At 37.6% G+C, this 72,089-nt stretch overlaps 6 protein-coding genes and 1 long non-coding RNA gene across 8 annotated transcripts in view; 1 reads left to right on the forward strand and 6 right to left on the reverse strand.

Moving 5' to 3' along the window:
• LOC139131059 (solute carrier family 35 member G1-like) overlaps positions 1–3,347 on the forward strand; it is a 3,755-nt gene extending 408 nt beyond the window's left edge. The window contains exon 2 of the mRNA XM_070696995.1: positions 1,095–3,347. Within this exon, the coding sequence (XP_070553096.1) occupies positions 1,095–2,062 (968 nt within the window). The 3' untranslated portion in view covers positions 2,063–3,347. The remainder of the gene's footprint in view (positions 1–1,094) is intronic.
• A 505-nt stretch (positions 3,348–3,852) lies between these two features.
• On the reverse strand, positions 3,853–10,093 carry LOC139131060 (sulfotransferase 1A1-like). Of its 2 annotated transcripts, XM_070696997.1 has the most exons (8): positions 9,616–10,036; positions 9,228–9,396; positions 8,169–8,314; positions 7,805–8,022; positions 6,839–6,965; positions 6,463–6,555; positions 5,501–5,675; positions 3,853–4,929 (listed from the first exon to the last, which is right to left on the reverse strand). In XM_070696997.1, the coding sequence occupies exons 3-7, from the start codon at positions 8,272–8,274 to the stop codon at positions 5,644–5,646; spliced, it is 576 nt and encodes a 191-aa protein (XP_070553098.1). In that variant the 5' UTR covers positions 8,275–8,314; positions 9,228–9,396; positions 9,616–10,036; the 3' UTR covers positions 3,853–4,929; positions 5,501–5,643. The 2 variants fall into 2 exon arrangements, with proteins under 2 accessions (XP_070553098.1, XP_070553099.1); XM_070696998.1 differs by lacking the exon at positions 9,228–9,396 and having other exon boundaries at positions 8,169–8,310; positions 9,616–10,093.
• Positions 10,094–27,823: 17,730 nt separating this feature from the next.
• LOC139132124 (uncharacterized) lies at positions 27,824–28,180 on the reverse strand. Its single transcript, XM_070698516.1, has one exon. The coding sequence runs from the start codon at positions 28,178–28,180 to the stop codon at positions 27,824–27,826; it is 357 nt and encodes a 118-aa protein (XP_070554617.1).
• Positions 28,181–39,247: 11,067 nt separating this feature from the next.
• On the reverse strand, positions 39,248–40,186 carry LOC139132125 (1-phosphatidylinositol phosphodiesterase-like). The gene has a single exon (XM_070698517.1). It carries the CDS (start codon positions 40,184–40,186, stop codon positions 39,248–39,250), a length of 939 nt encoding a protein of 312 aa, XP_070554618.1.
• Positions 40,187–44,508: 4,322 nt separating this feature from the next.
• On the reverse strand, positions 44,509–45,471 carry LOC139132126 (1-phosphatidylinositol phosphodiesterase-like). Its single transcript, XM_070698518.1, has one exon. It carries the CDS (start codon positions 45,469–45,471, stop codon positions 44,509–44,511), a length of 963 nt encoding a protein of 320 aa, XP_070554619.1.
• Positions 45,472–63,922: 18,451 nt separating this feature from the next.
• LOC139131061 (sulfotransferase 1C2A-like) lies at positions 63,923–67,413 on the reverse strand. Its single transcript, XM_070696999.1, has 4 exons — positions 67,292–67,413; positions 66,905–66,999; positions 65,833–66,007; positions 63,923–64,989 (listed from the first exon to the last, which is right to left on the reverse strand). The coding sequence occupies exons 2-4, from the start codon at positions 66,911–66,913 to the stop codon at positions 64,877–64,879; spliced, it is 297 nt and encodes a 98-aa protein (XP_070553100.1). The 5' UTR covers positions 66,914–66,999; positions 67,292–67,413; the 3' UTR covers positions 63,923–64,876.
• Positions 67,414–68,330: 917 nt separating this feature from the next.
• LOC139131062 (uncharacterized) lies at positions 68,331–69,928 on the reverse strand. The gene is made up of 3 exons (XR_011552039.1): positions 69,679–69,928; positions 68,672–68,829; positions 68,331–68,477 (listed from the first exon to the last, which is right to left on the reverse strand). It is a non-coding gene; the product is annotated as an uncharacterized lncRNA (long non-coding RNA).
• Between the last annotated feature and the right edge of the window lie 2,161 nt (positions 69,929–72,089).

Below are 72,089 nucleotides of genomic sequence, written 5' to 3' on the forward strand. Positions count from 1 at the left end.
TAATGGTGTTAATAGCCATAAATTGCCTTATATGCCACAATATAATTTATACAGATAACACAAGTTTAGCTACTCTCCCAAATGGCGTAATTGATCGCTGATTTGAATCCATATGCCGTTGGACATAATTCCGAAATTTGCAAATATTATGGCGAAAAAAAGAGTGGATGGTAATTAGTGACGCTCTGATCACGTAAAAAAAAATCTGCAGGCAATCACACTTTTAGTGTTAAACTTGAATAGTTTCTGTAGAAATTATCACGAAGTTCAAGTTCAAATCAAGTTGACTATTACAATACTGGTTCTCAACTATGTATGTATGTATGTATGTATGTATGTATGTATGTATGTATGTATGTATGTATGTATGTATGTATGTATGTATGTGTGTGTGTGTGTGTGTGTGTGTGTGTGTGTGTGTGTATGTATGTATGTATGTATGTATGTATGTACGAATGCACGCGTGCATGCATATTTGTATGAACATCTCTTCCACGTGATTTTCTGAACAAAACACTTTTAATTACAGCATACTAGCTAAGGAAAATTGTAATCGTATTTACACCACAGCCTGCTGTTTCTTTATACTGCAATAATAACGTGTATGAGGCTCACAAACAGAAAGAAAGATCAAATGTTGAAGTACTGCTTATAAAACATTTAACATTTTCAAGTTCTAGTATTGAAATGCCGTCTGCCGTGAATTTCAATTCCAGGGAGGGGGTAGTGAAAATCAAATGTATATATTTCAGTATTTTACGGAAGACTACTGGGAATCCTTTTAACTCCCGGGCCCCCTCCCTAGCTTGTGTCATACAGAAACTCTCATCACTTTGCAACGTGCAAATAGTAGTAGACAGCGGGAAAATAAAAATTAAATGAAAAACAATTTGCTGAAAAGTTTTGAAAAACACTTTTTGTCCAAAAAAGGCCCATGGCTATCGGGCGATATTGCTGTCGCAGTTTCTGAGAATTGGGCCGATACATTCCGTTCGTTTGTCTCTCCATATGTCCATATTGTCTTCATACGTAAAAACGTATCAAATCAAAGACTACGTATTTACATTATAATTTAATTTTTTTACATTCTACAGAATTAACAGTAAAGTCAAACTGTGAAATGGGTGGCGCAACTAAATTCGCAGAACTTCAGCAATTGTGGTCGCAGCACTCAGACGAGTCCATCAGCCGTCGATCGCCTTTCCAGTCTGCCATCGGGGTATCGTTGGCCGCCGTTGCTGGCTTCCTGTTTGGACTAACGACGATTTTCATCAATCTTGCCGAAAGCGGGGGCGGCTCCTCTATTCAAGTTCTGTTTCTCCAAAACATCTTCTGCGTCTTGATGGTGACACCTGTCATCTACTGCTGCAAATTGCCTGTCTTGGATTACCGTAAGCCGGAAAAGGGACTCATGGTATTAAACGCGATGACGGAAACCACGGGGCGGATCACCTTGTACTTTGCGTTTCGCTACGGTCTAGCCGGCAATGTGTCCTCGATTACCTTTGGGGCGCTGCCAGTGATAACACCCTTGTTCGCTGGTCTCTGTCTGGGCGAGAAGTGGAAATTGGTCGATGCAATAAACAGCATCTTCAATATCGTTGGCATTATCCTTATAGCTGGCCCCTCTTTTATCTTCTCCGAGGCTGCGAAAGATGACGACACATCTGCTAAGGATGTTGCACTATCGACGTTGCTCAGTTTATTGACTGCGGTGTCTTTTTCAGTGTCTGCAGTCTCAATACATGCCTTACCACGGGTGCCGATTTTCGTTATTCTTCTGTATTCCGGCACCATAGGGCCGTGGTTTCATTTCCGGCCATTTTCATCGCCAGTGTTGTCTCCTGGAATCTTAGCCTACAAGTCTTTTCCTTCATCTTCGCGGAGTCGGTCTGTTACGCGCTGGGCGCGTTGTGCTTCATCTCGGCCCTGCACATGGAGAGCGCCGCCACGGTGGTACTGCTCGCCAACTTGCAGATCTGCATTGCCTACGTGGGTGACGTCATGGTTTTTGGAGACACTGTCCAGATTTGGGACATCGTCGGAAGTGTACTTATATTGACGAGTTCAGCAATTGTCGCCTTTTACACCTGGTGGAAACACAACCATCCTGAAATCAAAACTGTCAAATGAACCAGAGATTTGTTTGCATAAGATACAAACAAATGCCACCCAGGTAGATTTCAATAATTATGTCTATTGAAGATACGGTACGGTATCTTTCATATTAACTTCAAGTGATGTCTTGTTTTGATATTTTGTGACATGAAAGCAATAAGTCAGTTGTCTTTGCCGCGATATGGCGTGGCATTCAATGTTAGGATGCCGTACACATTTTATCGTGAACAGTCCCTGACTGCTAGCTAGATCAAGTCTAGGCATTAACTGTTTTGACATGTCTGTGAAATGTTAAAGTAATTACAAGGTTTTTTTGCTGGCTGCGTAACGTTAGCGAAATAGTATGCTGATTTTTATGCGTTGCAACGAGAAATTTTGGCCGATGTAAGATAACACGAATTATATTTTTAGTTGCTAATCGTCGTCAATTTTACCCAATTAATCTCCAGCTTCGACGTCTGCTAAAATCGCCTTCCCGTAAATTCACATTGTTTTACAGTCGATTTTTTCGTGCATTTTACGTTAATGTGTTTGTACAAATGGATTGTGCTCATGATCACCATCCCTTATGACGAGTTCCCTTTGATGCGAGATATTTTGTCAGTCCGGTGATGCCATTGGAAGTATATGTACATGTAAATGACGTCACGCACAGCCTGCAGAGAACAGGTCCAGCAGTAGGTTCCGTAAAGTATGAATATATTCATTATTGAACTTCTAAGAAAGTTAAACAAAATCCTGTCCCAGTGACTACAGGGACAATACATAAGGAAGACTTTGGAATAGTTGGTCATGTGAGCTGTTTTACATCAAACATTATCAGGGTGCACGTGGGTAGCTTCGTTTCATGACAGGCTCCGTACATTGCCAGAAGAATACTAAAGAAAATGCTGATATGTGCAACGTCGACCCCATTGTCCAAAAATTTTGGAAAAATGCATACTTTTTTGCAAGAGAATGTTGGTCATATCGAAACAATGGCCATAGGATGATGCATCACATTACAAGATGGATGTTGTAATCTAAAACTTCATCAGCCAACAGCACCATGTCTTGCCAAGTTTAATTCCTTAGAACTCTTTACATACAGTGTTTGCAATGTTCTGTTGTCTTTGAAGATTTTCGCATTTTCCATCATCGCACCAGATGAATGGATGTTTAAATTCATGCTTGTAGACGGGTCTTTGCGCCAGTGAAATAGCTGGCAAATAAATGATGGTTTGGACGGGAAAATAAGCGCTTTTTATGCGTATGACAAAGTTTTAGTGTATACGAAGGTAGGGTTTTGTTTTTGAAAGCTACAAATCGGGAAAAAGCACTTTGTATTGTTGAAGACCACTTTTTGACGCCTAAGTGCATCGTGTCTATGCCGATAGTCTGAAGAAGTTGCATGCAAAATAATAGAGGCACCTCTGTATAGCATTACCGTAAGTGTAGATGCCGAATATCACAGTGCCTCGGCTCATCCCTCTGCTGACGACGGTGTAAATGAATGACACATCCACCCATCTCAGACAAATATTGATGTAGAGAAAATATTGATTGTTAAAAAGAAGTTGGTTCCTAATGTACTACATTAAATTGAACATTTCAATCAATATACATACATACATACATACATACATACATACATACATACATACATACATACGCTTACATACATAAGCTTACATACATAAGCTTACATACATACATACAAGCAGTACAATAAGACAAAATGAAGACATTCTCGTAAATTACATTACATTAGATTACATTACATCACATCACATTACATTACACATTTGCGAAATATCACAGATACATTCATAATGACATAGAAAAAAATTACTGTAATATTTATGCAGTGCGTAAAAACATTGAAAAACAAAGTTTATCTGAGCTCTATTTCTGAGCGCGTGTATTACATCGAGGTACAATATTGTTGGCACTTTTAATACACGTACACGTCTTTACGCTTAGCGTAACAAAGCTTTATTGGCCCATAGTTACGTAGGTACAATGCTCTCACATTTAGTGGAATACTTGGTGATATGTTGTTTTTACGATTTAGAATGTCTAGCAATCTATACATTTGGGCATTATGATCTTATGTCGATGATTATATGCTTGTAAATAAGTCCGCAGCAATTTTATACATCTGTCAAAATCATTACAGAGATCTAAAGTACAGAGAACATGACCATACAGGGCTGTTGTCTGCCAGCATTGCCTAGCGGGAGAAGGTGAGACAGAAAATTGAAAAGCAATCATTATTGTATCTTGTTTATCAGGTCACTACCAGATATCTTGGTAAAGACTGAACGAGACATTAAAATTCAGCGATGGCAAATTCTCCACTCGCAAGCCAAAGCCATGTAACACCATATTTAAATCCTGATGTTCATATCTGTCAAGTCAGGTCATATTTAAGACATTACAATCGTGTTTAGTTCTGACAAAAGCATTCAAAAGATCACACCACACCAATCATCTACTAATTAAAGAGTAAACTGAACCTTAAACTAATCTATTCATTTCTACGAACATAACATTTCTTCTCTGAACAAAATGGTTACCATTTTTGCAATGGATGCATGCGAATATTCAGGTTGAATATTTGGAATGGGGGAGGGGGACTCCGAAATGAAAATGAATCCGTGCTATCATAAACTATCAACCATTCTTCATGATTCTTCTCTTTGAATTTTGAGACATTTTAATTGAATTCAACTTTGAGTCCGCTGTCTCCGATCCATCCAGGGTACACTGTCTTGTCAAAGTTTTCGTTCTGCGCAACGGTGAAGTACTCTTTCCAGCCAGAGGTTTTCCCTTTAAAGTAAAATGTACAGATCTGATAACAAACGAATGAAATCAAAATGATATCTTCTGTTGTGTCCTAGAAGTAAGCATAATTTAAGGTTGGGTACCGATGACGATGCACTATCCCGTGAGTAGTGCGGCATAAGCAAATTCCATAAGTTTGTATGTGAAATGCGAGTAAAATCCTTGTTATATTGTCACATTCTTGAAACTCTCACAAAGGACTTAGAATGAGACGTCTTCTTGCAAATATATCAAACAGGTGGTTTCACAGAGCTTAATTTCGAAATGTAATGGCAACTTAATATTGCCGTTGAACACCTCAAATAGCCTATAAGAGTTGTATTACTTACAGGAAATAGCAACACGTCAGTTTTAATCAGCTCTCTACATTGTTGAGGTCTAAAACTTGAAATGTGAACTGCACAGAATCAAAGGGTGTGGCATATATATGCTCGTCAAAATCACGGGAATGCTACTTTTCTCATCAAATATCTCGCCTATATGCTGTTACCTACAGCATATACATTAAATAAACTTTCAAGATTTAATTTTGGCGTAGTCACCAACTTTCGCTTACCTTGTCTGACAAATGGATTTTGCCCAGAATCTGCTTTGAAAACAGGTAGTACCTCTTTCTGAAGGCTTTTCTTCATACTCTGAAAAGTGCATTTTTCTGCAATATCACTGGTGCTTTCGTCACTCAGTTTCTTGCCCAGAAAATCAGCAATCATTCTTACTTTTCCTCTCAGGTCCTGAAGACAAGCGAAGAAGATAATATCAGTGTTTCGTGAGTAACACCGAATGTTGATGATGGTAATTTTTCCATTTTAAAACATGCCAGGTTTATCACTCCTCATACGTTTTGCCAAATGAGAGAAAGAATCTCAGGAAAATGCTAAAACTTTGAAATTATTGTAATACTGTAGCAAGATTCCCCTTTCAACTAAAATGAAAATCCACAGTGATTCACATAGACGTGTTTAGCAAAGACGAATTGCACCAACACAATTCCTTCATTGACATCCCTGACCCTGGAACTATTTTTTTCAAAGCGGACGTACATTTCACCATCACTGAAAGTATTTAAACAGTGTGTATATTTTGTGTGACGCTGCAATGTCTTCTGGTCGTCATCAGTTGTCTTATTCGTTGCAATGATTATTTAGTTGAATATAAGCGCCGATCTCATCCCTTGATTCGACAGCGAATTCAACACCCATGAGTGTGACCTTGATCGTTTAACCTTAATATTATTGGCGGAAACATGAGAAATGTGAATCGACACGACGTAATTTGATACACTACTCTTCCCGGGGCCTTCCACAGTGTATCAAAAATCTAGTGTGTCGCCTAACGCATTGAAAGGAATTGTCCTTGGCTTATATATTAAACGATAAACAAGAATCATGTATTATTAAGAAGTGAACCAATATATTGATTTTCAACATTGGTGGAAATGTTCCTTTTCAATTTTTAGAAATGCTCCGAGAAGGTAAGGTGGTATCACGAATTACAGCTGAGCTAGCGCATCCTACTTACCTTCTTCATGTCCTCGTAAGTGAAAAAGTACGTTTTTCTGCTCTCGCCTTTTCCACCAGTAGGTCACGTGATTTCCCCAACTCCCAAAGGCAACTAGAAGGTAAAAAGTGCAAACAAACTGAGAAATGTATCATTTCATTTCATTGCATCATTATGTATACTTGCCTATAATCTTTCTAAGAGTACGTTAAGGTTGGTAGTTACAGACTGTGCATGTCATCTTTCTCTTTGTACACTTTTAATTTATTTGAACTACGATAAACTGGTAACTGGGAGACAAATTTTGTTAACTTAAAGCTTGTTCTTGTATGTAGAAGACGAGAACCTGCATAGGTCGTCAATCGAAGACAGACATTTTGAAGATTATCAAACATACCTGCCCCATTGATGAAGTCTTCATAAAATTGTGACCATTCTGTATAGTCTTTTACATAAGGATCCACTTTATGATGACTATAGAATGAAACTGCAACGTCCTTTGGATTTCTACACACGTAAATAATCTGAGAATAAATACATAGTAAACATAGTAAGCCTTTGGATAATTTGAAATCATTAAGAGCACAGAAACACATAAGACAAATGTCATAGGAAGAAGAATGTTGTTGATTATTATGTTTTTATCCTTTTGTCAGGTCACCTTGATGACAATACTCATCACACAGTCTTCCAGGGCCCAAACCATCCAAGGCAGAAGGACATCAGAGTACAGTGACGTTATGAAGTAACGTGTATTTATTGCTGAAAATCACGCAGGGTTTGAAGCTTTTCATGAAAGGAAATTCAGGCTTGATTATTTGCCGGGGGATAAAAATTGACTCTCACAGCAAGTATTACCATGAGAAAGTCCTCATTTCATTCGTCAGAAGGCTCTTTTCTGGGTTAGCTTGAACGCTATAATAACAAGATAGGAAGCAAGTGTTCTCACAGTGACAGAACATAAATATTGGTCAACTGTCAGATATTGACGGATATTAGACGCATTGCAAAACATGTCTTTCCTCTTATTATTACCTAGTTCACTATGCATCACTATGGGGGAGGGGTCTTTGATACTAATTGTGCTAGTCCCTTGAGTGTCTCTTAACGTCATAAATCTGCGCATGTCAAAAATACATATATTATGAGTTCTACTACATGTATGGTCGCTTATGTAGCATTTATATTCATTTGTTGATGCGACGTTTATCACCATTGAAGTTGCCCTTGATGAAACAAGTCTTTGATCTTTATGGAATGATTTTATGTTTTTGTATCATTACTGTATTTATTGAATACTACATCTTTCGAATAACAGGTTTCATGTCGACTAGCGCCTGGCTGCTGCCACAAATTAGCTTACCTTGGCATTTTTCTGCAATAGCTGGGGTGGTAGACGCTCCCCAGGTAGATGGGTCACGAAAGTACGTGGAGAAGGTTTGTCTGCGAACTCCTCGTGAAGGGGTTTGCGACCAGGAATCGAAAATTCTGGATAGAAGAGGAGATTTTTTTCTGCAGCCACATACTCCGTATTGCCGGTCTGGTGAATACGATTGATTATTTCCGCTGCCCATGTTGTTCCTAGAGAGAGAATGTTGTAAACCTGAGGCAACATATTTATATGATGTATGAAATACTCATCATCTTTTTGACAACAACAAAAACAAAAACAACAACAACAACAACAACAACATCAAATGCATTTATCAAAAGGTATTGACAACTACCTGCTTTAGGATAGGTTATCAACCAAATGTCGTCATCTCTGACGTCAAAAGTCTTCATAGCTTCCAGTGTCTCCGACTTTATCATCTTGTGTAGGCTGGCATCCATGTTGAGCGATGTAAAGCTGTATTCTCTCTATGCCAACTTTCTAACGCATAAATAAAGGAATAATAACACAAAGAATATGGATATCCATCGACAACATGCATTTGCTAAGACCACAAACACGTCCCTGACGTCAAAAATGGCCCGATGTTTTCAGTTGAACTTGATTTCCATATGTTCCCGATGTGTGCACGTAAACTGGCCATAGTATTATTTTCTCCCAAAAAAGAATCATATGAACTATCCCCTCACTCCATATAGTCTATGTAAGGTTTCCGTCAATGAATTCGTAGTCGAATGTTGACAACTGACCGTACGACATTCGTGTTGGGTCCCTGTTTGCAATCATTTGAACGGTGTCATTTTTTGTGCATACTTGCACGGGCTACAACAGGCTACTGACAACCGATAGCATGGTCAATAAGGTTATCAGATGCCCTGAAGATCAGAGACAGCAAACAAAGCTATTTGCGAAAACGTGTGTTCGCAAGCGTTTTCTGGGGCGGAAGGGGTAGCATTTTCCCAATTTTATAGGCCGGCGAGAAACCGACAGGCGGGTAAATGTTATAATCAGGGGGCCTTTTTCACAATTTTAATGTATATTATTAATCATAATTTAATGATTGAGATGCCCAGTAAAATGATTTCAATTTGAGTACACCTACCTACACAGCATAGTACCTTAATATTTTGAAGTTCGGTTGTCATATAGTTTATGAAAAACGTTTCAAAACGAACACCTCCAGAGGTAACAGACTGAGCACTGTAACTGGAACATTTCAACGATGAAACTCGTCCTTGAATCATGCACTCTGGTGAATTTGCGTTGTATGTGCATGATGTTTTTTTTTCATGCCACTGCCCACTGCATATCATATGATTTGCACAAGGGCAAAACGACAGAAAAATGACATCATACATCATCGTATACAACTCTGACTTGAACTCTACATTACCTGTGTGGACGTTTGAGGGCCGTCAATCGCCTGTAGCAAGTTTTTTCTCCCAGTTGCAACCGTTTAACGCCAGGTGAGCTGTAGGCAGTATGCTATTACACTAATTCTTAAATGAACACTCACTCACTTATTGTTAGTCTTTCTTTCTGAATCAGGGTACATAGTTCACCTAAAGCAGGGAACACACAATTACTCAGCAAAATTCAAATGAGCGAAACAAAATATTTTTTTGCTCTTTGCACCCCGTGGAATTATTTTGTCAAGCAAATGGATGTGTTTGATGGTCGAATGATTCACATCATTTAAAATTTGCCTGTTAGCACAACCAGACGACTAAAACGGATCAAAACCGACCCTTGAAGTGACAAACAAAACAAAACGTACTTACCTGTAGACCATTTAGGTCAAACTCACCCACAGCCGATGCTGAAGACATATTATCGCCTGGGCTCAACTTTGACCAGATATTATCTGGTCAAAGTTTAGCCTCATCGAGATAGAATCTAGAATCGTTGAAATTTTTATATCTGGTACGGTGTGAGACTGGCCGGATATTTCATGTGTACCGCTGTATAACACGTTAGCAGCATTTCGGAGGAAAAATTGGCGTACGCTTTACTTCTCATTTTCAAGTATGCTGAATACAAACTGCTACATACCAAACCCAAGTTTGACCTCTTGAAATTTTCAATGCCAAAACAAAATGGCTACTATTTACTCAATGAAAACGCTACAATGATTCATCAAAATACCCTACCATGAAATGGGCCGTGGCCTTGACCTTGGACACTAAACCCAATGACCTTGACCATAATGGGTTTGACTTTGCGGCATGTTGTTGAAGTTTTATATCATTATTCTTAAATATGGAAGGAATACTGGATATAGTAAGACTGAGTTATTAAGTTATTAAACACACATTAAGGAATACACTATTTCATTATTCTAGCGAAGTTATCGATATCGATAGCAGTTGAATGTGTTGAAAAAATATAAGAATCAGAAAGTAGAAAGACAGCCTTCATTTCTTCGTCGGGAAGGGGTCGATAAACTGCGTAAGATCTGTAAAAAATGATGATATCTTAAATTCATCAATTGTAAAATGTGATATCCTTCATAGATACCTGTTTACGACGCAAAAATACTTATACACTCGTCATTTTTCTATCAGTGATATGCACAAATAAATATTTTTCAAAAGATTGAGACCGGATTTCTTGAAATTATGCATGCAATGCAAAAACAATGAAATGTCAGTAATAACAATGTTAAGTAAAGACTGCCAATGTAGGCAGGAAACACATAAAATGCAAGCTTCAATAACAGCCATTGTCCAACACTGACATTATTTGTTTTGAATTCCTGGTAGTGTTGCGCTCGTAGTTAGGGGAATTTACGAGTTGAGGTACCAGTCTGGATCGTAATGCTTTCAGTAACTGAAGCTGACACACCAAGATGTAGATTTAACACAACCTTGTACTTTATTGCAAGATGGCGACCGTAACGTTACCGTCCAAGGTCTGATCTCAAGTCCCAGTCTAAGCTCTCTACAAAGTTAAATACATCTTCAAACTTACATAATTACAAAAGTTATCACGTGGTAATTTTCCCGCCAGTCTTTGATTGATTCTTAAGATTAAATAAGATCACACCATGGAATATACCATTCTCGATTGTTCTCATTGAAATCTTAACCAATAATTAATTAAACTATCACACTATCTCTTATCTGCTTCTCGTACGATCTGAGTCAATGACCTTCACACGCCTTGGCCACGTGAGGGACGCTTCGAGATAAAATCTCTATAGGGAGGGCGTTACACTCTCCCACCTTTTTTATAACCAGCGTCCTCGCTGGTCAAAACGAGTGACGAAGCATGGCGATAGCGGACAATTGCAATCTACTTAAAATAAAAAAATACATTAACGGTAAGGCAGTGTGGTTAAAATACGCATAAATCACATATTTTACAAGTTAGCATAAAGTCATTCATTATTCGTGCACCTACAAAATTACAGACTAACATTAACTCATCTAAAATACTTACAGAAATGCTAATAAAATCACTAAAATACATCCAACTACAAACCCACAGTTCAACTATTCTACATCAAATACAGAAAATCGACGAAAATCATTCGAAAATCGTGCCAAAATATCGATGAAAATTTTCTTTAATTTGTTTGAAAGGGTGGGTTAACTGGAAGGGGGTGGACATTGAGAAGGATGACGTAATTTTGCTTGGTGTATTCTGATATCACAATCAATGGTTCAGGGTAACCATAGTATCGACCGTTAGGCATCACTAGACTGTAGCAAATAGCATCTCCTGTGCCAATATTCGGGGCTCTTTCTATCTCCAAAAATCTTCATAAAACATACAATAACAAAAAGCAAAACATCAACAAAACGTCATCAACAACTTCAAAAACTCCAAAAATAAACGCGATAAACCTCAATATCGCCTCATCTCCAAAAACTCAATTCCTCAGGCCATTCGGTCAAATCTAAGGACCATTGTATCACTTACGGATCACTAGCACTGGCATTCCTAGCCAACTGAGGGGAGATGCATATCAAAACATCAAAACTCCTTAAACTTACTTCTTCAACAACAACATAACTTCAACTTCATCAAAACAAAACAAAACAAAACAACACTTCAAAAAGAAAGACGCCTCGTTTGCATACAAGTCCAGAGTATTATCCTAATAAAAGAGTGGTTTCCAAAATACCAGAAAATACAATCAACAAAACTGAAAAGTCATGCATCTTATTCTTTGTCGTCGCACTTTATGGGTGGGTGTATTCCGAAATTCTGCTTCTTATCATTGTCAGTTCATTCGTCAAGTAATCAGTCCGTGTATTACAAAGCCGACTGGAAGGTGAACCACAAGCATCGCTGACGTTGGCTGGTCGTTCTTCTTCTAAATTCACACACATTTCAAACATATTGAGCCATTTCTGTAGACAACCACTCTCTCGTCCGGTGTATCTTCGAGGCATGACGTTAGCACCAACATTAATAATGTCACATTGCCTACCTCGGACGTCCATGTCTGCAAGCCGCCCTCGTCTCTCCGGTCATAGTTCACCTCCATCCGCTGGGGTGCATCTTCGATGAGCCGCTACATATCACCATACATTCGCTCGTGCTGCTGGTTCAGTGGTCCTTCGTCGGGGTCTGCCATCTTTCGTACACGCCCCTCGTTGACTCCACCACCAGATCTCAGAAACCTACAGCCGTGCTGCTTCAGTATACCCGGATTCTCCACCAAATTGTTGCGCTCGTAGTTAGGGGAATTTACGAGTTGAGGTACCAGTCTGGATCGTAATGCTTTCAGTAACTGAAGCTGACACACCAAGATGTAGATTTACACAACCTTGTACTTTATTGCAAGGTGGCGACCGTAACGTTACCGTCCAAGGTCTGATCTCAAGTCCCAGTCTAAGCTCTCTACAAAGTTAAATACATCTTCAAACTTACATAATTACAAAAGTTATCACGTGGTAATTTTCCCGCCAGTCTTTGATTGATTCTTAAGATTAAATAAGATCACACCATGGAATATACCATTCTCGATTGTTCTCATTGTAATCTTAACCAATAATTAATTAAACTATCACACTATCTCTTATCTGCTTCTCGTACGATCTGAGTCAATGACCTTCACACGCCTTGGCCACGTGAGGGACGCTTCGAGATAAAATCTCTACAGGGAGGGGCGTCACACTAGCAGTGTCCAAAATTACGATCATGCAGCTACATTAGCAACGATCCTGCGACCACGAACAGCAAATACAATTATCAGCTAGTATGTCTAGTTTTTGAACATCCTGTTAAAGGGGGAGGAGGTCTTAAAATGTGAAGAACGAACACAGAAACCCAGACACACATCCTTAGAGTGCAACAACTATAGTTTCAACTTTATATTTTATACTGATTAGTAAGCTGTTCAAAATGAATGTGGACATATATACTGGTACTGGTCGTATGCTTTAACTTGTACACCGATATAGAATCGATTTCAGAGAGAGTATATTCCCCTCACACACAACAGTGTTGCTTTAATACCACTGCATTTAGGATGGGATTCCACTATAGGCCTGTTCATGGTTGTAGTTTTGTTCACAATGTGGCTGCACGTGTGCGATTTCGACACTGCTGCTTGAAATAACACTAATTTTGTAACAGCTGTAAGCATGACTTTGTATCAGCTATCGCCTTAGTCATCAAATTCATTTCTAGTATTCATCATTACATAGGCATATTAATTATCTTTTCATTGTTCGTGCTTGCATAATTTCAAAAAATGTGATCAAATGTCTACAGACAAATATTTATTTTCGCATATCAATGATAATCAATGATAGAACAATGACGTCGATTGGACAAAGCCCCATTCTGTTGTAAAGAAGTATCTATGAATGGGTCACATTTTACTATTGACAAATTAAGGACGGTCAATTTTTACATTTCATATGCAGCTTAAATTCAATCGGCCCACCCCTGATAGACAATGAAGGCCTCCTTACTACTTTCCATTTCTAACGTTTCTTCTGATCAGTCATTCAACTGCTATTGATGTCGACGACGTCACTAAAATAAGATAATAATGTATTCCTGATATGGTATTCCTGAATTTTTGTGTCAAGGATAGTGATGATAACATGTTAACTGGGCGCAAAAGGCTATTCACACAGCATAAAAATCTAAACTTAACTATATCTGCAATTGATTTGCATTATTTGATCCAAGGTTTTAACTATCGCGACTATCCTACTCATAATGATCGTCTCGACAAGTGTTCCTCCCGGAAAATCCATCGCCATGGTCCCCCACTTCTTCTTGCCAAGATTGTGTTAATGAAGTCTACAGAATTAACAGTAAAGTCGTACTGTGAAATGAGAAGCGCAACTAAATTCGCAGGACTTCAGCATTTGTGGTCGCAGCACTCAGATGAGTCAATCAGCCGTCGATCCGCTTTCCAGTCTACCATTGGGGTATCGCTAGCCGCCGTTGCTGGCTTTCTGTTTGGACTAACGACGATTTTCATCAATTTTGCCTAAAGCAGGGGTGACTCCTCAATTCAAGTTCTTGATGGTGACACCTGGCATCTACTGCTGCAAACTGCCCGTCTTGAATTACCGTAAGCCGGAAAAGGGACTCATGGTATCAAACGCGATGACGGAAACCACGGGGCGGATCACGTTGTACTTTGCGTTTCGCTACGGTCTAGCTGGCAATGTGTCCTCGATTACCTTTGGGGCGCTGCCTTGTCCGCCGAGCTCTGGCTGGGTGAAAAATGGAATGCTTCATCTCGACCTTGCACATGGATAGCGCCGCCAGTTGCTTGCCAACTTACAGATCTGCCGTGCCTACGAGGGTGTCGTTATGGTTTGTAGAGACACGGTCCAGATTTGGGACATCATAGGGAGTGTACTTACATTGACGAGTTCTGCAATTGTCGCGTTTTACACCTGGTGGAAACAACCATTGTGGAATCAAAGCTGTCAAAAACACTCAGATTTGTTTGCATAAGATATATCAAATAAATGCTACCCCAGTAGATTTTAATAATTATGTACATTGAAAATACGATGCAGTATCCGTTATATTAGCTTTTAGTATTCGACATCTTGAAAGCTGGCTCAGTTACAAAATATTTTCAAGACGATTTTCACAATGACTTCTCATCCCAAGTCTTAAATCGTGAAATTGTCAAGAAAATGACATTATTACCAGGAAAACATTTCCATTGTTACTTTGAAGAATGCAATAGGTATTTCAATCCTTTCAGAAACCAGTTTCCAGTCAAGAACCCCATATTTCACGGATTACGATGATGAACAAAAAAGTCGCAACTTTTTGCTGATTTTCGGAAAACGCATGTATATACTTGATGTTCCTTGAAAAAGCAGCCACCATGCAGGAGTTGACATAAGTGAACTTGATATTTACACATAAGTGAACTTGACTCGCTAGATTTGACTGCTTAACCTATGCAAGGTGTCGCAATCAGAAATGTATACACCATGGTATTGTCTTTGTTCTTTTTAAAACTGATGTTGTTTTATTCAAAGAGACCTGAGCTTGCACTACACCTGAGTTCATATAAAATATAAACCTCTTATGTAACATATGACAATATACTGTCCTTAAAACTATCAATTTTAACATATACTTGCGTGTAACTTAAAATGATCTTCGGATTCATTCAGATATTGTACAGTAGTTTGAATCAGGAGAAAATTATCTGATAAAACAATGCAGCAGGTTGCGATATTGAAGATGTTTAGTCAGTTGTTTTCCTTTCATTTTGGTAATGTTTAGAAGTAATTAAATCTCTTTTAAACTTATATTACCATGTTATCACAGCTCTCTATGTGTTGAATGGAGTCATATCTGTCAGTACTCACATGCGATTTTCATTTAGGGTACCCATGCCCCCGATGCTCAAAGGCTCTTCAAAGTCGACTCTATTGACTTATTGACATACCTACTCTCAGACTGGTACATGTGACAAAGAAATGCAACATTTCATAAAGGTAACATGAATCTCGAGATTACTTTGGACTTGTACTTGCGGCCAGCATAGCAGTGTTCACACTGTGCCATTGTAAAAAGGTCACAACATAAAACGTCATGTGGGTTAAAAACGTTAATAAATCAACCGACTTAACTAAAAAATCAACGTAAGTAACATTAAAAGTTCAAATTTTACATTGCATCTATATCAAGCAAATATTGATAAAACTTTTGATTAATAGCATAAAGAAATGAAAAACCGCAAACTTGGGTTCTTGCCCTTCATCAATTCTTAGGTAAATCTACTGAAGTTCTTCTTGTCACTAAACATTCTAAATATCCTCCATACTCAGCTGGGATGATTAGTGGAATAAGAGTTTGTAGTCCTTGGTGCATTTTGTCTCTTAAAGTGGCGTCATAATCGGTCAGAAAATGAGTACTTAGTGCAGTAGACTCGATCTTAGTGAGGGTGGGTTTTTCGTATTCGAGTGCTGATTACAAGTGTTTGTGCCGGCAATCGCTCTGGGTTTTCGTGCAAAGGGTATAGTGATGATAACAGGTTTTTTGGGCGCAATAGGCTATCCACATATAGTATAAACGTACATGTATAAACTTAACATTCTGCTATCGATTGCATAATTTGATCCAGGATTTTAACTGTCGCGATTATACTACTTATTACTCATAATTATCTTCTCGACAAGTGTTCCTCCCGGAAAATCCATCGCTATAGCCCCTAACTTCTTCTTACCAGGGTTGCTGTTGATGAATTCAAACAGTTTTGAGTTGATTTGATCGGCGACTGCGTATGCGAAGACCCTGTTGCTGCTACCACTGGTATACGTCAGAAACATTCGATTACTCCGGTCTTCACTCGCCTTATTCAAATGATTCCTCACCGCGTCCCATCTTTCATTGACTTCGCTCGGCAAAAGCGCGTGAACTTCCATGTCTTCTGCTATTTCAGCATCGCTGTACCTTACCCCAACCTCTCCGTCGGCAAAATCATCGAGGATAACTGTAAGATCTAGTTGTCCATTGAAAGACAAGTATTCGATAAAGAACTAAACTTTATTGCTTCATGACGGCTGGCTTGCAGTGAAGCACACACCGACTATGGATCATGGGAAATACATGTCAAAGGTCATATAGGCCATACGGAATGCCTGTTTAGTATGACGGATAGGTACGACATTACATCCCTCCTTTTCTTGAATAAATGTCAACTGGAGTCTGAAATAGACAAATGTTCAGAGTCCATACGAAGCATGCAAACAAATGGTTTGTCAAGTAATGACTAATGAAAAGTGTAACTTTGTGAAACAATTTAAACAATGAACTTTAAACACAACAAATGTAAACATTGGCAGCATTTATGAGTCCGGCTTGCTGCTTTCATGGTATCTCAAATTTGACAACACAAATTTAGAGACTTTCACAGATTTTATTTCTTTTTGATCATGCGACATAGTCTTCTAAATACGCGGGAGCCTTCCTCTCTCTGGATGATCTGCGCAACTGAGAAGGATCATCTAAAAATGTAGATTTCTCATCTGACATCTCTGCTTTCACAGAATCAGGAGTGACTGGTATTTCAATGTCCTCCATCACATGTTCATTTTCCTGTTTTGGAATATACACATTCTTGTATCGCAGTTTCTTAAAGAATGAAGAGTTACGTGTGACTCGATGATTTCCTCGTCGGACTGTCACCATACTTCCTTTCTGTTTTTCAACTTCATACGGTTCAGGTTTGAATGGTGTGGACATCTTATTTCTCTTCTGTTGTTTGATGAGTACCTGATCACCTATTTGAAGATCTGATGGTCTGGTATGATTATACCTGTCAGCATAGTTTTTCATCATTTGCTTCTTCGCTGCGTCTTTCAAGAACAGATCGCTGTTGAAACTCTCTTGTTGAATGCTTGGCAATGTTGTTTTCATTTTCCTTCCATACAACAGTTCTGCTGGGGATTTATCCGTTGTAGTATGTGGTGTTGCTCTATACTGGCGTAAAAATCGAAACAATTCTTGTCGCCAATTCTTGCCTTCTATCTGAGCTATTCGTGCTGATTTCTCAAGAGTTCTCATCAGCCTCTCGGCCTCTCCATTTGCCTTTGGCCATAATGGTGTCACTTTCCTGTGCTTGAAACCTAGGTAGTTGGCAAACTTGCTAAACTTATCACCATTAAAGGGAGGACCATTGTCCGTTTTGACTTCATCCGGTATTCCTTGCCTCGCAAATATTGCATCTAGGTGTGGCAATACCGTGTTTGCTGAAGTGGATCTAAGGAACTCAACTTCTGGAAATCTGCTGTAGTCATCAATTACTACCAAAAGATAATCTCCATTTGGGAATGGACCACAAAAATCTACGGAAAGATTCTTCCATGGACCTGATGGTAATGTTGTCATCTTGAGTGGTTCTGGGCTGGGTTTTGGACTGTGGTTTGCAGCTTGGCATGGAATGCATTTTGCTACGGTTTCTTCTACCATGTCATCTATGCCTGGAAACCACACAGTTTCTCTCAACAACTTTTTTGTCTTTACTATGCCCTGGTGACCACTGTGAGCTAGTTGAACGGCTTTCCTCTGCAGCTTATGAGGTATGATCAGTCTGTTACCTCTCAGTAGCACACCGTTTGATATCGACAGCTCATCTTTGACAACTTTGTAGGGACGGACATCTGGTTTAACATCAAACCACCGTTGTGTCATGACTACTTGTGATAACTCTTGTAATGTTGTATCTTGTTCTGTGGCTTTCTGCACTTCTTCTAGTGTCATGGCATTTGGTACTGCATTCTCAGTAATGAAGTTAGCATGTGCATCAATTCTTGAGATATGACTTTTGGACTTCATTGTGTCTATCTGAGGATGTCTACTCATGTAGTCTGCAGGATTGTCTTTGCCTGGACGATATTTCACTTCAAATTTGTATGGCTGTAGGCGCAGACATAGTCTCTCAATCCTGGCTGTAGATCTGCAAGTGGCTTGTTGAAAATTCCTTCCAACGGTTTATGGTCAGAGATTACAGTAAATGGAGATCCATATAAGTATAAGTGAAAGTGTTCAGTTGCCCACACAACTGCAAGTGCCTCTCGCTCTGTCTGACTATATCGACTTTCTGTATCACTGAGGGTACGGCTTGCATATGCAATTATGTTGTGTGTGTCCTCTGGTGTCTTCTGTGCAAGGATAGCACCTAGACCAGTTGGACTGCCATCTACAATTAGCTCTGTCCTCAGCTCAGGGTTGAAGTATTTCATCACATGGTGACTTGCCATTGCTTTCTGGAGCGTCTCAAATGATCTCTGTTGATCTAGACTCCATTTCCATGGCACACCTTGATGAGTCAACTTGCGTATTGGTGCAGATATGCTTGCAAAGTTCTGTATGAATCTTGCGAGATACTGGGCCATACCAAGGAAACTTCTAACTTCCATGGCATTTTGTGGCGGACTTGCCTTCAGCAGTGCTTCCACTTTTGTCTCATCTGCTGATATACCAGCTCCTGAGAAGCGACTTCCATAGAAACTGATTTCTGGTTTATTGAACTCGCACTTGTCTCTGTTGACAGTTTGCATTGTGTTTCCTCAGACTTTCAAACACAGCTCTGAGATTAGCATCATGATCTTTTTGTGCATTCTTTCCTTTTCCATAGACAATGATATCATCCGAGATATTCCTTGCATGAGGAATGCCTTGTAACATATCAGCTACAGACTTGTGAAAAATTTCTGCTGCCGAGTTAATGCCAAAGCTAAGCCTCTTGTAGCGAAACAAACCTACATGTGTAGCAAATGTGGTTATATATCTGGAATCTGGCTCTAGTTCTATCTGATGATAGCCTTTGTTTAGATCAATCTTGCTGAATACACTGGCTCCATTGAGATCAACCATCAAATCATCAGTTGTCGGCATTGGGTGGCGTTCTCTCTCTATTGCAGTGTTAGGAGCTCTCATATCAACACATACGCGAATTCCACTCCTTTTCGAACAACGACAATAGGTGAGACCCATGGTGTGGCACCTTCAGCTTTCTCTATTATATCAAGCTGTTCCAATTTCTTCAGTTCTTGCTCAACTTTGTCCCGTATGTGGAAGGGAACTCTGCGATGCTGTTGTGCTATTGGCTTGACAGATGTGTCAATGTGAAGTTTTGCCTTGATGTGGTTCATCTTTCCGATTCCTTCAAACCGATCAGAGAATTCATTTACAAGTTTCTCCACTGTAGGTGGTGTGATATTAGGAGATACAGCATTTACTATGTGAAGTAACCCAAGACTGGTTGCTGTTGTACATCCTAGTAAGTTTCCACCTGATCCTTTCACCACACAGAAGTCATCAAAACATGACTGGTTTGTGACACATGACTGTATGTGTACTTTAACTTCACCAAGGACTGGTAGTGGCTTATTGGAGTTGTACGCATATATCTTCTTGGTTGTAGGTGTGATAAGTACATCATTCATGTGCTTGTATGTTTTCTCATCGATAACGTTAACACCTGCTCCAGAGTCTATCAAACATCTGACTGTCTGACCTCCTACAGAGACTGTTGTGTGAGGTGTACACTTGCTATTGACTGGAGACAGAGAGATATGGTAAACATATTCATCATCTGTTGAATCCTGATCTCCTGTACTTGCTTTTGTGTCAATAGTTTTTACCGTTTTCTGTGTCTTGCTTCTGCACAGTTTGGCAAAGTGTCCTACCTTCTGACATTTCCTACAAGTTTTCCCTTTTGCTGGACAGGAACCTGTGTGAGGGAAACTACCTCCACATCTGTAACAAGTTTTAGCATTGTCATCCTTGGCTTCTTTTTGTTGTGGGACTTTCTTCGTACCCTTTCGTTTTGGTTTTGATTTCAGCCATCTAGAGTTGTTGACCTGTTTGACTTCAGTACTTTGAGCTGATCTGTCTGAATCTTCGATCCCTTTCGCTTGGTGTTCTGATACTTCAAATGCACGACCTGCATCTAAGAGATCTTTGAGTGACAAATCTTCTCTGAGAGCTCGACGACGTAATCTTGACGATGAGCATGATAGCACAATCTGGGATTTAATTTCCTCATCTTCATTGGAAAAGTCGCACGTTTGAGCCAGTTGCCTTAGACGTGTGTAGTAGCTATCCAATGATTCCCCTTGCTTCTGATTTGTGTTTCTGAAAACATACACTTCATATGCTTTGTTTATTTTGGGTAAGAAGTATAGCGCGTCTTCTGCTTTGCTATAATCGTCATCATCACCACGATTTGGTAACACATCGAAAATATTAGCTACATCATCTCCAGCTGAGTAGAGCAGAAGAGCGCGTTTTCTTTTGTTATCGGCGATTTCATGCGCTGTGAGATTATACTTCAAATCGTTTCAGCCATTTCTTCCAGCGTGTTCCCAATGACGTGCTCTCGTCATGAACTACAAAGGCTGGGAAGGGTGGTAACGCAGACGCCATTTTGTATGTCGACTGTGAATTTAATCAGCAAATCCGTACTACTCTGATGATGGGCCTTTGCTCCAAACAAATCTGTAGAACTTTGACACTCTCACTCCACTGGAAAGTTCGGGAACTGAGTTTCAATATGGCGGCTTACGCACGTGTACTCGTACAGTGGGCATTGGCAAACTGCGTACATTTACTCACATTTGTGGCGAGAAACTTCAGGGAATACGTCGCTAGTGCTCTCTGTGCATGGTCTTGGTGTTCATCCGACTCGTCGCCAAGTTGTAAGATCTAGTTGTCCATTGAAAGACAAGTATTCGATAAAGAACTAAACTTTATTGCTTCATGACGGCTGGCTTGCAGTGAAGCACCACCGACTATGGATCATGGGAAATACATGTCAAAGGTCATATAGGCCATACGGAATGCCTGTTTAGTATGACGGATAGGTACGACATTACAATAACGATCTTGCCGCGTGCTTCTCCAAGATTTGGCATTGAATTTGTTGTCCAGATGTACTTGGAATTGAATCGGTCTATCTCTTCTCTAAATGTTTCTTCCATACTTCTTGTGTTTCCAGACTCTGTGTGTTCCTTCGTGACACGCATGAGCACTGTCTCACGTGAATGATGTAGAAGAAATTTAGTTACTTCACAGAGAACATCGTCAAAAGTAACGTGTTGGTAATACACGCCTTTGTGAATTGTCAGAACGTCATGAAAATGTCTGCAGCGAATATCGAGGAAACGTATTCCGGCCTCTAATTGGATGTTCAGTGGCCATGATTGGCATTGAGCTGGAGGTCCGCCATGTCCTTTGTAAGTCATGGTATTGTGTGTGCCGGGAATTGAAAGGTTCGCTAGAGGTGTGTTGTCGGGGAAGTTTGACATCCAGTCTTTAAAACTGACTTCAGCTGACGATCTAGTATTGTAGTCGGGTCTTAACGGCGCACCATCGGCCCTGCAAATGTGGCAACCTATAACCACGAGTATCAATGCAATATACTCGACAGTCATCTTTTCAAAGGATTTCGTGGTCCACATGGCGGTCATGACTATACGGCAGTATATTGCACAACGTCAAGGATGGTCTGACAAATTCACACGAGTTTGGCTCGTTTATATGTAGGATAGTTGTCACCAACAGGTAACCGGATGGCATGACGTCAATCACGTCAAATGCATGATTACTTGCAAAAGGAGAAATGAAACAAACATTCCAGTCATGTTTTCATGTTTTCATGGGATCAAAATAGATAATAGGTCAATTTACCCTCCACTTTCATGCGGATAGAGCTCACATTAATTGTTAAGTCAATATTCGGCATATATTAAAATGGTAGTACTAAAAGAAACTTCTGAACGACATGGTTCATTTGAACCAAGATCGTGCAATCCTTTGTAATATATATATATATATATATATATATATATATATATATATATATATATATATATATATATATATATATATATATATATATATATATATATATATATATATATATATATTATATATATATATATATATATATATAACTGTCTTGGACCTAGGTCTGCAAAAAGGCAAACAGGATATAATGAATATTAGTTTGACAACAAAGTATATACCACGATCCAATTTTGCCTGCCACACGAACTTGTTGCTATTCATATCACGTAACATACAAGACCAGACTATGAAACAGGGACTGTGGCCGAATCGAAATATTGGGTCATGGCAAGGTGAAGGAATGATCTATAGAAGATGTTCTCCCACTCGACCTTGAAGCTTGAGGTACCGTGAACAACAGTTTATGATCATATGGTCGGATCTGATGGATATGTGCATCACATTGCTGACATCCTATCTTTAAACCATATCTGACACATTACAATACCGTGTTTTGCGCATCGAAAATTTGAAAGAGTTTTTTAGTCAATTAGTGTTAGGTGACTTCCTATTAATACTCGAAATGTGGGGCGTTAACAAGCATCTGAAAGCGTGTGATAATAAAACTTACAGATATTCACTAAAAGTTTGCAAAATACGATCTAAAGTATAAACTGAACTGAAATTTATTTAATCTCTCGCGGACGGTTTGTAATGTTGGGTAATGTCGTTATTTTTATTTAAGTTCTGGATTTACAAAATTACCGCCACTTCTTACTTCACAGTGTCGTGTTGCTAAATTTATAAGCTTCGAACTTCTCACTTCAAAATATTTTCTATATTTAGAAGCGTTCAGCACTTCCAGGTCAAAATTTTCGTATTCTTCACTGGGCATCTAAACGGAGGTCCGGCTCTACCACATTTATCACCAGGTAATGAACAATACAGGGTAACGGCACGAACCTATATTCGCGTGTAATCACTGTGTAAGAAGTGTTTTGGATTTTCCAAGGCGGAACCTAAGCATGGGATTTTAAAATATTCGTTTTTTCATAGTTCAGCTGTGACAGGGAGATCATGCTTTCGTTACAACGTCACCATAACTCATGAATGGTATTCCCTTCCTGGAGCTAACACCATTCTTGCGAAGTATCTTGTGAAAAATTGTCTCATCTGTTTTGTCGCAACACCGACTGTACGAAGGAGTTTATACAAGGGTCATTCATGAACAGCAATCTTGATGAATTCGACAATACAGATTAGACTTTGTAATGAAAAGTTATACAATGTACATATTGGGCGTCTTCGCTAAAATGATATAAGACGCGCAAGACACTCATACTTTATTGTACTGTCAAATCTGTGTCCGAGATTTTATTTCAATAACTATAATCTTACTCTATACTTTGTCACTCCACTCACGAGGAAGACAAATACTAAACATAAGAGACATGGTTCTCGATGTCAATCGGTTTAGACTTGACGTCAAGTCTCCACAATCGTGGGTTTTGTAAATATCAACTTGAGAAATCCATAAATTCGTTACATTTGCTAGTCTTCCTGTGTACCGTAGCTCCTCTCGTGAATTATAGTGTAACTGATATACTCTGGAACTCACTTCATACTACAAAGAATTATAGTCTTGATCAGCTCACTGTCATTCAAAAAACTAGTAGAGCCTTCTCAAAGTTTGTATAAACAGATTACCATTCACCCTATAGGGTCGATGAGATTGTGTAAAACATGTTGATAGCATAATGTGTCTCAATCATAACAGATATCAAATACAAAACATTCATGGCTTAATTGCTTTTTATTAAATAATATTTTTTATTTTAACACTTACTGAAAGGGTGTATGCGACTTACTGTGCATAATCAATAATTGTAGAACAAAGTATAGTTGTGCATATGTTCAGTGCTTGAATGTGTTTCTGTGGGGCACTAGTACTTCAGGACTTAGAACATGTAGTGGTTACTCTAAAGGCAATTTCATGTTCTGATTATGCAAATGATCTGTTGTTATGCACCTGTCTATAACTGTATGATTGCCACCACCACAAATGACAGAAACAGTCCGTCCATAACATTGTTGTGCTTGATACGTGCACTTGTATATCAGTATATATGCAGTCTTTACAGTGAGCTGTGTTGGATATTTTATCATGATATAGCGCACAGTCGCCATGAGATGTTTTCTCGTAGCATTATGCTTATTATCATAATTGGAAAGTAATGTTGGTTTATAGTTTTTTAATTGGCGTTCAGTACTGAGATACCGTACTTAGTTAAATTATTTTATTTTTTACCGTTGACACAAATCAATTCCTGACCGTTGTATAAATCACGCTCAGACATTAAATGTCTGGAAATTTCGCGCAAGAACCTATAAATAAAAAAGTATAGAGATATTACCGCCTGCATTTCAACACTTTATGTGACATGCAATGAGGACGTTTGACCCATGTGAGAAATATCATGTATCACAATTGCAGTTGTTGACGTATTTCACTGTTACACATGCATGAAATTCGGTATTGAATCGATTGTCCAGAAGTATACTTGGCATTGAATTGACTGAAATACTCTCGAAATGTTTCTTCCATACCTCCAGTGTTGCCAGACTCTGTGTCGTCCTTATAAACATGCATAAGCACTGGCCTCACGAGGATGATGTCGTAAGGCCAATGTGAGACATGAAATATTAAGTATCACAATTGCAGTTGCTGATGTTTTTGCAATTTTATGTATGCATGAATTTTTTCTGAAGTGTTTTCCCGGGTGATTGTTGTATTGTTCAGTATAGTACAAAACAAGGGGAAGGCAATCAGGCATTCCGTATTATAATTCAACATTTAGTTTTCACTAAAGGTAAGCTTAACATTCTCTGGCCAAAATTCTATTTTCAGAATGAAAAGGAGATACCACCTGGTGGTTCTTCTCATTCGCTTTGACACGTTTGCTTATATTGACAGTGAGTCGGACAGAAAGCTACTCGAATAGCCAAATTTTATGTTAATGGACAATATTAACGTCAATACTGAAACGATTTCTTATGCTGACGTCAACCATCAGCGAATACAAAATTGATATACTTTTATGTATTGGTAATTGACGCTATGTCGATGAATAATCAAATGCATATTATTATAATATACCTAGTATGCGTAAAGAGCTGTCTTATTTACTTGAAAACGATCGTAAAACTTACGAAAGGGCAGGTTAATTTACATGTATAAGCAGAGCTATGAAGGGGCGGGGACTTGAAAATATTTTGGTTCCATATTATAATCTACATTTTCAAATTTCATATTTTGGTAGATAATTCAATGAGTAATGAATAACATTCTATCTTATCCGATAGTTTTAATGTTAGTAATAATTAAACAAAATCTAGAACCATTTTGTCGCATTTCATGACCTTCATTGCAAAGAACTTTAAAATTGCATGAATGCTATTGAATTTTCATTAGAAAAACAACAAGTAGGCCTTGTAACGTGGCAGAAGCTGCAACCGTTGATAATATTTTTAAATATTTCTATGTAATGTATCACATACAGTTTTTTGCCGTTTCCCTGTAGCATGCTGAAACATACAATATTCGATTTTTAGAGTAAACCTTTCTTTATCTGTTTAGCATTGCTGAAATTCAGAGTCTCGACCAATTCTATGATGGTTGAAAAGGGTAGACACCTCGATATACAACGTGAAGAGAGGAAACGACCTCTTTATCTTGACTCTGTTGAAGACTAGTTTCATCTTGTAATAACATGCAGCGACCTCTCTCACAGTATGAATTCATTGAACTGGTTAGATTTTAAAAAATGATAAAAACTGTGATCGTAACTTGCAATTTTTTGCAATTTAAGAGAGAACAACTTTCTGAATGAGCTGTAGTGTATGTAATGATAGAAAGACGTTCTTATTTCTCTTTATTATTCTGAAAGTTCAAAGTTCATGCTTTCCGGAAGTGAAACCCTGCCCTTATTAGTTTTTTGTATTATTTGTAAATTCTCTACTGAGGGTTGGTGGCCTTAGATACTTTTAAATTAAACACAAATTTATAATTATTATAAAATGGAATCGTCGGTTTGTTATTGTGATACACATCAAAATCAGTCTTCCAAGGCGTCATAGAGATGAAATGATAAGGTATATTTACTTACATGTGAAATGTTCGGGGGTTGTACCTTGTATAACGAAATCATTTCAAAATACTCGTGAAAACAGAATATATAGCATACGTGAAAGTATCAATCTATTGTTTTACTGTAAATCAACCATTGGAATGCATGAATTCATCGTTTATGAAAACAGAAAATCTTTGAAGTAAAATAACTTGACGTCTAGACCTTGAAACTGAACTATTGAAAAAGAACACTAAAAAGCTTACAAAATTAAGCCTGAATACTCAAAACATCACTCTGAACAAACTGATAAAAGCCTATATACAACAAAGATAGTTCAAGGACATATCAGTCAAGGACAATAAAAACAACGGCAACAAACACTGACGCCATAAAGAAAGAAAACAAGATAGCTCTAACTATTGATCTTTTGTTTGAAGGAATGTTAGAATACTGGTCAATATATTGTAGAAGGTTGGTGCCGTTGCATGGGAAACAAGGTGATCGTAGAGTGACCAGTCTGCTTTAAGCCTTTGAGCGCCAAAGTCAATTTTTGTTGCCTTTATAAAGTATACTCCAATTTTTTCAGATTTTTGCCAAAATTTTGATAAAAACTGGAGCAAATGAAATGTCATGTCCATTTAGTCCAAAATTATCCAAAAATTACAGAAAAAGTCATAAAAATTGGTAAATGAAATTTTCATAAAAATTGGTAAATGAAATTTTGATGGGAAAATTTATAGAGCTCAATGGGTTACTATGATTGCCTATAGTGTTGCAGAAACGAGCTGTGAAAGGGATGGATTTCCCGTTACATAGAGACCGTGGCTAGCACCCACGCTAAATTTTCATGTCAACGGTTGAGATGTTAAAAATGCTTTAAGGGCGCATGAGGCTGGCAACATTTTATGTTCATATGATTTTAATCTTACTGTCAGCAATTTATATGATTTGATCCAGAATAAAATTGTCATGAGTATTAAAGCTGGCCATTGCTCATAAGAATCTTTTCGACTAGTGACCCTCCCGGAAAATCCATCACTACAGTCCCCCACTTCTTCTTACCAGGGTTGTTGTCAATAAATTCCATTAACTTTGAGTTGATTCGATCTGCAACTTTTTATCCAAAAATCCTTTTGCCACTGCCACTAGTGAACGTCAAAAACATTCGATTACTCCGGTCTTCACTGGTTTTATTCAAATGTTTCCTTATCGAGTCCCACTTTGCATTGATTTCGCTTGGCTTAAGCGCAAGTATGTTCGAGTGGTCAGCTATTTCAGCATCGCTGTAATTTACCCCAACCCGTCCGTTGGCAAAATCGTCAAGAAAAACAATCTTTCCACGTGCTTCTCCAAGATTCGGCATTTCATTGGTCGTCCAGAAGTACTTGGAATTGTATCCACTGATATACTCTCTAAATGTTTCTTCCATACTTCTGGTGTTACGAGACTCTGTGTGTTCCTTCTTAACACGCATGAGCACAACCTCACGTGGATGAAGTCTCAAGAAGTCAGTGACTTTACGGAGAACACCGTTCAAATTAAAGTGCTGGTAATACACGCCATGGTGAATTGTCAGTAGTCGTGAAAGTGTCTGCAGCGTATGTCGAGAAAACGTATTCCGGCCTCTAGTTGGGTGCCCAGTGTCCATGATTGGCATTGAGCTAAGTGCCCGCCATACCCGTAATAAGTCATAGTATGATGAGTACCAGGAATGGAAAGGCTTGCAAGAGATATGTCGTCATTCAAGTTTGACATCCAGTCTGGATAACTGATTCCAGCAATCTTTCCTGTATTATAGTCTGGTCTCAATGGTACACCGTTAGCGCCGCCCTTGCTGCAACCTATAGCTAGGTATATTATATGTATCAATAGAGTATGTTTCGCTACCATCTTTCCGAAGGTGTTTCTGGTCCACATGATTGTTCTGACAGCTGCAATATACTTATAGTGACGGTCTTTTGTCATTTACAGACCCGACAAGAAATGATAGGTATGATTACTGTACTTTATAGCAGAGTATAATGCGCAAACGCCATGGGCACTACATCAGTACTTGGTGGAGTTTCCTGAAGCGAAGTGCCATCAGGTTATCTGTTTATGACTTCTTGAGAATCTCATAAACTATGACGCAGTCTAAATCCCACGCTTCATCGAAACAGACGTGTCGCCTTTGTTCGGACGCACAGGTCTCGATCATCACGCTCTCGTAAACTGTATTACCACCCACACACAAAATTAACTTTTGTACCGAGATACAACACAGCACATATATAGTTCGTGAGTGCCACGTTAGGGTCACAAACACAAAGTAAAGTTTCGGAAAAGTTATCATGAACTACTGCACTTCTTCACTGGCAGCTGTAAAGTTTGGTTTGTCGACGATTTCTCTAATTCTCAGTTTACGCTCTCACCAATGAACGCTTTCACCAATGATTGGACAGGGGCAGCGGTAAAGCTGTTTATATACAAGGTATTTGCGTGTGGGCGAATTTCTTTCTGTGTCAGGGGACGTGGTACTGGTGGCGGGTACTTGTTCAGTGGGCTACTTGAAAAGGGCCGAGTTGGCGGGAAGATTTTGTTATTTTCGTCAGTTTGTTTAGTGGGGAGAAGAGAGCATGCGATCAAGAGATCTGAGATGATACTTTGAAGTTGAGGAGGGAAAACGGTGAGATTTCTTGGTACTAGGGAATGTGCAGAATGGAAATCTTGTCGGGGGGGGGGGCATTTTTCCAAATGTTGCGAGAGGACTGGTACGACCACATATTATTTTCTACTCCATTTTTAATTTTACTAAAATATGTTCGAATTACATATTTACAGATAGAAACAATCACGGTTACAATATCTTAAAATGAACTGGTTGGTTTCCCTACAGTCGTTTTGGAGCAGCGTGACATGCGTGTGTTGACGGGTCATTTATAAATATAGTTTTATTCAAAGCTGCACCACGCAGTGAAACCAATTCGCAAAAAAAACCTGTAGCTGTAACACTTGAAATTTGTTAGCCTTGAAAAGGCTTTTTATTTTCTCTGGTTTTCTTTAAACTCTACAAATTTAAAGCATATAGTCTTTTACTTCTGAAAAATTGGACAAGTAAATTTAAATTTTAACCGTTATTTTGATTTCCCGTCATTTTTAAAAATTAGTAATATTACAAAGAAAAAAAACATATGTCCCAGTGGAAAACATTCAGCACTATGCATTATATTGGACTACTCTGTTGTGCACAACGTACAGTGTTTTTGCTTTATTTTCATGAGGGCACCATTTTATGTTTGGGCTAACGTTTATTACTTACCTTGCCAAAAATTGCACATGCAGTCCCAGTGGACAGTTTATTATACTTGTATAAACACCACTCAATGAGTACATTCCCGTGAACTTGTTTTAGTTTGGAAGTAAAATCACAAAAAATAATGCTAAAAGATACAGCTATTGTGCCTTTGATACTCGAAATATGGTTTGGTTTAGCTCAGTGTATGCCTAGAGGCAGAAAGTCCGTTTGTACATTGTGTCAGCTATTAAGTGATACTCAACTTTAATGTCACGTGTATTACATAGCTTATTTACTCTGAAATGTCAATCTATTCCTATTTGTCGACTTTCCTCGGTGGCAAAGTCATACGATGAAAAACAAAAACATGCAAAACCTGGATAAATTTACAAATATTATTTAAGAAAGGGTTCTTCGTTGGTTGTAGAAAGCTCTAAAGAACCTTATGTACGCATCTTTGTTTCCTCTAATAGCTGTTTGACCATGATGGTTTACAAATATCACATATTGTGGAATGTGGTAAGCTCAAAAACAACGTTAATTTGCCGACTGCTTGTGCTACCAATGAATACCCACGACATTACGAAAATAAAATATTATTTACTGATGGCATCAATGTCAGTCTCCTTACTAAGGGATGGACCATTATATCTTGGGAGGGGTGGTCAAAAACAGAAAAAAAATTCAGAGCAGAAAGTTAGGAAAAAAAATCTTCAAACTAGTTTGCAAAATAAAAAAAAATTAAATAAGAAGACAAATGCGTAAAAAAATCTGCAAAAGTCTTTAAAATCTTGAATTTGTTTTAGATTTTACCGACAGGAAGCAACTTTCTGTATTTTTAGTACATCCTCCAGGCACATTTTTAATTTTAATTTATACATTTAGAGTGACTGTATCCCTTATACTGGAAGTTGTGATTATCTTATCTTTTCAGGACTTTTGTATTCTGATCACTTGAAAATTATAAAATTATAGAGCCTGTTTTCTACTTGTTTCCTGCGTACAAACCAAGCAGGTACACTAGGTAAAACATTGAAACTACGGTATGGTTGTCAAGACAGAAAGTTATATTTGCCTTTTAAGATCAAGGTAAACAGATGCAGGCCACATCAGGTTCATTTTTTTCACAGCATTTTATTGCAATGATGAATGCAAGAATGGGTGAACAAGTAGAAACACGTCAATAATGATAAAACAACATATCAAGTCATTATGTATTATTTTGCTTTTAAAAAGGCATTTTCAGTTCTTTTTTCTCAAAAAACAGCCTCAAAAAACAACATCAACACATTTTTTAACATTCAACATTACACTACGTAAAATCACAGAGACATATAGACAGAGTGGCAACACTTGCATGCCTTTTGTTCCATTGTCGTCTCGGTAGACTATTGGCTTTTCATATTAAAATGAGCTTCAAAGGTGTTAAACTTTTTGGAGGCTTTGTTTGTGGTTGATAATTACACGAGATTATGCGAAAAATACGACGAGATGGCATCGTACTGCCAGTCGCGTAGCAACCATAGTTACTTTGTGAGCTCTCAGGCCAGAAACACTGCTTCACGCCAATCAAAACATAACACGCCAGCAGTTTCATAAACATGTCCTTCCTTGACGCACGTCTAAAAGACGGTATGACTGACCGTAAACCATTGAGTAAAACCAGACAGTATCGATAAAAGACTTTCAAATTTGGTTCAAATACACTCATTATATATTCATAAAAATATGAGAGGAATTTTTAAAACGGTAAAACTCATTTTCCTGAAGCTCAAAACACTCTCGTTTTCGCCAGCACGTCAATTCTGCTCAGCACCACACGACAACAACAACACAAACTTTGCCGAACATACTTTCGCTTAACAATTGGCGAAAATCCGAAAATTACCGAAGGATTCATGGTCGGCACTCTTCGGAAAAGAGAGGCGAGAGCAACCTGAGGCGAGGCGAACATGGATGGGTTACGTAACCGCTTCACGCCTTAAACAATACCCGTTGCCACTCTATCTATCTTTCTCTATGGTAAAATGCCATCTATCCAACAAATCCCAACACAAAAACACACAAAAGGGTTGAACTTTGAAAGTTTCTCGATAACAAATACTCAATAAATCTGCATGAATAATCGTTTGTGTGTAGCAAATGCTGAATGACAATTATCTGAAGAATATTTCAACAACAAAAAAGAGCATGATTTAAACAAATCTTAAGGGACTTATGTAGCAAATTTCAAAGAAATTGGACAAGCCCTTTCAGAGAATACAGATTTTGTGACCATGAATGGCATGAATTGCCCACAAAGACAAATATTGAAATTTCACCACATCTATACAAATATAATCAATTTGGACATGCTGCTACAGAGAAATAGATGTCTTGATCAAAAAAGGGCAACAATTGCTTATAAACACAAATATGCAAATTTCACTATATTTTGCCAACAGCTTCTCAGCTTGTCAAAATCAATTGCAAATCATGAGATATGCATGATGTTTGGTAGGGTGAATGTAGGCATTTCACCACGCAGTAGAAAGGGAAGTCAGGAAACCAAAATAGTCAATTTTCAAAACTATAGGAAGCTACTGAGGAGCAAGAAGACCATGTTTCAGAGTAAGATATGTAATCTGAAAAAAATGCTCCCCAAATGCCACCAAATAACACCACTTTAATCTCTATTTTTCAAAAGCTCAAACGTTAGGAAGGGGGACACCCCCCTCCTGACCTCCCTTCCACAAAAATACTCCCCAAGTGCCACCAAATAACACCATTTTAATCTCTATTTTTCAAAAGCTCCAGCGACAGGAGGGGGACAACCCCCTCCTGCCGTCCTCCCGTGACCACTTGCGCGGTAGCTTGTGGTGCGAAGCACCACATCTTTGCTCTCTTTATCCTCAGACAGCGACGAACTAAAAAAAAACTATAAATCTGAAAATTTTCTTTTAAAAAAATAAATATGCACAGCTAATCTCAATTGCAAAAAAAATTTTTTGAAATTTAATAGTAAAAATTTTTTTTCACAATTTCATTGTGACCACCCCCATCCCAAGATCTAATGGTCCATCCCTAAATCAAGGTCGTGTAACAAAATGTTGGCCTGAAGAGGCAGTATGCCAGGAGACTATGGAGCAGCTTTATCTGATAAGTAAGACCACGTCTTACTGTTGAGCCGAAAATGAGAAGCTACACACACTCTTAGACTGAAAGATCCGTCGCTCGAGGGCGCTCTCTACGCTTCCCCTGTAATTGCTCAAAATGAACAAGTGGGTTCCCACCAAACTGACGAAAGCAAAGGTCAACCATTCAGGTCAGCACAATCGCCATTGTCAGTGTTCCACAAGTTCCGGCTTTTTTGTTTGCTTCTTTTCCAGTAGTTTCCGTGTATCTGCGATTATGCTCTTCAGCTTGCTCAGGATACTTTCTTCACCATTTCATGCTGTTTTTACGTCACTATGTTTTATCCTCACAGATATATACGTATTTATAAACCAGGGTCTCGTTTTGCCCCGCTCAATTGTATATTGGACCAGTCTGTGGTATTTCGTGCAAAGGTTACTCGCATACGCTACATGTACTTGCGAAACAAGATGACAAAGATTATACCACAGCTAACCGGCCAGACTACAAACAACTCTTAGAAGCGTTCACAAAAAGTGGGGGGGGGGGGGGGTGTGCAGGAATTCATCGGGGATTCGAAAATTCTGACGTAGACGCGGGGGAGTTGAAAATATTTGATCATGTAGACAGGGGGAATTGAAAATATTTGATCATGTAGACAGGGGGAATTGAAAATTTTTGAGGGTATTGGGGGATCTGAAAAAATAGGTTTCAATCGCGATTCCTTCCGATTCCTCCACCCCAGTTACTATTTTTGTTGAACGCAGCCTTAAGGCTAGTTTTACTACTTTCGAACTTTGTTTAATCCATCTAAATACGTTTCACGTTTATGAACACTGAAATTTTGCTCACATAGGATTATTTCGATATCACATTTCATAATTTTGACCAGAGTAATTTTGCATCCTGTTCAATTGACTAACACATTGAAAATTTTTAAATCCCCCTTTTCATGAATAACCAAAGACATATTAAATATCAAAAGGTCCAAGGTCGGGAAGTCACCTTGTAGAGATGGTCTTCCCTCAGAGCTCGACAAGTGTTGTTGTGCTGAACAGTGTAGGTTACTTTGTAATTTTTAAGATGCTATATTCCATTACAGTAAAATATTCTACAGCTTGGATGAAAGGTATTTTATTTGCACTTTGTGAAAAAGTCATGCGATGCGGCTCATTACTATCGCAGAATTTTGCTATTCACCGTCGGATTGAGTATAATCTATATTGTCATCATGAACACCATCCCTTGGACAGATGAAGAAAAACATGATCCTGCTCTTGCTATGATGTCCAATTATTTGAATAGTTCTCACATAATTATTTAAAAGGGTTAAAAGTACGTGACAACTATAGATGGGTACTTTTAATACGCAACCGTTTATTTTCAAATAGTGTTTAACATTGTGAATAGAAAAGCAATTTCTTTGAAACTTTGTAAGGCTACAGCGTAATATAAAAAGATATACCCAATATTGCTCTTAATATCATTTACTTTTTGCAATTGTATTTTAGATATTTGATATCAACATTCTTTCAAATTGCCAGGGGTTGAGTTAAGCTTTGTTTTTTCAGTTACTTTCGTCAACGATGTTCAGATATCGATTTTCAAAAATTAGTTTTTCAAAATTAATAGCAAGTCTGAATATTGCAATTATGGCATATCCAAAACAGTCGAATACAACACTGAACACCGAAATTTTAAACCTAGCTCAATTTTTTAAAGCTTCATCTGGTGAAATAATAATTATGTTCAATTAAGTTCATGCGAAATTTTATAAGGACTTTTTACGCTGTAGAAGAAATAATCACAAAGAACTCATGAAAAGTTCGTAAAAGATGCAGAACTATGCTGATAATAAATCAGGTGGGCGAATCAAACGATCTTCTTTAAAAGATTAAAACTCTGAAGTAAGAGTTAATTATAACCAAGATGTTGGAAGTAACATATTGAAAATATTACATCCGAAATATTTGAAAGAACGATACTCAAAATAACATTTCTGAAAAACTCATAATTTAAACACCTGCTTATCTTTACCAAACAACACGACTTTATTACAAACATTTCTGAAAAACTCATAATTTAAACACCTGCTTATCTCTACCAAACAACATCATTACAAATAACTTTCATACAGTTTTGCATATGGTATTTTGATAATATTTATTTCTCTTTCCATGTACGTAACTTTCAATGACGTCAATAGACGTTTACTGATGAGATTGGTGCTGACTTTAGAACTACCTTTCTTCTAGTATTATGACTCATTAATCCAAGAAAATCAACTTCTCAATATCGACCATGTGTAGATTTAAAAGCGCAAAACTGCAAAGTGCAAAAAGGAAATTACCAGACGATGGCATGACCTTACGAAATTAAAGATAAGGAGAACGAGTATCGAAAAGTGTTCGAAAGAAAAAAAATTGAAAAATAAAATTCGGGAACTTGTGAATTCAGCTGAAAAAAATTCTCGGGGTTTAACTGTACATCTAGGACTCCCATACATTTATTACGCATGGATTTCACATGCTGATCGACCAGATGCACGAAATGCTATGTATTTTACAGTGATCTTACAGTGACAAGATGGCGTAAAATTAGTACAATTTGATTACCGAGTGTTGTGGAAGCGGGCTCAGTAAGGGATAGATTTCCCATAACCGAAAGTCTGTGGCTGGCACTCGCACTAAATTTTCGTGTGAATAGTAGACATGTTTAAAAAAGCTAAAATGACACATGAGGCTGTGAGCATTTCATATTCCTATGATTTGAACTACTCTGCTATCAATTTATGTATTGTATCAAGGACTAAATTGTCATTGTCATGAGTAAGTCATTGCTCATAAGAATCTTTTCGACTAGTGCCCCTCCCGGAAAATCCATCACCACAGTCCCCCATTTCTTCTTACCAGGGTTCCTTTTTATAAATTTCATCAGTTTTGAGTTGATTAGATCTGCAACTTCGTATTCGAAGATCCTTCTGCCACTGCCGCTATATAGGCCAGGAATAATAGATCACCTCGGTCATCACTGGCCTTATTCAAATTATTCCTTATCGAATTCCACTTTGCGTTGATTTCTCTTGGCTGAAGGGAAAAGACTTCCCAGTCGTCATCTATTTCAGCATCGCTGTAATTTATCCCACCTGTCCGTTGGCAAAATGTATGTATGTATGTATGTATGTATGTATGTATGTAGTATGTATGTATGTATGTATGTATGTATGTATGTATGTATGTATGTATGTGTGTATGTATGTATGTATGTATGTATGTATGTATGTATGTATGTATGTATGTATGTGTGTGTGTGTGTGTGTGTGTGTGTGTGTATGTATGTATGTATGTATGTATGTATGTATGTATGTATGTATGTATGTATGTATGTATGTATGTATGTATGTATGTATGTATGTATGTATGTATGTATGTATGTATGTATGTATGTATGTATGTATGTATGTATGTATGTATGTATGTATGTATGTATCAATCCATCAATCCATCCATCTAGCCATCCATCCTTCAATCCATCCAATCTGCGTTAAAATAAGCGTACCCTTTGCGGCCCTTCAGATTTTTGTGTTCGTTTTTATGTTATTGCTTGCTTTAACACAGCCAGAGTACCAATTCTCAATCATTCCAAACCCTTGAATGTGATGCCCAGTTTGTCAACACTGACTGTATCAGTCTGTTTTCAGGACAGCCTTGAAAGAGTCCATGGTGGAGTTGAAGATATCGAGACTGAACACTCGGATAGTAATTTTTTACTGCTACGCCATAGGCCCACAGGAGAAATATACATAACGAAATATTGAGCGCAGGTGATGCACAGATAAAAATTACATATCACAACAGTTGCACACATGTTGCAAGGGAAGATCTCAGATCCATGACTGTGTGAATATTATCACAAAGATGGATAAGTTTTGTAACATCTGACGTAATCATTAATACTCGAAATGTGTTTTGGTTAAGGTCAATGTATGCTTAGCGGCAGAAGATTCATTCTGAGATAGTTTTACATTGTATCAATCATTTAGTCACACTAGTCTTTAATGTCAACTGTGTTTCATAGCTTATATACTCTGAAATGTCAATCTATTCCTATTTGTTGACATTCCTCGGTGGCAAAGTCAAACGATGAAAAAACCAAAACATGCAAAACCTGGATAAATTTACAAATACTATTCAAGAAAGGGTTCTTCGTTGGTTCTAGGAAGCATTTTTGTTTTCTCTAATAGCTGTTTTCACCATGTTTGTTTACAAATATCAGATATTGTGGAATGGAATATGGTAAGCGCAAAAATACCGTTAAATTGCCGACTTCTTGTTCTACTCAAAAATACCAAAGACATTACGAAAATAAAATATATTTATACTGATGACATCAATGTCAGTCTCCTTACTAAATCAAGGTCGTGTAACAAAATGCTCGCCCGAAGAGGCAGTCTGTCAGAAGACTATGGAGCAGCTCTATCTGTTAAATAAGACCACGTTTTACTGTTGAGACGAAAATGAGAAGCTGCACACAGTTAGACTAAAAGATCCGTCGCTCGAGGGCGCTTTCTACGCTTCTCGCTCATGGAGGGGGGGGGGAGTAGAGAGTGTCCTCGAGCGACTAATCCTTCAGTGTACACATATTCTCCGACCACAGATTTCATTTATTTATGTTTTTGCTGTGTGATTACTAAGATCGACACCATTTTCTTTGAAGTCTTTCAATTATGTATTAATATTACAATACCTATATTTCTGATCCATAACATAAAATTGGCATTATGAATGAATAAAACATTTTAAAATGACCCTTAAATGCAAACTTCAATGGAAACTGCCCAGTTGTACGACTGGCACTGAGAAAATGGTTAAGGGATTTGTAAACTTGTCCTGCTAATGTTGAAGTGGCGTTAGAAAAAATGTTGCGCGACGACAAATTTGCAATTCTAAATATTTGTAGTATGAAACAAGTTTTGGAATTGATTAAGAGCACATCTTTGTGAACTGTCCGATATCCCCCTCCCGCTTTATGGGTCATGACTATCTATTTCTTGGTTTTGTCAAGGTTGACTTACAGAATTGACACAGCACTTCAATGAGTTCCTGTAATATTACGCACACTGTGTGCAAAAACTTACGATGACATTGGCGTAAAGCAGGCATAAAGATCGCATATAATTATCTTATGTCAGTCTGATACTCATTCTCCAAAATTTAGTAATTATAATAGAATGTATTTTCTCGATAAGAATTGAATTTGAGATAGAAGATTTCATCAAACTATAATCCTCAATGCAGGCCATGAAGTTATCATGCGAGACACAATTTACGTGTCACGATTAGGTATTCATAACTTACACGCCATTAACAGCACATGACTTCCTCATTTTCGTTTATTATATTATAAGGGACTGGTCGGTTTCTTCGGCCGGGGTTGGGGGTTGCGGGCCAAGCGTAGGTAACCGTGCTTTTGATTTTGCTGATTACGTTCACCAATTTTTTTGAAATGCTTATCAGGAGGGGGGGGGGGGCATGTGTAGTTTTGAATTACAGAAGGGTCTCATAATAGTTCTACTGTAGAATAAAAAGGACGATCGATACTCTAGAAATTCACTACGTCACATAATGACGGCACAAACAAACCCCCATTTTCTAGCGCGTGTGGAAATATACGTATTTCTGTGCGCCTTTGCGTATGCTGGTTTGTACCGTGTTGTACATTTGAGTGCCGGGTTCAACTTAAGTTGGCTATGGCCTAGCGCCTGACATTCTGTCAATATAGCATTCTGTCAATATGCAGTCAAGGAGAAGTCATCCACCTCTAAATGTGTTTACCTTGGCAGTCCCTCGTGTCTTTTCCCCGTAAAACAAGGGTATTAGGTGATCGTACAGTTACAAGTTGGCGCTAAATTAGTATAGTATGATTGTCAAGTGCTGTGGAAGCGAGCTCAGTAAGTGATGCATTTCCCATAACCGAAAGTCCGTGGCTGGCACTCACATTGAATTTTCTTGTTAATGGTAGAGACGTTTAGAAAGGCAAGGCTAAAATGGCATATGAGGCTGTCAGCATTTTATATTGCTACGATTTTAACTATACTGCTATCAATTTATATATTTTTGTGATTCCATCGAGGATTAAATTGTCGTGAGTAAGTTAGTCATTGCTCATAAGAATCTTTTCGACTAGTGCTCCTCCCGGAAAATCCATCACCACAGTCCCCCACTTCTTCTTACCAGGGTTCCTTTTGATAAATTTCATCAGTTTTGGGTTGATTAGATCTGCAACTTCGTATTCGAAGATCATTCTCCCTCTGCCACTGGTATACGTCAGGAACAATTGATCACTCCGGTCATCACTGGCCTTATTCAAATTATTCCTGATCGAGTTCCACTTTGCGTTGATTTCTCTTGGCTGGAGGGAAAAGACTTCCCGATCGTCAGCTATTTCAGCATCGCTGTAATTTACCCCAACCCGTCCGTTGGCAAAATCGTCGAGGATAACAATCTTGCCACGTGCTTCTCCAAGATTTGGTATTCTATTGGTTGTCCAGAAGTACTTGGAATTGAACTGACTGATATACCTGCTTCTAAATGTTTCTTCCATACTTCTGGTGTTAATGGCATCTAGATGTTCCTTCTTAACACGCATGAGAACAACCTCACGTGGATGATGTTTTAGGAAGTCAGTGACATCTTGGAGAACGTCATATAAACCTAAGTGTTGGAAATAGACGCCTTTGTGAATCAAAAGACCATCACGAAAATGTCTGCAGCGTATGTCGAGGAAACGTATTCCGGCCTCTAGTTGGGTGCCCAGTGTCCACGATTGGCATTGAGCTAAGTGCCCGCCATACCCGTTATAAGTCATAGTATTGTAAGTGCCAGGAATGGAAAGGCTCGCCAGAGATATATCGTCATTCAAGTTTGACATCCAGTCTGGATAACTGATTCCAGCAATCTTTCCTGTATTGTAGTCTGGTCTCAACAGAACACCATTAGCGCCGCCCTTGTTGCATACCAGAGCTAGGTATATCACATGCATCAATACAGTGTGTTTCGCTGTCATCTTTCCCAAGGAGTTTCTGGTCCACATGATCGTTGTGACACCAACAGTATATTGAGTAACGTCCGTCAGAGTCGACGTCTAACAAATTTATCCCAGCTCTTCTTCGAGAGAGAGGTATTTTACTTTGTGTAACATTTGGAGTATGATGCACAAAAGCCATGGACACTATATTATTTTTTGTTGGATTTTCCAACAGCTAATTGCAATAAAGTCATATGTTTATGACTTTGTGGTAAACACATAAACTATTATGCAGTCGAAATTCTACTCTTCATCGAAACAGACGTGTTACCTTTAATTCGGACGCACAGATTTTGATCATCAAGCTCTCGTAAACTGTATCTCTGCACAAGCAAAAAATGAGCTTACGGACCAAGATAATTAAGTTAAAGTTCACGAGTGCCAGTGTTTGGATCACAAACAAATTACCTTGATTGCAAACCGTAGGTTTTTCCAAATAAGTAAATAAATAAATAAATAAATAAATAAATAAATAAAAATAAAAAATAAATAAATAAATGGCATGACCATTTATTTTGATGAGCACTTGATGAGAAACTTGACACGCGTGCGGCAGTACGCTGAGACCGATTACTCAGCGCGCTGCAGGGTACTATTACCACACCCGTGAACATTGACACAAGTCGGCAGCCAGGGTGCGGCGCGCAGACGGCTGATGCTATCGAACAATATAATATGTTTTATTCCAACCAAAAATATATCGATGCTTTCTAAGTTATTTTCAAATTGTCCAGTTAATTCAGTAATTTGTAACTTAATTGCTTGCAAATCTTGCTCCAACAAAACACTTTTGATGCTGGGCCCTGACGTTCGATGACACAATCACAAGAATAATGAAATTACAATAGCGCGGCGGCAACTGTGCGGTCAAAAGTGTATTGTTTTATCTTACTGCAGTGACGCATGCATACCGATGAGCCATTTGCGGCCGTCTCCTGGTTCTATTACTGTTGATGTAGTCTGCGCTTAGCAAGTATTCTTTCTAAGCTTATATCTAACCGTCCATTCAAGCATGAAGCTAATCTCCAGCTCATACCACTTCTGAAATATGAGAGCAATATAATTATGGTAAATTTGCACCAGCTATAAATATGCCATAGTGACATACGATGCTTTAAGTTATAGCTTGTGCAGGAAATCGATCACAAATGGTGTCATGTTTGTGGTTCCATTGTAAATTTAGCCGTTTTCGTCAATTTCAATCACATCAAATTGATTCACAATCTGTCTTACAACCACTTATTCACCAACTGTCATAGCTAAAAATGTACCACAAAAGGAGTTTCTTTGTGCATAGTTTCATAGCTACGCGAAGTTCAAATTTCAAGTGTGTGGGACAATATAGTATTTTGACTTTTACAGATCTAACAATAAACAAAATAGGTATATTTAGTGCACTCAGCAACTACATTATGATGTGCACATGCCATGGGCACTACATCACTACTTGGTGAACTTCCCACAAGCGAAGTGCCATCAGGTCATCTGTTTATGACGGTGTGTGAAACAAATATACTATTATGTAGTCAAACTTCCATGTCTAATAAAAAACGAGTCACATTTGGACGCACGGTTTCGATAAACAGACTCATAAACTGTATTTCTACCCACATAAAAATGTGCTTTATGACATGGCAGATTTAGGTACGCTACAGAAAAGATATCGTTCACGAGTACAACCGGTGGTCCCTTGTGCGAGTGAAGTTTCGGGAAAGCGATTTGTCTCTTGAACTACAGTGCTACTTCACTGACTCGTGTGAAATTCGATGTTTCAATAGTTTCTGTCATTCTCAGTCAAGCTATCGTACACAATTGTACAGGGGCAGCTAATTAAGCTCTTTATTGACAATGTGTCGGCAGGTAGACAAATTTGTTTCCATGTAAGTGGGCATGGAACAGGTAGGTGGGCACTTTTGTCGTTGCGGGCGGAGAAATTTAATTCTCTCGCTAACTGGGGCAATGGAAAAAGACCGAAGTGACGGACTCAGAGTACGATTCCTCTGTTTTTGGCAGTTTGCAGGCGGGGAGAAAAAATAAAGCGGACAAGTAGCCGGAGATGAAACTTAACTTTCCTCGGGGAAGAGTTTTCTAATTTAAAATACGTAAGAATAGCATCTTTCGTGTAAAACACTTACAGTAACAATTTCGGAAAAATCGAGTGGCTGGTTACCCCAACAGCGAATGGTTTTGGAACAGCGTAGCATCCGGCCATTGTGACATTGTCGAGTATGAATAATCATGTGATGGAGCGTTGAATGGTTAGTTTCCAATGTTATTCAATGCTGCATCACGCACTGAAACTTCGCAAAATGCAAACTGGAAGTCTGGTATGAATAGGATGGAAGAAAACTAAAAAAAACATTTTCCCATGCAGAGTACCAGTGCAGCACGCCACAATCAAAGCCTAAAACGAGCCAACATGGAGAGCAAGTCGTATTTGTAAGGACGCTCAAAAGTATCTCCTATCTAACAGCAATAACATTCACATTTTTGATGATCATGTTTTTATTAAAATTGAATAACATTTTACTATGAACCTTATTTTACGTCCTAGTTTTTGCATTAGACGATCAAGAACATAAGAAAATCTCATTTTTTGGAATTTCGAAAGAGACAAAACAATCTACCAAAATTTGTCTGTATTTATAAAAACTCGCCGGATAAGCTTGACCTTAGAAGAAACCTGTTATTTTGTAAATACAAAAGAGCAGGTTCAGATACTAAATGTTTTTCATCATTTTAAAAAATATTATTGCTTTGCCAAAAAGATTTGAAATTCTTCCAATGTATATTACCATTTTTTCACCGAATTCTGATTCTGGTTTTGAATGCAGTCATACCAGTTTGTGAATATATTTTTGCCACCTCCGCCGGTACTGATGTAAATAAGAAGTTGAAATTAACAACACTTTCTACTCCAAAATTATTGGCGTTCAGAAGAAGTTTCATAGGAGATCTTATGGAAATGAATGGCATAATATAAAACTCTTAGTCTGTGGGATGCGCTACATTAATCCTTCATTGTCAAACAAATTCCATATTTAGTTTTTGGGTATTTTTTGAGTACATTGTCTTTGTCAATTCGCCTATAAAGTCGTTGTCTAGGGTGTGGTGAAAATTCCAGAAGCAAACGAAGCCATTACTTTTTTGTTTTCACTATTTACTCTGATTTGAATTGCTATATTTGGTCATATCGGCAATTTAGGGGTAAAGATCTTTGATTCCAGGGTCCGATTGCCCTGAGGTTCTAAGGACTTTATGGCTTTAAAAAGTCAATTTTAAGCATAGAAATTGCTATCTTCAAAACGTTTATTTATGTAACGACTATGTCAGTGATTTTACAAGTGACAACGAAAGGTAATGAAGGGGAAAAGTCGCAACGCTTACAATCAACGTGTATTAATGGGCAAAGACGAAAGCCAAAATTGCCGGGGGAGGCACATCTAAGCAAATTAATTGTTTTTTTCTATCTGAAACCCATTAATAAACGTTAACACTTTATCCCTATTAAACTTTAGTATAATACTGATAATGCAAAGAAAAACTACATTTTTATGAATATTTGTGTGTGACAAACCGTTGTGCCCTGGAATATGGATAAAACAGTAAAATAAACAGACTTACGATGAACACGTTGTCCAACATTGTGTGCGTCATATTCAGACCCGTCCACTTAGTTTTTTTTCGTGTGTACAAGTCAGGAGAGAATGAAACACTAAGATATTATGGGGTCGACCCCCCCTCTAAAAATGCAAAAATCCATGAAGTAAGTACGATTGTGATAGTGCTCTGTTCGCTGCAGTATTGAGTGCTGCCATGCGCTGATGTTTTCTACTGCACATTTTTTGGGTAAATGCGTCGCTTTAAAGAGAACATATTTCAGGGAGACAAAAATTAATTCAGATTTCTTACATCTCGGTAGAAGGCTGAATAATGAATAAAAAATATGATTTGTCACGTGTTTAGCAAATACTCGTTACTATATCTGTTTAATATTACACACGATCGCTGGCTTGAAGACAGTTTTCATATTATCTATTCATTACAGTGTCGACAATCCCTTGTGTATACGCTTGCTTGACAAAGATCACTGTCGATCTTACAGTTTCATGTACGCACTTAGTTTACGTAGTACGATCGCCGTGTGTTTCTGACGAGACTTCAGAAAGGCGTTTCCCATGATCAAGTGTTCATATTAGCGCTTTGAAGATAAGCAACGCTCTGAATGTTTGTGCTGGCCGTGAATGGCGATGTTAAAAGAGGAAAACTGCACAAGAAGCTGTCGACGTTAAGTATATTCACAAAAACTCAAGTGATCTGCTATCAATTTATATGATTTGATCCAGGGTTTTATTGTCGTGAGTTAGGAAGTTATTAGTCAGAATAATCTCTTCGATAAGTGTTCCTCCCGGAAAATCCATCACTAGAGTCCCTAACTTCTTCTTACCAGAGTTGCTGTTGATAAATTCAAACAGTTTTGAGTTGATTCGATCGGCGACTGCGTATGCGAAGACCCTGTCGCTGCTACCACTGGTATACGTCAGAAACATTCGATTACTCCGGTCCTCACTCGCCTTATTCAAATTATTTGTCACTGATTTCCATTTTGCACCGAGTTCTTTTGGCAGTAGTGCAGGGACTTTCCAGTCGTCAGCAATTTGAGCATCGCTGTACTTTACTCCGACCCGTCCGTCAGCAAAATCGTCGAGGATAACGATCTTGCCACGTGCTTCTCCAAGATTCGGCATTGAATTGGTTGTCCAGAAGAACTTGGAATGGAATTGACCAATTGCCTCTCTGAATAACTCTTCCATACTTCTATTGCCAAACTGTGTGTGTTCTTTTTTAACACGCATGAATACAGCTTCATGTGGATGATCTTCGAGGAAGGTTGTCACTGTTTCGAGAACATCAATAATGGTAAAGTGTTGATAATAAACGCCGTTATGAATGGGCAATACGTCGGAATACTGCCTGCAATGTATGTCAAGGAAACGTATTCCGGCCTCCAATTGGGTGTCCAGTGTCCACGATTGGCATTGGGCTAGAGGTCTACCATATCCATCGAACGTCATTGTATGGTGAGTACCAGGTATGGAAAGGTCCGCCAGAGACATGTCGTCATACAGGTTTGACATCCAGTCTGGATAACTGACCCCAGCATCCTTTCCAGTGTTGTAGTCTGGTCTTAATGGTGCACCATCGGCGATTCCAATGTTTCGACCTATAACAAGGTGTATCAATACGATGTATTTGCCAACCATCATTTCGTAGGAGTCTCTGGTTCGCATGCTTGTTCTGGCGACGGCAATTTATTGAGTAATGTCAAGCAAAGTCTGACGAATATATAGGAGATTGAGGCTCATCTGCATAGTTGTGTGTAATTAGAGAACTGAAACCCAAAGCAGTCATGTGTTTTCGTTACTTAGCGGATTATCCCATGACCTTTACATTCGTATTTTACGACTTTCTTGATGTCGTTAATATACTATGCAAACATTGGAATGGTGTTACAGCAGCTCCTGAATGACAGCGTCATTTGTTTTGAAAAAAAATGGGGGTACATTTGATTCTCTAGAGATTCTTTATTTTCTTAAATAAATCACGAAAAATAAACAGAGTACAGCAAACAAACAGCATCACCTGTAAGCTGGAATCTCCACTCCACGAAGAAGTGTGTTGCGGCAGTGAAATTAGTTCAGAATGGTTTCAACTTTGTCTTAGAATAACTAAATATAGGAAGAAGTTATGATTCCTTAATCATGTAATGCAAGCGCTGTTAAATGTCGATAAGAAGCTTTCTTGAGGTAATATATATAATAATAATCGAAAATATTTTTAAGCAATTTAAATCATGGATTATTTATAGAACACTTACAGACTCACTCAACTTTTTCGACTTGCTTGAAAAACGATGTCGATAGTTTCGGCAGTTTCGAAACTCTGATATCTAATCGCATGTCAAATTTCGAAGCTTCGGAGTTTTTACCTTTAAAACTGCTTTTTAATTTTGAAATAATTAACATTTTGCAATTCCAAAATTTAGTTGTTTTAGATAATACCAAAATGGCTGTCCGGATGATCAATTAAGACTTCACGTAGTTTTGTTTGTAAACCAGTAAATTAACGCAATATGGGAGTTATCAACAACATATTAATCAAACTGGGCCACTGTTTAAATATATAAGACCTCAGCGAGTGTGGAGCAAAAATTGTATGACCTTGGTTTAAGGACTTTGTTTGTATACATTTTCAACAGTGCCTTAATTTGCCCTGGCAAAACTGGGGACTTTCAATTCATTTATGAGGCATATTTTATGAAGCACTTCGTTGAGGTATTTTATCTGCAATCTTGAAACCTTGGATAACAAAGGTTCGATTTAAATTGCATTGACATACAATGAGAAAATATAGCGTCTGACTGAAACAGGTATTCATGACACGCGCTAAAGAATTATAAGCTTAGTATGGCAGCGCGTTCTTTGTGGCTCAGGCTATATTTAAGGTGGTTCGCGCTTCGAACGTAAAAGACTTCAGCTTTTGCTCGAACTTTTCTCAAGGAATTTTTAAACCACCCTCTTTCAAAATCAAGAATAAAAATCAGGGGTCACCTTGCAAATTTTTGTACTAGGGAAACAAATAACCCTAGATTTACCAATATTAAGATTCAAAATAGCCGCCATCCTTGTGTTAACTCTATGTAATTTGTTTTTCGATTTTCGAAAAACTAAACCGGTGAAAAGTTTTCTTACATCATGAGCTATGAAATGAACCCTCACAAGTGGTATATCAGAAAAACATAAAGGTTTGAGAGTCTAAACTTGTGTCCCCGAGTCGTGTTCTACCTTAAGTTTAACTAAATGACTGGTCACCATAAAGGTTGATTTAAATCATATGAAACTTCTCTAGCCATTTTTATGTGTTAAGAGAATGTTTTGTGTATAACCTATTTATTCCTAGTTGCCTGTAAACAGATTAACACTCACTAATGATTTCAATAGTTTTGGGTCAAACCATGATAGTGGAACCGTTTAGAGAAACAAGAAGATAATGATGTAGATGACAGTGACGCTCTTGTCAATAGTGTAGAATGTTATGGAAGTCATGACAACAGTCTACAAGCAATAATTTGCAGTTTTCTGCAGTACATGTTGATAATGTTGCTAAATTGTCCTTTCTATATATCCACTGTTGACGACAGAGTAACTTTCGGGTGGACGGTATGGATACATTGACTAGCCATGAGGCATTAACTCAACATGGAGTTCTCTCAGAACCTCAGTTATTTAAAACGTTTTCTCATATACTTCAAAGAATAATGATATTTGTGAGCTTCGCAGTGACAGGTCAAAGGCGAAAAAGTGACATATCATTCAATCTGATTAAAATCAGATGTATAGTACGGCGACGTCTACTTACGCGTACGAGATATTCTCTCCAGGCGACAGCAAGAGAATACCGCGTACGCGTAAGTATAGACGTCGCCGTTCTCTACATCTGATTTTAATCAGATTGCATATCGTTGTACCACAACAAAAACCAGTACAGCGAATATGAATTATTTACGCGAGATTCCAGTAACTATTTTAATTCTGTTTATCAAATAATTGTTTCGGCTACACTTAACGGCTGTTTTACCTACTGTAAATGGTTAGTCGTTATGTCTTGTCTAGCATGTAGCTATTCTTTTAATGTCTGCAATCATACACTAAAGAAAGAAGAGCATTATGTCAAGTAAAAGTTTCTAGGGTCTATGGTCTGAACTACTTGTGGTTGTATGTGACTCTATTTTCTATTCCAATATATTTATCAATGACTTGGTTTTAGATTTAAAAGAGTTAAATTGTGGCATTCAAATAGGCGATGATAATGTATCAGCTCTGTTGTATGCCGACGATATTGCTGTAATTTCGCACAACGAAGAGAACATGCAAAAGATGTTAGACTACATTACGTCATGGTGTAGAAAATGGCGTCTTTTGTCACGTTTTGATAAGTAAAAGTAAATCACATGTTGTTCATTTTAGACGCAGAGGTATAGAGAGAACTAACTTCACGTTTCGATTAGCATGTACTGAATTACAGTATGTTACAAAATGTAAATACCTTGGGGTTGTGGGGTTGTGTTAGAAGAATCTTTACATTTCAAATATATGTCTGAGATGCTTGCAGAATCTGCAAGCAGAGCTCTTGGTAAAATTTGTTCAAAGTTTAAAACTGTTAAAAATATGGGTTTTTGTACATTTACAAAATTGTATGACAACTGTGTAGTACCTATTATGGACTATTGTTCTGCTATCTGGGGATTTGCATCTCATGTAAAGTGTGACAATATCCAAAATACAGCTCTTAACAGATTTTTTCTGGGAGTTCATAAATTTGCTCCCACTTCAGCCATTGAAGGTGATACTTGTTGGATTTCATCAAAAACTAGACACTGGACCAACATGGTCAGATACTGGAATAGACTGGTGAATATGGATCATAACCGATTGTGTAAACGAATTTTCTTATCGGATAACTCTTTATGTATTAATAATTTTAGCTATGAATTGCATGAAATTTTTGACTATTTAGATATTGATGTTTTGGAAAATGGAGGTTGTTGTGATCTGGTAAAAGTTAAAGAAAAAGTTGAAGCAGACAGTAATTCAATGGTCTGACAAAGTAAACAATTAATCAAAGCTACGTACCTATAAGATTTTTAAAAGGGCCTATCAAAGGGAAAACTATTTATTATATAATTTAGAGAGAAGCACCCGCTCACTTTATGCTCAGTTTAGATTTGGGATATTACCACTTCGTGTGGAAACTGGCAGATATAGAGGAGAAATTGTACAAGATAGAAAATGTATTTATTGTAACGACAACGCCCTTGAGCATGAAGTGCATTTTTTAATACATTGTTCTTTGTACAATGATTACCGGACAACTTTATTTGATGCTGTTTATAATATTTGTAGAAACTTTGAAGATTACTCAGATGTTCAGAAATTCGATTTTTTAATTAATAACGCCAGTGGGCGTACAATCAAATTTATTTGTAAAGCTTACAAAAGACTATAATCGCTAACATATATAACGCGTTAATTTTCAGCCGTTGATCTTGGTTTTCAAATGACTTACCTGATTTGTACTGTGAAAATGTAACTGTTTGTATTTAGATTTTCTAGGAACAGCTTTCGTCACATGTATTTAACTTTATTTTAAAGCGAATAATCAGCCCGTTGTGGCTTGGTGTTTATAACTAGTCTCTATAATAAATTACAACTACTACAACTACATACCCCTTTTGAAACTATATAATATTCAGTTTATTATCATGGCCTGTGTATCTAGGGTCATGCTTGTCATCACATGCAAACAAAGCCGCCTTTTCCAGTTTTCAAAGTATAATAATGGATCAATAAAATTACTCCAAAACTCGCCTCCTCTCTACCAGCGTAAAGTTGGCGTCATACTCATACTCATCCTCAGCCTCAGGGGTCACGCGAAAATGAGGATGAGGATGACGCTACAGCGTCAGCTTCACCGGCGTCAGATCCGATTATTCCCGAATGCATCTGATGGAATAGTAAGTGTAAAAACGACTTTAAAAATGTGCTCCAAGTTTCATGTCACTGTAAATGTTAATCAAAACACAGTTGGGTTTGTATTTCATAATATTTAGTAAACTCTCTGCTTCTCACGATGTAGTTACAACGCAACATTCTTAGCCCTTTATTTCAACTTAAAGTTCAAAGGTGGCGTTGACTTTTCAGGCCTCAAGTCATAGTTCTACAAGTTAATTGTTTTATATATCCTCTGAACAATTAGGGCTTTCATATCGCCTCTCATAGTGGTGATTTTTACAAATTTCGGACCATGTATACCTTTTTGTACCAATTTTTGGGAAATCTTAACGCAAGAGTTGAGAGGATACCAACAAACACATTCACGGATCCATGGACTGAAAATTACGAACATTTCCAAAAACTAGCCTGTATGAGATATTCTAATGATTAAAAATTACCTGCGAACCAGTTTTACCATTCAAAAGAAAGTTGAGAAAGAATGGAGTTGTTATTTTCTTAAGTTATGGGCGAATTTTATCATTTATCCGTCATCCTGTAGCGTAACTTCGGCAATCTTCGGATACGACGCTGAAGCTGACGCTGAGCAGCGTCATTTTCAGCGTCAGCTAGAAAGGTCACCTGAGGCTGAGGATGAGGATGAGGATGACGCCAACTTTACGCTGGTCTCCTCTCTTCTACCATGCCTGAACCAACAAGCTGGTCGCCTTTTCTCTCTGTTTGCCACCAATATACAATATTTCAGAGAATCAAGAATGTATATGCCGCAGTTCAAGTGTGTTTTGTATATATTCTTCGTGCACAGTTTTCCCAATAATTGAGAAGAAGTCACTTCGCTTCAAATCTGTGACGTTTTCTCAAAAGAAAACGGTGGCACGTGTTTCCCCACAATTGAATGTACATCCTGCTACTTCCTCTATGCACTGTTGGTATATTTTGGAAGGGGATTCCAAAATTATAATGAGTCGGAAGAGAGGTACTTGAAATGACTACGTACCTTCTATATTCCGGAGCGTATGGCGAAGGGACAGAGAATAAATTATAACAAGTGTAATCGATGAATATATTTACTTTGGCCAACATATATTATATGTGAGAACGTTTGTTAACGTAAAGCTGTATATAATTTGTGTTTAGCCAGTGCGGCATCAGCAAATTCCATTAGGTCATTTGTAAAATGCGAGTGAAATCCTTGTAATATTGTCACATTCTTGAAACTCTCACAAACGACTTAGGATGAGACGTCTTCTTGCAAATATATTCAAAAGGTGGTTTCACAGAGCTAAATTTCGAGATGTAATGGCAACTTAATATTACCATTGAGCACTTCAAACAACTTTTTAGAGCTGTTCACTTACAGGAAATAGCAACACGTCAGCTTTAATCAGCTCCTTATATGGTTGAGGGCTAAAACGTGAAATGTGAACTGCACGGATTCAAAGGGTATGGCGTCCATATGTCTCTCAAAATCACGGGAACGCTACTTTTCTCATCAAATATCTCGCCTATATACTGTTACATATACATTAAATAAACTGGCAAGATAATTTTTGCATAGTCACCAACTTTCGCTTACCTTGTCTGACAAATGGATTCTGCCAAGAATCTGCTTTGAAAACAGGCGGTACCTCTTTTTGAAGGCTTTTCTTCATACTCTAAAAAGTACATTTTTCTGCAATTTCGCTGGTGCTTTCGTCACTCAGTTCCTTGCCCAGAAAATCAGCAATCATTCTTACGTTTCCTCTGAGGTCCTTAATATGAGCGAAGAAGATAATATCAGTGTTTCGTGAGTAACACCGTCTTGATGGTGGATATTTTTTCCAATTGAAAACATGCCAGGGATTATCCTTAGGTATTACTCCTCATACGTTTTGCCAAATGAGAGAAAGAATCAGGAAAATGCTAAAACTTTGAAATTACTGTAATACTTTAGCAGGATTCCCCTTTCAACTAAAATGAAAATCCACAGTAATGCACATAGATGTGTTTAGCAAAGACGAATATGCACCAAAACAATTCCTTCATTGACATCCTGGACCCTGGAACTATTTTTATCAAAGCTGACGTACATTTCACCATCACAGAAAGTAGGAGGAATCGCAATAGAAATCTTATTTTTTATCAGATCCACCCTCGACACTGTCAGAAATTTTCAAGTCCTCCCTCGATACCCTAAAAAATTTTCAAGTCCCCCAAAATTATTACATAGCCGCATATTTATTAGGGATGCACGTAAAGAAAAAATAAACATGTTTTGGCGATTCTGCTCGCACACGTTCAACACTGTTTGTTATTAGCAGTTTTTAGAGCCATATTCCTAAGACAAGTTCTTAAACTGATTTATTTTAAAACACATCAGTGGACATTTATGATTGAAAAGTTAAAAGCCGACTTGAGTCAATCAATTTCGATCTGGCAAGGCCCATGGTACCTGCTGAAGATCACACAAAATGAGAGAGTATGCAAATTGTGAATTCCTGGCTACATTAGATGCTACTTATAAGTTTTACAAAATTGATTATACTGGAAAGTTAAAACTTTCCATCAAATAAACGTTTTAATCTCTGAAATTTTTGGTGTAATAATGATAATTCTAAATTAGAGTCTTTACTGTACAAAGTTTTACTTTTGTGTTATTATACGATGAAAATGTGAAATTTTAGAAAATCAAGCAAGGTCACCCGTATCTTTTCTCTTGAATATTTGATTATTCTCATATACCAGAATTCAAAAATCCCTGATAACTTTGAAGTCTCCTGGTCTTTCATGTGTTGCTCTCTGCCTGTCCTTGTGTAAAAGTATGTTTCACTGTCATGAATGTCACATCACCTGAACTCTTCAGCTACTTCATAGTCAGAGCTATCTCTGCCACTGCCGGTATGCAGTGACAGTGACACTGCCCGTGGACACTAGCAGGCCCTGGGCAGTAGCTGTTTTAACTTTGATAATTTTGACAATAATTTTGTTCAGTTTATACAACTGCATTCTTGTTTTACTTCCTCTACAGCGTGAACTGTCCAGTATTCAGCTTGCCACCGCAGCCAGTGAATATATATCCAGCATTTGTATCATTGACAAATGATTTTAAGTCTTGACTCTAATTCGATTATCACCCAATACTCATATATGCAAGCTTATGTCGACAAACTGAACATTGTGTGTTTCAGCATGCTATAGGGAAACAGCAAGAAAACTGTATTAGATATAATACTGCATAGAAATATTAAAAAATTATCAACAGTTGCAGCTTCTGCCCCGATACTGGGCCTACTTGTTTGATTTTTTTACAAAAATTCATAGAGTTTTAGATTTTTTCGAGACAAAAGTAATGAAATGTGACAAAATGGTTCTAGATTTTGTTTAATTGTTACTAAAATTGCAACAATGGGATGACATTAAAATGTTATCAAATTTTCATTGAATTACACACCAAACCTTCGAATTGTAAAAAAAGGGAACAAATTTTTTTTCAGGTGCCCCCTATAGGCAGAGCAAAACTTTCAAGTCCCCCCTCTATACTACCCCCAAAATTATCGAATCCCCCTCTGAATTCCTCCAGCCCCCTAACTGTTCTTTTTTTGTGTGTGTGAACGCAGCCTAATTTGAGACACTACTCTCCCCGGGGCCTTCCACAATGTACCAAAAATCCAGTGTGTTGGCTAACGCATTGATAGAAATTGTCCTTGGCTTGTTTAATAAACGATAAACAAGAGCCAAATTAAGTGAACCAATCTATTGATGTTTCAACATTGGTGGATATGCTTATTTTTGAGAACGTTTTGTCATTATAGTCAACAAACTCCTCCACCCAAAAATATTACTATTCAATTTTTAAAAAAATGCTCCAAGAAGGTAAAGTGGTATCACTGATTACAGTTGAACTAGATAGCGCATCCTACTTACATTCTTCATGTCCTCGTAAGTGAGAAACAGTACGTTTTTCTGCTCTCGCTTTTTGCAACAGTAGGTCACGTGATTTCGCCAACTCCCAAAGGCAACTAGAAGGTAAAAAGTACAGACAAACTGAAAAATTTATTTCCATTCATCATCATGTATACTTGCCTATAATCTTTCAATGAGTAAGTTAAGGCTGGTGGTTATAGATTGTGCATGTCGCCTTTCGCTTTGTACCCTTTTAATTTATTTGAACTAAGATACCCTGGTAACTGGGAGACACATTTTGCGTAACTTAAAGCTTGTTCTGGTACGAAGAAGAGGGCGCGACGAGAACCTGCATAGGTCCTCAATCGAAGGCAGACATGTTGAAGATTGTCAAACATACCTGCCCCATTGATGAAGTCTTCATAAAAATGTGACCATTCTGTTTACTATGTGATAGTAATACAATTGAAAATGAGTACCACTTTCTTTTATTTGTACACTTTTTGAAAGACTGAGACAGAAGTATATCCCAGAAATGTATTTAAATCCACCTTCAGAAAGACATTTTATTCGACTTTTGAAGACAGATGATGCAAATTCACTACAGTGTTTAGCTGTTTATGTATTTCATGCCATGACATTGAGAAAAGAGTTGAGTGATATGCAAAGTTTTTGAACGAGTAATATTGTATATTATCTTATCCGTCGATATCTGACAGTTGACCAATATCTCTGTTCTGTCACTGTGAGAACAAGCTTGCCTTTGCTTCATATCTTGTTATTAAAAGTGTTCAAGCTAACCCAGAAAGAGCCTTCTGACACAGGAAATGAGGATTTTCTCATGGTAATACTTGCTTGTGAGAGTCAATTTTTATCCCCTGGCAAATACTCAATCAGGAATTTCTTTTCATAAAAAGGCTTCAAACCCAGCGTGATTTTCAGCAATAAATACACGTTACGTCATGACGTCACTTTACTTTGATGTCCTACTGCCTTGGATGGTTTGGGCCCTGGATGACCGTGTGATGAGTGTGCTCATCAAGCTGACAGGACAAAAGGATAAAAACATAATAATCAACAATATTCTTCTTCCTATGACATTTGTCTTATGTGTTTCTGTGCTTTTAATGATTTCACATTATCCAAAGGCTTACAATGTTTTCAAAACTCTCCGTTTACTCTCAGATTATTTACGTGTGTCGAAACCCAAAGGACGCTGCTGTTTCATTCTATTGTCATCATAAAGTGGGTCCTTGTGTAAAAGACTACTCAGTCTTTCAAAAAATGTACAAATCAAAAGAAAGTGGTACTCATTTTCAATTGTATTACTATCACATAGTAAACAAACTCGTTGTTCTCTATCAATGCCATATTTACGGTCTGTTTCAATGCGCATATAACGTGAAGAACAACGTAACCTAGTAAGTGATCGAATACGAGCGGTAACTGTTACAGAAAATAAATAGTTTTCAGGCTCAAGAGAAAACTCGATTTCTCTATAAAATGATAGCCTAGTATCTAGCGAACAAACTTCACTATACCACTTAATATGCAGATATTCTTTGAACTTGTTTACGAAGGTATCCATAAACCTATATATATCTTCAATTTCCTGTCTTTCTCATACATCTTGTAAATAACATATATACAACAAATTTTTTATGTGGTTTACCCAAGTTGGTTTTGATCTAATGCTAGATTGTTCAATATAGTAGAGCATATTGTAACATTTTCTGGGATATCAATTGTGTGGCATTTTAATCAGTTTTGTCCAGTATTTAATACACTTTTTTGCTGTATGCAAATGTACTGGGTAACGCCCACACTCTCCCAGAACAGCAACATTTGGAGCATTACTAGATACTCCTAGAAACATCCTACAAGCATGATAATAGATTCTCTCTATACTCATATACATATTGTAACCCCACACTTCTGATCCGTATGTTAAAATAGGGAGAATCATTGTATCAAAGATTCTGAAAAAAGTATCATAATGAAACATTCCAATTTTTCTCGTGACTCTACAGATACCCATGAGGGATTTACGTGCTTGTTGTGCTAATGTTTTATTAGCTACAGACCACTTTAGTCTACATGAAAATATTACTCCTAAATATTTATAATACGATATAACTTTGACACTTTCTTCGCTAAAATTCAATTTCTCGTATTTAGAAAGAATACCACCACTTTTAAATACAATGGTTTTTGTCTTTGTCATGTTCACTGTTAATTTCAAAGTTTTACAGTACGACTCCAAAGAATTTAACAGACGTTGTAGGCCGATAACAGTATCCGAAAAGAGCACAACATAGTCTGCAAATAACAAACAAAAAATTTCTACAATATCGGGGAAGAGTTGAATGCCCTGATGTCCCCTGTCATGAATTAAATGGATTAATTCATTGATAAAAAATGAAAATAAAAAGGGACTAAGCATACAACCTAGGTGAACACCAAGTGGACAAGCAAAATATTCAGTGTGTTGATTATTAACACGAACACATAACTTAACATCTAGATACATGGCATGGAGCATTTTAAACATTTTCCCTTTGATTCCACCTCTTAAAAGGATATACCATAGTCGTTGACGTTCCACAGTGTCGAATGCCTTGGAAAAATCGACAAAAGCAAAGTAAAATTTACCACGTTTGCCAGAAATATACTTTTCAATGACAGAATTTAGAATAAAAATGTTGTCGATGGTCGAATAGCCTCTACGAAAACCGGCCTGTGCTTCATCAATTTTCCAAAGTGTGTCAGACCAGAAGGTCAAACGATTATTTAGAATCGAACTGAAGATTTTACTGAAAATACTGAGTAAAGATATGCCCCTTTAATTTTCAGGACACTCAACAGAACCACTCTTGTAAAGTGGAATAATAATGGCTCTAGCCCAATAACTTGGGAAGGTTCCGGACTCAAAAAGTCTATTGAAAAGGACATTTAAACATGGAATCAAAAAATGACTCGTGGATTGGAAAACTCCCCTAGGATACCGTCCGGTCCAGCTGACTTCCCACTTTTTATTATTATTATTATTATTATTATTATTATTATTATTATTATTAGACTTTATTTAAACTCGATAGACTGTTGAGCCGAAGGCTCTTCTCACACAGTGTCGAGATGCAAGAAATATACAATATGTACATTAAAAAAAAAATATATAAAACAGAACAGAGAAAAGCAAAACATTAAGACATCAAGAAACAGACGACAAAATATAAAAAACGCCAAAAATGGCTCAAAAATTACATTTTGCCCAAAAGATGAGACTTACATTTCGTTTTAAAAGAGTGAAGAGTAGAGCAAAATTTGACATCTGCTGGTAAACTATTCCATATTTTGACACCGCTATACGTAAAACTCCTCTTAAAAATTTGAGTTCTGTGTCTTGGAATATATAATTCATTTCTGTCTACAGATCTTGTACTACGACTGTGGACGTTCTGGACACTTCTAAAAACATTCAAATAATTAGGAGCCAAATTATTTTGGACTTTGTACATCAAGACTGATTCATTAAAAACAATCCTTTCTCTAAATGGTAACCAGTTTAAAACGTCGAATAAATTACGACTAGGAGTGCTAAAATCTGAGTCTAAAAGTACTCTGGCTACAGCTTTCTGTAGTCTTTCAACACGAAGTAAAAGTTTGTTGGAACAATGACCCCATATGTTAGAACAATAGTCAAAATGGGGTAATATAAAACAATTGTAAAATATCATCTTAGCTCTCTGAGTTAAAAAGGGACGAATACGTTTTAGATGCAGCAATTTAAAGGCTACCTTACTACAAACTGAATTTACTTGCTTTTCCCAATTTAGGGTGTCGTCAATGGTTACACCAACAATTTTTCATGGTTACACAATCGAGCTGATCATTGCCACACATAACATTGATGTGATTTTTCGTTCTGGCTTTTTTCTGCGTTGTACCAATGACAATAACCTTAGTTTTCTGTGAATTAACATACATGCTATTTTGATCGCACCAGCGTGTGATCAGATTCATATCTCTGCTCAGCTTGGTTTCAATTTCGTTAATTTTGGGACTGATCACCTGAGCTGCTGTGTCATCAGCATACATGTACATATCAGAATTTTCAGAAGCCAGAGGGAGGTCATTTATAAAAAGTAGGAACAACAGGGGCCCTAAAATAGATCCCTGCGGTACACCTGTACTGACAGGAAGAGAATCACTCAGGGTTCCATTAAAGGACACCAACTGACTTCTGTTTGCGAGGTATGAAGTGAAAAAGCCCATTGTCTGCTCTGAACAACCATAAAGTCTGAGTTTCTTAAGTAAAGTACCATGATGAACTAGGTCAAAGGCTTTTCTAAAATCAACGAGTAAAACACCTATTAGATTTCCACTATCGAGTGCCTGGTACCATGAGTTGGTAATGTTAGTCAAAGCTGTTTGACAAGAGTGGAACGTACGAAAACCGGATTGTTTATCTGACAGTAAATTGTGCAATGAAAGAAAATTGTAAAAATGACTATGTACATGTCTTTCTAACAATTTTGACAGAACAGGAAGGACTGAAATAGGTCTGTAGTTTGAGATGTTATCTTTGATACCCTTTTTGAACAGAGGAGTTACTTTAGCTGACTTCCATTGACTTGGAAAAGTACTTGTTGTGATTACATAATTAAAAAGAGCTGTGAGACTCGGTGTGATTTGACCTGCGCCAATTTTCAAAAATTTTGAACTGATGCCGTCTAAACCAGTGGATTTGTTACAATTTAAATTCATAAGATATTTCAAAATGTCTGAGTCTTTTAGCAATGGTATATTGAATTTTGCATCATCGGGAAGGTGTTTTGTTTATCTTACATATTTGTTTATCTTACATATTGCTCTGTCAATCTCATCATTTGTGATAGGAGAATTTAAAATATCATGGCCAACCGTTTGGGTTATAGTAAGATTTATATTTCTTTAACCTGAGTGGACAGTTCTGCTGGTGGATATTTACTTGTCCCCGAGTCTGTCTGATAGCTCAGTAAAAAGCTTCGTGCTTTTCCGATTACTATATATGTGTGTACTTTGTGTGTGTACTGTGTCTGTGTGTCGTCTGCTCCACACATACCGTGTTGCTCGGTCGTGCACAGAATTGAAACATCTAAGTCGGTTACTGTGACCAACTCTTTTGGGTTGGAAGCAGTGGGCGACTGGTTTTGTGTGAGGCCTAGCAGCTAGGCGATGTTGCCGTGAGTGTGTGGGGGTTCGAATCCCGTTTGGGTTATAGTAAGATTTATATTTCTTTAACCTGAGTGGACAGTTCTGCTGGTGGATATTTACTTGTCCCCGAGTCTGTCTGATAGCTCAGTAAAAAGCTTCGTGCTTTTCCGATTACTATATATGTGTGTACTTTGTGTATGTACTGTGTCTGTGTGTCGTCTGCTCCACACATACCGTGTTGCTCGGTCGTGCACAGAATTGAAACATCTAAGTCGGTTACTGTGACCAACTCTTTTGAGTTGGAAGCAGTGGCCGACTGGTTTTGTGTGAGGCCTAGCAGCTAGGCGATGTTGCCGTGTGTGTGTGGGGGTTCGAATCCCGTTTGGGTTATAGTAAGATTTGTATTTCATTGTCAAAAACATCTACAGAGCTTAAACGATTTTCCAACTCATCAGACATGGAAAAATAATCTTCAGCAGATTCATTGGGTACCAAAAGTTTACTAAAGTAATCATAAAATTCATTTAGCATGACTTTAATTCGCACACAATTCATAGATGTCAACCTTCTCAGTGACGCCTAAAACAATTTTGATCAGAAAGAGAGAAAATGGTCAATTTCCTTTTCACATTATCATTGTTAACCCGTTTTTTTTTCTCTAAAAACAGTTTTAAATTCTTTACGAACTTCTTTATATACTTGAAGATCATTTGTACTATTTGTTTTCCTAAATTTTCTTAACAGACGATACGTTTTGTTTTTTAACTCATTACATTGTTTGTCAAACCAAACAGGCAGCTTTCTATAGTTTGCTGTATTTGAAATCGTTTTCACCATGTCACATTTCTCAGCAGCAAACATAAATGAATCAGTTATCTTCCTAACAAAAGTACATACATTTGAGTTACAGTCTGCAACAAGTTCATCGAAACTCGACTTTACATTATTTGATGGCAAAATACTGTTAAAAGGACTGCTTTTTCTGGAAGCCAGAAACACTTTTTTAAAGTTACACTTGCAAAAACTGTACAAAAAATTTAGGCAGAAAGTTGTAGGAAAGTGATCAGATTCTGAACGAATCTCTACTGCAAATGAAGAAAACAATTTGAAAAGATGAGATGAAACAATTGCGCAATCAACTACGCTGGTACCGGCGTTAGCAATACATGTAAATTCGCCATGATTGGCATCTGCACCAACTCTGCCATCGACAATATGTACGTTAAATGAACAACATAATGAAAGAAGAAAAACGCCGCAAACATTTACCTCTTTGTCTTTGGACACCCGTGGCATGTTGAAACAGTCAGTGTTGTACAAATGTGAAGGATCCAAAATGAAATCTGTGTAGTCATCTATTATGTAATCTAACTCTTCACCTGTGCGGGTATACAAATCACCAGCAATGATTACATACACTTCTTGTAAATTTGCAAGAATGACATTCAATTCATTTTCAAATAGTTCTACACCGTTTCCAGATGAAAGACTTTCATAAATCGAAGAGTAACGTGGAGAGATATATACACTACAGAAAAGGACATCTTTATCTAAACCAAAACAAACCCTTAAATAAAAGAAAAACACAATCATGAAGTTTGGATTTAACGAGCTTAACATATTTAGTGAGATGTTTTCTAACTAGAGTACAAACACCTCCAGGATACCTACCAAATCTTGAATTTTGTTCACGACTACTATTAAAAATCTGAAAGCCTGGAAATTTATTTTGGAATTGATCTTCACTGTCAGACCATGTTTCTATGAAAGACACTATATCGAATCCCAGAACATAGTTTGCAAAGTCAAAAGATTGCAGCTTGTTTTTCAGTCCTTGGACATTCCATGTAATAAATTTAACTTGCTTTGGGCCGCGGCCTGTTCCTCAGTCTGTATACCCGTCTCGTTCTAGCCGATGTTGAAGTCGAGTACGCGGGCGATCTTGTTTGTAAGTTGAGCTGGCACTGGCAGTGTTCGAAGCTCGACTTTCGTCTCCATTTGTGTGGCTCTCTGTAACAACTAGTTTTCCATTTTTATAATATGCCGTTTTCCCCTGCCGTCTCAAATCTGCCAAAATTTTCCTCTGCCGTCTGGTTAGATCGTTTCCGATACCAATGTCAGCTTCTTTCAGCTTTTGTCTTGAGGTCAGAGCCAGAATTTTGTCATCCAAGTGATGAAATTTCACAACAATTGGACGTGGTTTGTCTTTCCAATTGACTGGTACTCGGTGGGCTCTTACAACGTCCCTGTTGTTCCATGTCTTTTTATCAACATGTTGGTTCAAGAGCTCAACAACTTTCTCCTTACATTGGTCGAAAGATTCGCCGGAAACTTCACTGACGCCATATAACCTGACGCTGTCTCTTCTGGAAAACGATTCCAACCTATCCGAATCATCATCAAGCTGGTCAATGCGATCGACAATCACATCAAGTCTCTCAGAAATATCAGAAAAGTCGAGATCTGTAACATGTCGATTTTCTTTCAGATCATTCACTTCACCTTTAGTCAGTGGGCTAGAGGGGGTCTACGTGCACCCCCCCCACAGGATAACAAATCTGTATTTTTCAGAACCCTTGGGATCCCTAGAATACGAAATGGAATTTTAACAGAAAAAATATAGGGACACAATAGCTGTTATGGTCATGTTTTGAAGGGTACCGTAAAATCACGATTTTCCAAGCCAAATGCATTTTCGTCAAATTTGTCTTCTAGTAAGTCATGTGCTGAGCTCATTTTGTAACATAACCTCACTTGTTTGGTATCATTATAAAGGGAATTTACTAATCTTTAAGATGACATACTGCACTATGCAATATCTTCTACAGTTTTTGTCAAATATGACCAAAACTTACCCCTTACCCCAAATTTAACATTGCAAATTACAGTAAAACTCAAATGCTACAAATTTTTTAGCTAGGCATAATAAAAAAATGCAACTCTTTGTCTGAAATCTGTTTTATTTGATACAGGGACATGGCAATATTGGGAATCTACAGCTGTAACAGTCATATTTTGAAGTGTACCGCAAAATAACTGTGTTGCAGATTTGCATGCATTTTTGTTCAATTTGTCTTATTATACGTTATCTGCTGAGCTTGTTTTTGAATGTAACCTTGCTTGTTAGGTATCATTAGAAAGATAATTAACTACTCTTTAGAATGTCATATTGTATCATGCAATGTCTTCTATAGTTTTTATGATATATAACCAAAACTTACCCCATACCCCAAAGTTATAGAATCGATTTCAGAGAGAGTTAAATATTTATATTCCCATCATACACAACAGTGTTGCTTTAATACCACTGCATTTAGGATGGGATTCCACTATAGGCCTGTTCATGGTTTTAGTTTTATTCACAATATGGCTGCACGTGTGTGATTTGGACACTGCTGTGCTTGAATTCAGAAAAACTTTGTAACAGCTGTAAACATGACATTGTATCAGCTATCGCCTTAGTCATCAAATTCTTTTTTAGTATTCATCATTACATTGGCAGTCGCAAATTAATTGTCTTTTCATTGTTCTTGCATGCATAATTTCCAAAAATGTGATCAAAATGTTTAGACAAATCTCTATTTTCGCATATCAATGATAGAACAATGACGTCGATTGGAAAAAGCCCAATTCTGCTGTAAAGAAGTATCTATGAATGGGTCACATTTTACAGTTACCGAATTTAGGACGGTCAATTTTTACATTTCATATGTAGCTTAAATTAAATCAGCCAACCCCTGATAGACAATGAAGCCTCCTTACTACTTTCTATTTCTAATGTTCCTAAGCTCATTCCATGCTATTGATGTCGACGACTTCAATTCCTGATATGCGCTCAATAATTAAACCTTATGTCTCCAGTATTCCTTGCACATTTAGGAATACTGACATCAACATTCAAAATAATCGCAATCATACCAATCCATAATCCAATAACACTAGGTCAAAATTTTGTAAGACAATAGTTGTAAACATAGACACAAAACAGCACAGAACAGACAGTAAATAGACGGTACACAAACAAAGTCAAATTCATGAAAGAAAGATATATGGACCTCTGGCCAAAAGACCAAGAAGTGATGTCAGGTGTTTCGAAAATAGTAAGCGCATCCTGCCCCACATGTGGCACCCGCCATATATCAATCTGTAAGTCAGATAGGTAGTGGTCACTAACTAAGGCCCCATGTCACCGATGCCATCAGTGATCATTTGTCGAAGAGAGATATTGTATTTATCTACCAGCTTGCGATACCTGCCAAAAAAGCGTTTGGATGTAGAGACAAGATGGAGCAACATGAAGCAAGGTCAAACTTATGATTTTGGTCAAGGTCATCGGTTCAATCATAGACCCTCGAGTTTTTCTCGAGGGTCTATCGTTCAACGTCCAAGGTCATGGTCACGGTGCATTCCATGGTGGAATGTTTTGGTGAATCATGCGCTCTTACATACAAGTCCAATTATTGAGGCTTCTTTATTGCGTACAAAGCAACAGCCGCTTCGTTTTGGGATTGAAAAGGCCAAAAGGTCAAAATTAAGTTTCGCATAGATTTGAATTCAGCATACTTTAAAGGTAAAGCGTATGGTCCTCTTATCCAAAATGCTTCAAGGTGTCTCATATCTCCAATCTTCAGTCAATCTATGTATTTTGTTTGATTATCTTCTTTGTTTTGTTTCACTTTCATATAATATATTTTTTCTCTTATTTTGCATGTATTTATTTACCGACAAAGGTAAAAATGCGACGGCTTACGTTATTCTCGGATGCGGTTTCATTTTCGGAATCATAAGCTTACATTACTAATAATGATCGTCTCGACATTGTTCCTCCCGGAAAATCGATCGCCATGGTCCCCCACTTCTTCTTGCCAGCATTGTGTTGATAAAGTCTACAGAATTAACAATAAAGTCGCACTGTGAAATGGGAGGCACGACTAAATTCGCAGAACTTCATATATATATATATATATATATATATATATATATATATATATATATATATATATATATATATATATTTTTTTTTTTTTTTTTTTTTTTTTTTTACAGGACTTACAAGTCTCGTGAATTACATTACATTACATTACATTCCAAATGTGTGAAATATCAAAGGTGTATTCGTAATGGCATAGGAAGAATTATTGTAATATTTAATATGTATTGCGTCAAAACATTGAAAAACAAAGTTTACCTAAACTCTATTTCTGAATACGGTTATTCTAATTCTGAAATACAATGAGGTACAGCACTATTGGCTCTTTCGATACACGTGCACGTCTTTAAGCTTAGCGTAGCAAAGCTTCACTGGCCTATATTTAGGTAATATACAATGTTCTCAAATCATTTCGTGGAATATTTTGTGATATGTTATTTTTATGATGTAGAATATCAAGCAATCTTTACATTTGCCAATGGTCATTATAATCTTACAGCAATGATTATGGTATGCTGATGAATACATCTGGCATCGATTTTATTCCTCTGTCAAAATAACGGATATAAAGTCCAGAGAACTTGACAATACAGGGCTGTGGCCTGCCTGCATTGCCTAGCGGGAGGAGGTTAGGCAGAAAGTTGAAAAGCAATCATTATTGTATGTTGTTTATCAGGTCACTACCCAGATATCTAGATAAAGGCTGAACGTGACATTAAAATTCAACGATGGCAGATGCTCCACTCGCAAGCCCAGGCCATGTAACGATATATTATAATCCCTGATGCTCATATCTGTTAAGTCAGGTCATGTTGGATGCCGAGGCATTATAATAATGTTTAGTTCTAACAAAAGCATGCAAATGATCACACCAGACCAATTATCAACTAATGTAAGAGTAAACTGAAGGTAAAACTAATCTATTCATTTCTACGAACATAAGATTTCATCTTTGAACAAAAGGTCACCGTTATTGCAATGTATCTATGTGAATAGTCAGGTTGAACATTTATAATTGGTGTGGGGGAGGGCACTTTGAAATGCAAATGAGTCCCTCCTAACAGAAACTATCAATCATTCAAATCCATGATTACTGCTCTTCGAATTTGAGACAATTTACTTGAATTCAACCTTGAGTCCACTGTCCCTGATCCACCCAGGGTACACTGTCTGGTCAAAGTTTTCGTTCTGCGCAACAGTGAAGTATTCTTTCCAGCCAGAGGTTTTCCCTTGAAAGTTAAATGTACAGATTATAAAAAAGGAATGAAATCAAAATGATATCTTCGTTTCAGCATGCATGTTACATCTGAGAAGTAAGAATATTTTACGATTTGGTGATGGTGCACTACCCAACGGGTAGTCCAGCATCACCCAAGTCCATGAGTTTACATGTAAAATGCGGGGGGGGGGGAATCGTTGTCATATCGTCACTTTCTAGGTTATTGTCACAAAAGGCTTAGAACGTGAAGTCTTTATGTAAAATATATTCAAAAGTCATTGGCACTGTACTATATATTGATATTTAATGGCAAAATATTTCCATTCAGTACACTGTTGTACTTTTAAATTTTAGAGCTGTTGTACTTATTTTCTTTTCTATGGACACATTCAAAACATAAATAAAGATATATTACTACTACTACTACTATTAGTACAACTACTACTTATTATAATTGTTATTATTATCATATCCGTGAAAAAATGCTGACTAAGCAGTTTTTCTGAGTGATTTTTGATAATTATGCACCTTCTGTGTATGCATAGTAAGCGACACACGTTTTCCTTTATTCAATCCAATATTCATTAAGAACTCTGCGTTTCAGGAAATAGCAACACGTCAGTCTTAATCGGTCTTGATCAGCTCTTCACATGGTTGAGAGCTAACTCTTGTCATAAAGAGACATCAACAGCACAGAATCAAAGGGCAAGGAGTACGTATTTCTACACGAAATTTCTCAAAAACACGGACTATTTTTCTCATCATATCTTGCCTATACACTGTTACCTACAACATGTAAATTAGAGAAAATGAGAATATTTTATTGTTTCCTTAGTCATCAAACTTCGCTTACCTTGTCTGACAAATGGATTCTGCACAGAATCTGTTTTGAAAACAGTCAGTATCGCTTTTTGAATGCTTTTCTTCATACTCTGAAAAGTGCATTCTTCTGCAATTTCGCTGGTGCTTTCGTCACTGAGTTTCTTGCCAAGAAAATCAGCAATCATTCTTACTTTTCCTTTGAGGTCCTGAAGACGAGCGAAGAAGATAATATGAATCAATGTTTCGTGAGTAACACCGACTGTTGATGATGATTAATTTTCCCTTTTTAAAACACGCAATGGATTCAATGCTGCCATGCATAAAACGCATTTTGAAGTGTATCCTTTGGTATCGCGCCTCAGACGTCTTGCGAAATGAGAGGAAGATTTATGAAAATGCTGTATCTTTGATTTATTGTAATACTTTAGCAGGATTCCCCTTCCAACTCAAATGAAAATCCATAGTGATTCACATAGACGTGTTTAGCAAAGACAAATTGCACCAACACAATTCTTTCATTGACATACAGAACCCTGGAGCTATGTTTTTCAAAGCTTACATTAATTTCAGCATCTTTGAAAATATTTAATCAGTGAATATATTTTGTGTTAGGCTGCAATATATTTGGTCATCATCACTTGTCACATGTCGTGTTATTCGTCGCTATGATAATTTCGTTACCTATAGGCGCCGATTGCATCTCTTGATTCACAGCCAATTCAACACCTATGAGTGTGACCTTGATCGTTCAACCTTCATATTATTGGAAGAAATATCAATCAATATTTGATACAATTCTCTCCCGGTACTTTCCACAATATACCAGAAACCTAATGTGTCACCCTTTGCATTGATAGAAATTGTCCTTGGCTTGTTGATCGGTAAACTAGAGCCATATTGTCTAAATTATGTAGTATTATTATAACAAGAAAACCAATATATTGATATTTCAACATCGGTGAATATGCTTATTTTTGAGAACGTTTCGTCATTATATTCAACAAACTCCTCCACTCAGAAAAGTTCCTATTCAATTTTCAAAAATGCTCCAAGAAGGTAAGATGGTTTCACGAATTACAGCCGAGCTAGCATATCCTACTTACCTTCTTCATGTCCTCGTAAGTGAGAAACAGTACGTTTTTCTGCTCTCGCTTTTTCCACCAGTAGGTCACGTGATTTCCCCAACTTCCAAAGGCAACTAGAAGGTAAAAAGTGCAAACAAAGTGAGAAGTGTATAATTTCATTTTATTACATCATTATGTGTACTTGCCTGTAATCTTTCTATGAGTGAGTTAAGGCGAGTAGTTACAGATTGTGCATGTCACCTTTCGCTTTGTACACTTTTAATATACTTGAACTAAGATACCCCGGTAACTGGGAGTCAAATTTTGCATAACTTAAAGTTTGTTCTTGTATGTAGAAGACGACGCGGCGAGAACCTGCATTGGTCCTCAATCGAAGGCAGACATGTTGAAGAACGTCAAACATACCTGCCCCATTTATGAAGTCTTCATAAAATTGCGACCATTCTGAATAGTCTTTTACATAAGGATCAGCTTTATGATGATAATAATATGAAACAGCAACGTCCTTTGGGTTTCGACACACATAAATAATCTGAGAGTAAACGGAGAGATTTTTGAAAACACAGTAAGTCATCGGATAATGTGAAATCCTTAAAAGCACAGAAACACATAAAAGAAATGGCATGGAAAGGAGAATATTGTTGGCTATTCCAAATTAATCTTTTCGTCTTGCTAACTTGATGAGAACACTTGTCACAGATCTTCCAGGGCGGAAGATCATCACAGCATGATGATGTTATAACACGTATTTCGACATGCAACATGTGATTGTTGCTGTAAATAGTGCAGGGGTCATTAAGGGAAATTAAAGAGTATTGGCAAGGGGATAAGAAACTGACTCTCCCAAGCAAGGGTTGACCATGTTAGATGACAGTCTCCCTTCCCTTCGTCAGAAGGCAAACGTGAACGCTTTAATAACAGAATGTGAAGCAAGCGCAGAAACAGAACAGAAATATTGGTCAACTGTCAGATATCGACGGATAAGCTCACAATCAGTCATCTTAGACATACTGCGAAACATGTTCCTCTTTTCATTACCTAGTTCACTGTGCATTGTCTTCGGGGGCTTCCTTTTGTTTACTGTTTGTGTTATTCCCTTAAATACCGCTTAAAGTAACAACACTGTACATGTCAAAACTAAACACATGTAACGTGTTGTATTATTGTCGTTTATGTAGGATATATACCAATTTATGATGCCATGTTTATCATCATTCAATATGCTGTTGATGAAACACGTCTTTGATCTTTCAGGAATGACGATGTAATTGTATCATTACTGTATTTATTTAATACTATAGGTTTCAAGTAACAGGGTTCATGCCGACTAGCGCCAACAAGCGTCGACTAGCTCCCGCCACGTATTATCTTACTTTGACATTTTTCTGCAACAGCTGGGACGGCAGACACTCCCCAGGTAAATGGGTCACGAGTATACGTGGGGAAGGCTTGTCTGCGAACTCCTCGTGACGGGTCTTGCGATCAGGAGTCAAAAATTCTGGACAGAAGAGGAGATTTTTGTCAGCCGCCACATACTCCGTATTGCCGACCTGGTGAATACGATTAATTATTTCCGCTGTCCATGTTGTTCCTAGGGAGAAATGTTTTAGTCAGGCAACATATTTGTATGATGTTTTACTAATTACAGTATGAAACACGTCGTAATGTTTTTGAATGCTTGCAGATATAAAGCTGACAACAACAACAACAACAACAACAACAACAACAACAACAACAACAACAACATTGCTGCATTTGTCAAAAGGTATTGACAACTACTCCTACCTGATTTAGGATACGTTATCAACCAAATATCGTCATCTCTGACGTCAAATATCTTCATAGCTTCCAGTGTCTCAGACTTCATATGCTTGTGCAGGCTGACATCCATGTTGAGCAATATAGGGCTGTGTTCTATGTCAACTTTCGAACGTTATCAATACCTGCAAAAAATAAAGAAATAATCATACAAATATGCATATGGCTATCCATCGACAGCATACGTTCCCGAAGTGTGCGCGTAAACTAACCATAGTATTGTTTTCTCCCAAAAGAATAATATGAACTATCCCTTACTACATTTAGTCTATATCAGTTTTCGCTGAGTCTATCGTAGTCAAATGCTGACAACTAAACATACAACTTTCGTTTTAGGTTCATGTTTCTTATCCTTGCACGGTGTCATTTTGTTTGCATACTTGCGCATTGCCGGCCGGGGTTACAGCAGGCTACTCACAACTAATAGCGTGGTCATTAAGGTTATCAGATGATCTAAAAAGATCAGAGACAGCAAGCAATGTTATTTGCGAAAACAGGTGGGTTTTTTTGCGGAAAGATTAGCATTTTCGCCATCTTGTCTGCAGGCGAGAACCGGACAGGTAGGTAAATGTTATCATTAAGGGGCCTCAGGAGGAAATTTTACGATTTTTTAAATATATCTTATTAATCCTAATTTTATGATCGAGGTGTCAAGTAAAATAATGTAAATTTGAACACACCTAAATACAGCATAGCACCCGAATATTCATATGTCTGGTGAAGTTCCGGTTGTCTTATAATTCATAACAAACGTTTCGAAAACGAGTTCTATAGGTAACAGGCCGAGCATTGATACGAGAACATTTCAAGGACAAAACATTCCCGTGAATTATGCACTCTGGGGATTTTGCGTGGAAGGGACATTATTGTTATTCATGCTACTGACCATAATAGTAACATATGATTTGCTCGAGTGCCAAAGGATAGAAAAATGACGTTATATATGATCGTGTACAGTTATGCCTTCGACTTACCTTTCCTGTGTGGACGTTTGAGGGCATCAATCGCCTCCAGCAAAAGTTTTCTTCCAGTCGTAACCGTTTAACGCTAGGTGAGATATAGGCAGTATTGTATTACATATAGTCCTGATTGAACACTCACTCACTTATTATCACTAATCAGGGTACATAGTTCGCTTAAACCAGACATGCAAAATTACTCTGCATAATTTGAATGAGCGGAACAAAAGATTTTTGTTTTGCTCTTTGTACCCCGTGGAATGATTTTGTCAAGGGGTGAAATGTGTCTGATACTCGATTCTGATTAAAACGTTTACCTTTTAGAACGACCGAAACGGACCAAAACGACCCTTAAAGTGATAAAACATCAAAACAGAACTATCTGTAGATCATTTACAAAAGTGATAAAACATCAAAACGGAACTATCTGTAGACCATTTACAGTGTAGATCAAATTGGCGGAGGCTGACGGCATACTATCGCCTCGTCCTTCATCTCTAAGAGGCAAAACGTTGACCAGATAAGGGTTGAAATTTTAATTTTTAGAGCAAGACTGGTCGGATTTTGCATGTTTCCAGCTGCACATAAACGTATTAGCAGCATTTCGGAAGAAAAGTCGGCGTTCATTTCACTTCTCATCATTCAAGTGTGCTGTGTCTAAATGTGCTACATGCCAAACTCAACTTTAATCTCTTAAAATTTTAATACCAAAGAATTACTGCTGCTAATGCAATGGAATCACCACAATAATTGGATTTTAATGTTACAGCTAATGTCAGTTCTAACTGTGTTCGATATTTATCCGTAATTACGTGTATCTATCTCTGTGTCCAAGCATATGGACCAGTACCAGTATTCATTCAAAAAATACTGAAGAGCGCCCTAATCAATCAGTATAAAATATAAAATATACAGTTGATACCTGGTTGTTGCCCTCCAAGGATGTCAGGGTATCTGTGCTCGTTTTAATAATTTCAAAATACCCCTTTAGCAGGACATTCGACAAAATAGAGACACTTTTGTGAGAAATCTTGGAGAAAATTAACGCCAAATGATTTCTAAATAAAGCTGAGGTAGAGATCATGTCATAAAACTTTAACAGTTTTGTCAATGCTGAATGGAGCAACGAGGTTTTTTCCAATATTGACACATTGGTGTAGCCTGATTTTTATATCAATTTGTTTGACACAGTCTTGCCTACTTACCTGCATAATATTCTAAAGCAAACTCATAACCTTTTGAAACAAAATGTGAAAACAGATATCATTTTTCGATATAGCACTGGTGTGGCTGTATATTTAAGATCGTAATTTTCCAGATCTAAATATGATTATATACTTGACAAATAATTACTACTTTTCTGACAAGGAAATACCTTGCAAAATGGCTTTTGTGTGATTAGATAAGAGTATTATCCCCAGTGTGAGTTACTGATCTGCGCTTCGAATCCTCAATTTGAATGGAAAACAGAGGACTGAAACTTCATTGTTTTGTTTGAAGAATTCAATAGATATTTTAATCCTTTCAGGGACCAGTTTTTTACTCAAGAGCCCCAAATTTCACGCATTACGATGATGAACAAAAAAGTCCCAAATTTTTGCTGATTTTCGGAAAACGCATGAATACTTGATGACCTTGAAAGTGCAGCCACCATGCAGGAGTTGACATCAGTGAACTTGATTTTTACACATCAGTGAACTTGAAGTTCAAAGTGACTCGCTAGATTCGACTGCTTAACCTATACAAGGTATCGTAATCAGAAATGTACACACCATCGTATTCTTTGTTCTGTTCAAAACTGATTTAGATTTATTCAAAGAGACCTGAGCTTGTACTACACCAGGGTTCATATAAAATATAAACCTCGTATGTAACATATGACAATATACTGTCCTTAAAACTGTCAATTTAAACATATATTTGCGTGTAACTTAAAAAGGATCTTCGGATTCTTTCGGATTTTGTACAGAAGTTTGAATCGGAAGAAAATTATCTTACGAAATAATGCAGCAGGTTGCGATATGAAGATTTTTAGTCAGTTGTTTTCCTTTCATTTCTTTAATGTTTAGAAGAAATTAAATCTCTTTCAAACTTATATTACCATGTTATCACAGCTTTCTAGTTTTATATGGAGTCATATCCGTCAGTACACACATGTGATCATTTATGTTACCCATGCTTCCAATGCTCAAAGGCTCTACAAAGTCGTCTCTATTGACTTATTGACGTAACTACTCTCACACTGGTACATGTGACAAAGAAATGTAACATTTCATAACGGTAACATGAATCTCGAGATGGCGTTGGACTTGTACTTGCGGTAAGCATCGCGTTCTTCACACTGTGCCATTGTAAAAAGGTCACAACAGTGAACGTCATGTGGGTTAAAAACGTAAATAAATCAACCGACTAAACTAAAAAATCAA

The sequence above is a fragment of the Ptychodera flava genome, chromosome 4 (genome assembly GCF_041260155.1).
Source record: "Ptychodera flava strain L36383 chromosome 4, AS_Pfla_20210202, whole genome shotgun sequence".
Taxonomy (NCBI): domain Eukaryota; kingdom Metazoa; phylum Hemichordata; class Enteropneusta; family Ptychoderidae; genus Ptychodera; species Ptychodera flava.

Bases quoted from the DNA above. Each gene is read 5' to 3' on its own strand.
- LOC139131060 (XM_070696998.1), bottom strand. From the start codon at position 8,274: ATGGATGCCAGCCTACACAAGATGATAAAGTCGGAGACACTGGAAGCT. The intron at 8,023-8,168 runs GTAGTTGTCAAT...TTCTCTCTCTAG, and splicing joins GATAACCTATCCTAAAGCAG to GAACAACATGGGCAGCGGAA. The intron at 6,966-7,804 runs GTAAGCTAATTT...ATTTATTCTCAG, and splicing joins TATTGCAGAAAAATGCCAAG to ATTATTTACGTGTGTAGAAA.
- LOC139132124 (XM_070698516.1), bottom strand. From the start codon at position 28,180: ATGCGTGTTAAGAAGGAACACACAGAGTCTCGTAACACCAGAAGTATG.
- LOC139132125 (XM_070698517.1), bottom strand. From the start codon at position 40,186: ATGTGGACCAGAAACTCCTTGGGAAAGATGACAGCGAAACACACTGTA.
- LOC139132126 (XM_070698518.1), bottom strand. From the start codon at position 45,471: ATGCGAACCAGAGACTCCTACGAAATGATGGTTGGCAAATACATCGTA.
- LOC139131061 (XM_070696999.1), bottom strand. The intron at 64,990-65,832 runs GTAAGCGAAGTT...TTAACTTTCAAG, and splicing joins GAATCCATTTGTCAGACAAG to GGAAAACCTCTGGCTGGAAA.